The sequence below is a fragment of the Nelumbo nucifera genome, chromosome 4, assembly GCF_055504915.1.
Source record: "Nelumbo nucifera cultivar China Antique chromosome 4, China Antique-T2T, whole genome shotgun sequence".
Taxonomy (NCBI): domain Eukaryota; kingdom Viridiplantae; phylum Streptophyta; class Magnoliopsida; order Proteales; family Nelumbonaceae; genus Nelumbo; species Nelumbo nucifera.
Window position 1 is genome coordinate 23,329,172 of NC_142652.1, and position 71,556 is coordinate 23,400,727.

General features: G+C 39.5%; 3 protein-coding genes across 10 annotated transcripts; 2 read left to right on the top strand and 1 right to left on the bottom strand.

Moving 5' to 3' along the window:
- Window positions 1–2,907: 2,907 nt before the first annotated feature.
- LOC104597808 (cell division protein ftsH) lies at window positions 2,908–15,987 on the top strand. The gene is made up of 4 exons (XM_010259532.3): window positions 2,908–4,395; window positions 14,159–14,482; window positions 14,566–14,866; window positions 15,599–15,987. The coding sequence occupies exons 1-4, from the start codon at window positions 3,310–3,312 to the stop codon at window positions 15,796–15,798; spliced, it is 1,911 nt and encodes a 636-aa protein (XP_010257834.1). The 5' UTR covers window positions 2,908–3,309; the 3' UTR covers window positions 15,799–15,987.
- Window positions 15,988–29,314: 13,327 nt separating this feature from the next.
- On the top strand, window positions 29,315–48,346 carry LOC104597807 (choline/ethanolaminephosphotransferase 1-like). 6 transcript variants are annotated; one of them, XR_735251.3, is made up of 20 exons: window positions 29,315–29,434; window positions 29,946–30,133; window positions 34,247–34,256; window positions 34,367–34,417; window positions 35,816–35,893; window positions 39,828–39,903; window positions 39,994–40,016; window positions 40,097–40,197; window positions 41,772–41,866; window positions 42,022–42,090; window positions 44,504–44,573; window positions 45,036–45,099; window positions 45,173–45,213; window positions 45,312–45,396; window positions 46,495–46,557; window positions 46,697–46,755; window positions 47,025–47,077; window positions 47,487–47,559; window positions 48,005–48,088; window positions 48,207–48,346. XR_735251.3 is itself a non-coding variant. In XM_010259530.3 (19 exons), exons 2-19 carry the CDS (start codon window positions 29,997–29,999, stop codon window positions 48,024–48,026), a joined length of 1,170 nt encoding a protein of 389 aa, XP_010257832.1. In that variant the 5' UTR covers window positions 29,315–29,434; window positions 29,946–29,996; the 3' UTR covers window positions 48,027–48,346. The 6 variants fall into 6 exon arrangements, 5 of the variants coding, with proteins under 5 accessions (XP_010257832.1, XP_010257833.1, XP_088759008.1 ...); XM_010259530.3 differs by having other exon boundaries at window positions 48,005–48,346; XM_010259531.3 differs by having other exon boundaries at window positions 29,327–29,434; window positions 29,936–30,133; window positions 48,005–48,346.
- Window positions 48,347–48,800: 454 nt separating this feature from the next.
- On the bottom strand, window positions 48,801–53,858 carry LOC104597806 (proline dehydrogenase 2, mitochondrial-like). Of its 3 annotated transcripts, none has more exons than XM_088902879.1 (5): window positions 53,234–53,858; window positions 51,532–52,177; window positions 51,167–51,407; window positions 51,020–51,060; window positions 48,801–49,013 (listed from the first exon to the last, which is right to left on the bottom strand). In XM_088902879.1, the coding sequence occupies exons 1-5, from the start codon at window positions 53,774–53,776 to the stop codon at window positions 48,934–48,936; spliced, it is 1,551 nt and encodes a 516-aa protein (XP_088759005.1). In that variant the 5' UTR covers window positions 53,777–53,858; the 3' UTR covers window positions 48,801–48,933. The 3 variants fall into 3 exon arrangements, with proteins under 3 accessions (XP_088759005.1, XP_088759006.1, XP_010257831.1); XM_088902880.1 differs by having other exon boundaries at window positions 48,818–49,009; XM_010259529.3 differs by lacking the exon at window positions 48,801–49,013 and having other exon boundaries at window positions 50,901–51,060.
- Between the last annotated feature and the right edge of the window lie 17,698 nt (window positions 53,859–71,556).

Genomic DNA, 71,556 nt, shown 5'->3' on the forward strand with positions numbered 1-71,556 from the left:
CTAATTAACATGAAAAAAAATTAATATGTACAACGCACATACTTAATTACTAGTACCATAAAAATGCCCAAGTGAAAAGGGTTGATGGATGGGAAAACTAGCAAATTAAACTGAGGATGTATGTAACTATGTAATATTAATGTGTGTAATGGCTCGAGCGCAAGGAAGTTTGTGTAATGGCCATGGTTTTAAAAAATGACATGGAAATAGAACCGTTATGGCCATCGGTTTTTTGGTTAATGGTTTGACTGTCCGGTTCAAATGGGCAGCCTGTTCTAACAACAAAAATTTAAAAAATGGCCAAAACAGTTGAACAGGTTGACGACTTGACCACCTAGGTCAACTAGTTATTGACCGATTCAACGGTTTTTTGCCAGAGACCAGATTTAGAGTAAAACAGAACCGATTGCCTGGACGGTTCTTGGGCCAAACGGTTCGACCAAATAATGTCTCTAGCACTCTACATCGGAACGGGGAGAGACAATTGCCTAGGGATGGCAATTTCCCCATTTCCCCGATCCTCGTAGGGATCTGTGGGGATGGGGATGATTTCCCCCTCGCAAGGACGGGGATGGGGAAATTTTCATCCTCGTTAGTGGGGACGGGGAGAGCACTCACCGCTCCGCAGGACCCCAATCCCCGCCCATGGGATCCCCACTAATATATGTATATATATATATATATATATATATATATATATATATATATATATATATATATATATATATATATATATATATATGTATACGTTATATATATACACATACGTCTATATATTAATATTTTAAAAATATGGTTGAATATGTCTGAATCTTTTTTAATAGATTGTAAATTTTAATTATTTTATTTTATTTTATTTTTATTTTTAAATAAAATAAAATAAAAAACAAAAACAAATTTATTAACATTATAAAAAATTACGGGGAATGGGAATCCCTGCAGGGATGGGAATAACCTTGTCCCTGTTAGTGAGGATAGGGACGGTAACGGGAATGGAGATTTTTGCGGGAATGGGGATGGGGAGAGGCTCCCCGTCCCCACCCTGCCCCGTTGCCATTCCTACAATTACCATATGGGTATTCTTCCATGAGACAGTTGGTGATGTCTACATCGCACATTCCTATTAGGGAGTTGTAGTGTTGGGACCAAGGAATTCTAATTTCCATGAATGAAGTTAATTAGATAATTAATTAAGAATCGGTTTATAAGTTGTAACTGATTTTGAATCTTGAATAGAATTTACTAGTCATTCTCATTGCTTCCCAACTCCCAACTCCCAAGAATGTGGTTATGCAAGTCAGTAATATTTCTGGGAATACATGGCCGGCTCTGATATCCTAATAAGATTGGGATGTTAATGAAATATGATCCAAGAACCGGAGAGTTATGGTGTCGTTAGGAGGCCTTTCATTTGCAGCTGGTGGTGCAGCAGTAAGCAAAAAGGATGTAGTCTCCCTTGTTATACAAGTAGAATTGTTAGATTTGGCTTCAAGTTATTATTCAAGGTCCTAAGTAGAATTATGAGATTTTTGTTTTTCTTAGTTTCTATCAAAATCAAATACGGTCCTAAAGTTTATATGTTGATACATATGTGATTTATAATGAATGAAAATGACTTCATGTTAGAAACATACAAGAAGTGCAATAGATTTATATACAAGGAATGACCTATAATCTAATAGATTAAGATTTTTGTGCTGCAAGTGGTGTTTAATTAGCTCGTGTAAGTCCCACCGCATGTATGTGTGTACAAGCTCCCCCTTGGTCTGTGACTCCCCTCATGATGCAAAAAAGGCAGTTGTAGTTTGTGACCACTATCTTTTTGTTCACTCTATCTTCTTATGGTTGCTTTGAAACTTATATATGGATAGTTGTTAAGGTTGCATTTGGCATTCCTTATTTTAAGGATTTATCTCTTTTTTACAATTAAAATGCTCTAATGAAACCGAGTTTTTAACTTTAAAAAGGAGATAAGTCCTTAAAATAAGGAATGCCAAATGAAGCCTAAAATGTAAATACATAATTTTGAAAATCCTGGTGGATGGTGCTAAGCACCCTCTTAATACAATAGAGGGATGGTAATTTTTCCATTAGTCCAGGGATGAAGGTTGTTTTGGTGGGGATGGGTATTGATAATGACTATCAACTGAGGATGAGAGTGGATTTTTTGCCCCATCCTACCCATCACACACACACACACATATAAAGATTCCCCTTAAATAAATTTATTTTCCAAAAAGCTTTTAGAGTCTGTTTGGTTCATAGTCGGAATCAGAATCGAAATCCTCCATAATCAAAATCGAAATGGTCCATTCTTATAGTTTGTTTGGTTCAGACAGAAATGGGAATTAAAATCAACAAGAATGGGATTTCATTCCCAAGGGAGGGGCAGGGAATGGTCATTCCTTCAAATGGGGGAATGTCATTCCAGCATAAATGGGAATGAGATTCCGATTCTGCCCAACCAAACAGTTGGAATTGGAATAGCTCTTTCTAATTCCGATTCCAGACCCCTGTTCCTATAAACCAAACGGACCCTTAATTTAAAAGTCTTTCAGGTCCCCAAACAGGGAAATCCGTCTCAATCTACGATTGGGGATGGGGAGTATGTTTCTCGCCCGCTTGCCATTTCCTACCTAAAAGAAAAAGCCATTACACCACACATTGATGAAATGATGAATTAATCCCTTAAAACGCGTTAAATATCCGGTTACCAAACAATGCCTTGTGGAAAATGATACAATAGCATGCATCAAAGATGCAATTCAGTGCGCTAGTGGGGCCCATAAGATCTTGTGTTTAGAATGTTTTTTGAGGCCCATCTTGTCTGCAGCGCATTGCATTCAGTGCTTGATAGTTCTTCCAAGTCCCACCATAAAAGATCCAATGCAGTTAGTTTCAACTTTCAAGTTCTTCCTCAAAAGCCTTTCTGGTTCTGGATAAGCCGCGAGAACCGAGAGTGAGGACAAGAAACCTCAGAAAATCCTCTGCTAGAAATCAAGTACTATTCGAGCTTCACTTGCTTTCTGGATTAAACGAAGAAAGCCTACCTCCTGGTTTCAATTTTCATGATGCAATGAATAAACAACTTGCTGCTTCTTCAAAGTTCGAATTCATTCAGTCCCTCAGTTCCTCCAAAGTAGGTGAGGTTTTTTATTCAGTAAGGCGTCATATCGATTCAGTATTACTGATTCTCCTTAATTAAATAGATAAGAATCATAAGACTAATCATCTTATGGTGAAAGGATCGAATTTTGATTTTATGGAGGAATTTAAGTAATTGCCATTCTAATTCTTTTTAAAGACAAAATGGCTCATTTTTCCGTTATTTCCAATTACGGTGGAATGGGCACTAAGGTTCCTTCTTTCAATCAATCAATGCTTTTATGTAACGGAGAAAACTTGAGAGTTCATTTCGGAAATGAACAGTCTTTAGGGAGATACAGAAATTGTTGTGCTTCGGTTTGTCTTTCCTGCTTTTGTTCGCCGTCTTTATCTTCATTTGTTGGTCACTGTTGCTATAATTCTCGAGATGGGTTGCCGCGTAGCAGGAGCATTAGGTTACAGATCAATACCGGCAGTGGAAAGGAACGCATTCATTTGGGGAAAAGAGAAAATAACGACACTAGAAAGCGGTTCTCATTGAGATTGCGCCCGAGATTGCGCTTGTTATCGAGAAGATTGAGAAATGCTTCGGTCTGGGCGATGTCTGGGAAGTTCGGGACATTTTTGCGTAAGAACTTGAAAGGCGTGACGCTTTCCATTACCATATCTATCGTCCTGGGTTTATGCTACTTGTTTCTAAAGTTAACAGCGGTGCCATCTCCAAAGATAGTTCCATATTCAGACTTAATAACGAATCTTCAAAGTGGGACAGTATCAAAGGTTCTTTTCGAAGAGGGATCTCGTCGTATATTCTACAACATTAAATCTCAGAGTCCAGAGAATATTCATTTGCTGGAAAATCAGTCATCTTCAGGAGATATTCCAAGTGAAAGTGTGGCTGCTGCAGTTAATGGGGAAGACAGTGTCAAAACTCGCCCAAGAATGGGTTTGAGTGTGTTGCAAAAATTTTCAAGACCCAAAGCCAGAGATTCTACTCAGGAGTGGCAGTGTTCAACAAGAAAGATAGATCATGATGAGAACTTTCTTCTAAGTTTGATGAGAGAGAAGGGAACTATTTATAGTTCTGCTCCTCAATCAGTTCTTATGTCTATAAGGAATATATTGATAACTGTCTTGTCTTTGTGGATTCCTTTAACTCCTTTGATGTGGTTGTTGTATCGTCAACTTTCTGCTGCCAATAGCCCTGCAAAAAAGCGGCGCCCCAGTAATCAGACTGTGAACTTTGATGATGTGGAGGGCGTTGATGCTGCCAAAGCTGAGCTTATGGAGGTATGCTTAGTCTTGTTTTCATGTTTGAGTTGTTACATTTGACATATGCAATCGAGATTTGAGAATTTCTCTCTCTCTCTCTCTCATGTCTGTATTTGTTCTTTTAATATTAAGAAGAATCCGTTTTACAATTCCATAATACCTTTGGCAAATTAAATCTTGGCTCACACATTTACAACAATCATTAAGACTAGGAATTGAAGACCTAAAAGGTATACAAATTAAAAATGAAATAGATATCATGAAACAGCCGCAGTAGAAAAATGTGATTCACCTTTTTGATGATTGATCAGATTTGGAATTTAGCAACAGTTAGCGGATATAAACTAGTTAAGGCCTCTCATTTATTATTTAGTCTCTATTGAAACCTTAGCAGCTTTCGGCTATCACATGAGAACAAGTAACATGTGAAATGACTCTCCTGAAGAACCTTGGCTCCAAGCAACGAGACTAAACATTGAATTGGACTTCCATTTGAAAGATCCTCATGATGGAGATGGAGGAATTTTTTCAATGGAGAGTAAAACCAATCCCTAACACATGTGTAAAAGGGGAGAATTAAATGAATCTACTCAACTGCAAGTGGTGAGAAATCAGAAAATATTGACAAGCGGTAAAGATGGTAACCCACTTATACACATATTTATCATATGTGTATTCTTTTAGAATCTTTTGTAATAGGTACAAGGATGTTGATCATGTAATTCAGAGAGCTGTGGGCAAATTGATCTCTTGGATTTCTATATCTGGGGAATTCAGAGATCTTAGTATGTCTGTTTTGTTTCAGTCTTGCTCCTGGTGGAGGTTGTAATTTTGGTTGCTTTTCAGACTGCCTTCTTGGGTCTGAATTGCAGCCTTCTTTCGCTTATTATGAATAAACTTACATTACCTTTATCCTTAAAAAAAATACACATATTTATCATATAACAATGTGTTTTCTTTTTCTATGATCAGTTAATAACTAGTAAGTGAACAATCTTGTTTGATGAGCAAAACTAAACTTTGATAGACAGTGTAGAGAACACTGATGTGGGCCCCACTGCAGTGGTCCTCACTGTGTTCGTAGGACAGCATGTGTAGTTATTTGTTTCAGTTATAGTAGTGTCAGTTTTGAGTCAGTTTGTTAACTCAGTTTTTATTTGCTTTATTTATCATGTAAGTACTAAGGGCAAATGTGTCCTTTCCATTATGTACTGAACATTACCTATAAATAATAAGAGAGTGGCGGCGGCAGATCTGTTAGAATCTGTCCCTCCTTTCAACCCCTTGTGTTCTCCTGTTTCTCTTCTATTCCTTCTCCTTTCTCTCACTTTTCTTCATTTTTGTAAACCTAAAACCTATTAGGATTCAAGACTGATTACAGTTTTGATCTTCTACTTGGTATCAGAGCCTATCTAGGGCTTCTCATGTGTGTCTAGTCCAGCCGACCACATGAGGACTAGCTAGGGCTGGAAGCTTATGAAGAAGTATTCGGTGGCTGAATCTTGGAGATTGCCAAAAGAGGTTCGCAGCAGTTGAAGATTTGCCGCGGCTTGCAGAGAGCTGGTAATCAGGAAGCAGCAACGAAGGTTAGGGTTCAGGTAACCCTGCAAGGCAGTAAACCGAAGTCCATAAGTAAGTTTTTTTTTTATTTATTATTGAGTTTCAGAGACTGCAATCAGTCGAGATAGGTTGGACCTATCTAGAAGGAGAGGCCGAACTGTTTTTAAGTTTGTTTCTAGGGTTTGACTGTTGGGCCAAACTCCCCCCCTCTCAGAGGTGATCAGTTTTTAGGGTTTCATATTGCCCTACGACAAGTCCCACTTGTGCGGACTGCTTGGAGAGTGCAGCTGAGCACTTATTTCAGACCTACAGTTGAAACCCTAATTTTTCTCTCGCAGCAGTGGGCCCCACAGTAGTGATTTCAAAAAAATAGCATCTCAGATTGACAGGCTGCCTGGTACTGTGCATGCCGATTGATTTCATATCAGATTTGGGTTGATTTCTTGCATATACTGTGATAGGCGATTGATTTCAGATCAGATTTGGGTTGGTTTCAGATCAGATTTCGGATCAGATCATATCAGATTTCAGATTCGATTTGTGTTGGTTTCAGATCAGATTTCAGACCTGCTTGTTTTACTCTGTTTTCTGGTTTAGTGGCTCTACCAGTTTGTAGCCACTGATTCTTGATCAAAGATGGAGTTTAAGGGTCAGGGAGAAAGTAGTTTTGGAAACAACAGTTATGGTAGTGTATCTGAAACCGGGTTTCAGATTACAACTATGAGGTTTGATGGGTCAAATTACTTGGAGTGGACTCAATCAGCCATGATGGCTATTGGAGGAAGGGGAAAACTGGGTTACCTCTTGGGAGATGTGAAAGAACCTTCCAAGGAGGACCCAACATACACCAAGTGGGTTCAAGAGAACTATTTGGTTATGGCATGGCTGTGTAATTCTATGCAGCCACATATCAGCCGAAATTACTTGTGGGCAAAGACAACCAAAGAGATATGGGATGTTGTGAAAGAAACATATTCCCAACCCCTTAATGTTGCTAGAGCCTATGAACTGAAATGTGAGGTGAACAGCCTTAAACAAGGGGAGAAGCCAGTTTCTGTCTACTTCTCTACCTTGAAATCCTTGTGGTGTGAGATTGACCATCTAGAGACCCTTGAGTGGGAGAGTCCCAAAGATGCACAGACTTACAGAAAGCAAGTCTAGACGAATAGGGTATTTGAGTTTCTGGCTGGTTTGAATCCAGAATATGACATTGTGCGACAACAGATATTGACAAGAGATAGTGTGACCCTTTCTCAAGCATACTCCCTGGTGCATAGTGAAGAGACCAGGAGGAAAGTCATGATGCAGCCTCAGCCCTCTTTCCTAGCCTTGACAGCTATTAAACCTAAGCCAGGGGGTGATCCAGAAAGGGACCGGAAGAAGGAAGATAAACGGGATCTGGTATGTGAACATTGCAAGAAACCCAAGCACACAAAAGATACTTGTTGGAAGCTACATCCTCACTTGGTCCCAGCAAAACTAAGAAATAAGAAGGGTAATGCTCATGTGGCCATGAACACTGATTCAGCATCCTCATCAGGCACATCCCTAGAGACTTTAGCTGCTGTTCGGGCTGCCCTCATACAGTTGGAAAAGGAAGTTGGGAGTTCAGCTCAGCCATCTCAGTTACCATCAGCTCCTGCCACATCTGCATTTGCACATTCAAGTACTCGAGCCTCAGCTTACCATGCTTCAGCTCCAGGTAATACTGACCACTGCTGGGTAATAGATTCAGGTGCATCCGACCATATGACTAGCTTGCCATCATTGTTCACCTCTTATCAATTGTCCTCTGGCCGAGATAGAGTATCCATTGCGGATGGCTCTCCTGTTCCCATTTCGGGCTAGGGGGACATCAAGCTCTCGGATACTAACTTGCTTTCAGTTAGTAGTATTACCAAACACATGAACCGTTCAGTAACCTTTTTCCCTGACCGATGTGTTTTTCAGGATTTGGAGACGAGGAAGGTGATTGGGACTGGCCGTGAGACGAACGAGATCTATCTGCTTGGAGAGAGTTCTCGTCGGGAGGAGTCAGTGGATAAAAAGTCTTTTGTTTCCCAGTCTGTGAGTTCGGTTATGCTTTGGCATAACCGATTATATCATTTGTCTTTTAAGTCTTTGAAGAGTTTGTTTCCTGCTTTATTTGAGTCTGTTGAGTTATCAAAGTTGAGGTGTGAGAGTTGTGAGTTTGCCAAACATTGTAGAACCTCTTATTCTTTAAGTAATAAAAGGAGTAATTCCTCTTTTGATATTGTGCATACTGATGTTTGGGGGCCATATCATATCTCTTCTATGGGTGGGTACAGATATTTTCTACTGTTTGTTGATGACCATACCCGCTTTTCTTGGGTTTATCTTATGCGTTCTCGAGATGAGGTTCCTGCTCTGACCCAAAACTTCCATAAGATGATTCTCACTCAGTTTGGGGCCAAAATCAAAGTCCTTAGATCTGATAATGCAAAGGAATACTTTGCTCAGCCATTGACCTCCTACCTTCTTAGCCATGGAGTTATTCACCAGAGCACTTGCCCTTATACACCACAACATAACGGCGTTGCCGAAAGGAAGAATAGGCATATCTTGGAGGTGGCTAGAAGCATTATGTTTACCTCCTAATGTACCTATTTGCTTCTGGGGTGATGCTATCCTCATGGCAGTTTATCTCATTAATCGAGTTCCTTACCGGGTTCTTGATATGAAAATCCCTTTTTCCCTTCTATACCCAGACGAGGAGTTGTTCATTGTTCCCCTTAAAACCTTTGGTTGTACCTGTTTCGTTCAGCTTCTCGGGCCTCATCATTCCAAGTTTGAACCTAAGGCCTCCAAATGCATTTTTCTCGGTTATGCACAAACTCAAAAGGGTTATTGCTGCTATGATCCGGTTTCAGGGAAAAGGTTTGTCTCCATGGATGTCACCTTCTTTGAGGAGACACGCTATTATCCTAGGGTTTCTCCTCGGGGGGAGAACAGTGAGAGTGGGGCTGTTTTGAGTTTCTTTCCTCAGGGGGAGAGTAGTGAGAGTGGAAGTGGGGCTGTTCCTTTACCTATTCCATTGGGTAATGAAGGCTATAGTGGTGAGGGTGGTCAGAGGGAGCCGGAGTTGAGAGTCTATCACAGGCGATGCAGGCAGGTTGATCCTAGTCATCGGCAGTCCCGGTCAGCTCCAGTTCCTTCTGCGGCTCCAGATCCAGAGCCTACTGAGACACCTCCCACTGTTGCCACTTCCCCTCTTGTGGATGACCTTGATCTCCCTATTGCCATTCGCAAAGGGAAACGACATTGCACCACTTCTACAGCTCACAGCATCTCACAGTTCTTATCCTATGATCGTCTATCTCCATCTTACCGGTCCTATCTCACTTCCATTGCCAATGTCCCTATCCCAAGAACAGTGCAAGAAGCCTTATCAGTTCCAGAATGGAAAGATGCAATGCAAGTCGAAATGGATGCCCTATTGAAGAATAATACTCGGGCACTGGTTGACCCACCGAAAGGAAAGAAACCGATGGGATGCAGATGGGTGTTCACTGTGAAGCATAATGCTGATGGCTCTATTGAAAGGTACAAAGCCCGGCTGGTTGCAAAGGGGTTCGCTCAGACTTATGGTATAGACTACTTGGAGACCTTTGCCCCAGTAGCCAAGATGACCACCATCCGAGTTCTGTTATCCCTTGCAGCAAATCCTTCTTGGCCCTTGTTCCAGATGGATGTTAAAAATGCCTTTCTGAATGGAGACTTACAGGAAGAGGTCTATATGTAGTTGCCTCCTGGATTCTATGATACAGAGACAGGTAAGAAGGTTTGCCGACTGAACAAGGCATTGTATGGTTTGAATCAGTCACCTAGAGCCTGGTTTGATAGGTTCAGATTAGCCCTTGGAAAGTTTGGCTATGTACAGGCCCAGTCAGATCATAGACTATTCATCAAGAGGGTGGAGTCCTCTCTGACACTACTTGCAGTATATGTTGATGATATTGTGGTGACAGGAAATGACAGCCATGAGATTGAGTCCCTCAAACAGCTCCTTCATCAAGAGTTTGAGGTGAAAGATCTTGTTTGGGTATTGAGGTTGCTAGATCCAAGTAGGGGATTTTTATCTCTCAGAGAAAATATGTTCTAGATCTGTTGGCGGAAATTGGAAAGTTGGGTGTTAAGCCGGCTGATACACCCATCGAACAAAATCACAAGATTAGTGCAGAGGGCGGGGAGCCTCTTGAAGACAAAGTTATGTTCCAACGGTTGGTTGGAAAGCTCCTATATCTCTGCCTCACTCGGCCAGATATCAACTATGCAATTAGTGTTGTTAGCCAGTACATGCACTCCCCTAGAACTTCTCATCTTCTTGCGGCAGAGAGAATATTAGCATACTTGAAGAGATGCCCGGGTAGAGGTATACTGCTCAAGAACAATAATCACGTGAGGGTGGAAGTCTATATAGATGCCGATTGGGCTAGGAGTGTTGATGACAGAAGGTCTACCTTTGGATATTGTGCCCTTGTGGGAGGTAACATTGTCTCTTGGAGGAGTAAGAAGCAGAGTGTTGTTTCCCGCTCTAGTGCTGAAGCGGAATACAGGTCAATGGCTAACGGAGTGGCTGAAATCTTATGGCTGAGATCACTACTTGAAGAGTTGGGTATTGACTATGAAAAGCCCTTAATGTTGTATTGTGATAATCAGGCAGCTATTAATATAGCCCACAACCCAGTGCAGCATGACAGAACTAAACATATCGAAGTTGATCGACATTTTGTGCGAGAGAGGGTCACATCACAAGAAGTGTGTCTTCCGTACATCACATCTAATATGCAGCTCGCGGATATCCTCACCAAGGCTGTACCAAGGAAGAAGTTAGAGACAGACCTATCCAAGTTGGGAATGATAGATATCTACTCCCAACTTGAGGGGGAGTGTAGAGAACACTGATGTGGGCCCCACTGCAGTGGTCCCCACTGTGTTCGTAGGACAGCATGTGTAGTTATTTGTTTCAGTTATAGTAGTGTCAGTTTTGAGTCAGTTTGTTAATTCAGTTGTTATTTATTTCAGTTTTTATTTGCTTTATTTATCATGTAAGTACTAAGGGCAGATGTGTCCTTTCCATTATGTACTGAACATAACCTATAAATAATAAGAGAGTGGCGGCGGCAGATCTGTTAGAATCTGTCCCTCCTTTCAACCCCTTGTGTTCTCCTGTTTCTCTTCTATTCCTTCTCCTTTCTCTCACTTTTCTTCTGTTTTGTAAACCTAAAACCTATTAGGATTCAAGACTGATTGCAGTCTTGATCTTCTACTGATGAAGTTTCTTTTAGCCAGATATTTATATCTTTTCCAATAAAGTGGAAATTGAAACCTTGTAGCAAGGTGTTCAAGTTTGAAGTGATTTTGAAAGGCGGAGAATTCCTTCAATGTCATTTCATGGGCCTTCAGTGACATGGTAGGCCAGGGAGTTTAGAGCATTAGAGCATTAGAGCATCTTATTCCTTCTACCTTAGTGTGTATTTTTTTTCATAATTATTTTGTTAATGGGCTGTTTGATTTTCTGGGGAGACTGTTGTGATAAAGACATTTTCCTAAGAGGGAGACAAGTTTCATTACATTGTGCCTTCTCTTTTCCAGTGAAGCATAACCTGCCAAACTTGAAGTTGGGATCTCATGTTCCTTTTAGAATTATAGGAGTGTATGCTAAGCAGTTAGAGGCCATTGCTTCCACCCCTGTCCAAGATCCTGCATAGCCAGAATTGGCATTGGCTAATAGTTGTTTTGTGGTATGCTAAGTAGTCAAACATGCTAACAGGCAAATAAAGCATCGTTATCATTAGATTCAATGGAGGTGGGGCCTCAATGCCTAATCTTGGATCCAGTCATCACTGTCTCTGCAACCAGGCTGGGTCGGTTACTTTAACCATCCATCACTACTACAGGTCTACTACAGGTGGGAAAATATGGATGATCAATTACACCCTAGACTTAGTTCCATGCAATCTCAGGTCTATTTAAAGATTGATATGCCCATCTTTCTGTTTTTGAAAGGGAAGGGGGCATCAACAAGTAATCTGGAACTTTACAAAGTAAACCATAGTTGAGCTTCAAGTCAGAAGCATGCATGGCTGCATGCTCATGAAGCAGGATTGAGGTGCAATTCTTTTTTTTTTTTTGAAACTCAAATTAGGGACATGCGCCTTATAAACACAGAATATGGCATTAGGAAAAATACTTCACTGAGAAAGCCCATCAAGTACACTGTTTTTGAGAAAGCCCATCAACTATATGAGGTGGGCTATATGAATCTTGTTTGGCCATTCCACTCCATCAAGTGCCATATTCATTGAAATTATACTTATTTTTGGTTTAGCTTCAGGTTTAACTAGGATTATTGTAAGTTAACACTAGTTTGCCTTGGTAAAACATGGAACAGTGCACAATAAAATTAGGGTAGTGATATGGACATATCCCATTCTTTATCAAGGGGGCACACACCATCCTCAGTCCAAAAGTTCACGATTAGAAAGGCAATAACACCTTTAGGTATTACTTTTGTCATTAAAACAAGGGTTTGTTCATTGTTTCTCAAAAAAATAAACAAGAATCTCTAATTTCTCTCTTTTCACAGGGGATGTGCCTAATATAAAAAAATTGGTTGTGCTAAAATCAGTCCCTGTAGAATAATTGTTATATTTTATATGGTTTTTTATTTAAGAAAAAAAGGTGAGCTCATGAACATTATAGGCTTTACAGCTCTAGGCTTACACCTCACTCTTCAAGCAAGTGAAATTCCTTGCGTGATGGCAAGGAAGTGGAAGTCAGCAAAATTCTGGGGCTGTTTTTCTTAGGAGGGGAGGAGTTCGCCAAGGAAGCATTCAGATTGGTAGAGGAGGAAAAAGGGGAAAAAGAGAGTAGTGTCATTCCAGTGCGTGAAGCAATTCCTACAATTCTGAAAAGGAAGTGATTGTTGGAGATGGCGGGGATGCTTCCAAGAAGCAGGAAGATTTATCTGAGGGGATGTTGGTTTCAGATAGGGGTCAAAAGCCGGAGGGGAGTCTGGAAGAGGCCGTGAAAACACTTAATACTGTTAGAAGATTCAGAGCTCAAAAGAACAGAAAAAGTCAGCAGAAAGTTCCAGTTTCAAAAGTCTTTGCACAGATAAAAGGAGGCTTATGTGGTATTGGGCCTAATAAGCTTGTCAAAAAACACAAAAGATCAGAGAAAAGGCAAATAGAAGATTGTTCTCAAAAAGCTGATAAGAAGAGTTCTTGAGTGGGAGTTTTGGTTGGGAGTGGGCAGTAGGGATGGGTTTCCGGTGGGTGTCGATATTGGTTTGTAGGGTCTGGGTTTTGCCTTTGTGTTGCAGTGTGGTTTTTTCTTTTATCTGGGTCGAAAGGATTATTCTATGTTTGGGGTGGTTTTCTTTTTGGGGGATTGGGGTTTCTTTGCTTGGTTCTCTGGGTTTTGCTTCCTCTCGGGTGATTGCTTATCACCTTCCTTGTAATTGCTTTTTTGATTTAATAAAATTTAATTTATTTTATCTTTAAAAAAAAAAGCCTTGTGTCGTGCTGAATATTGGCCTTAGTAGTGCTGAATATATTGAATTATTGAGCCAACCACAACCAAACTATGAGGTTGCCAATGCGTACTCACCTGATCAATGCTATTTATCTTGGTACTTTCCAGCTATGTCTGTTCTGCCTTTACCTCAATGCTTGCACCTCATACCATTGCTTCCTTCCTTAACATATTGGCCTTTACTGTGCTGAATATACCGAAGATTTAAGCCAATTACAGCCAAAAGTTAAATCTTCCATTACTTATTTGCCTGATCTATGCTAATCTCAATGCTCAGTGCTTTTCAGCATATGAGCCTATTCTGCCTTGGAACAAGAACTAGAACTAGTTACTTAAACATACAATTAAGATGACTGGTGATATATGCCAGACTGCCAGTTGCTTACTGAGGATGACTTTCCTGCTTGAGCACCTTCAACTTTTCCTTTTATTTGTAGTTTCTAGATGTCCTTTATTTTTTTGGGGGGCCATTACTGATAAATATATGCAAATGAAGATGACAGATGAGGATGGATTGTACCATTGAAAGAGCCCCAGACTGAATTTTTTTATTTTGTGTTTTGTCTGGTTACCTGATACATAAAGTAAACTACTATCTTCTTGGGTGGGCTAACTTACTGTTTTCTTTTGAAAATTCTAAATCTTCTTTCCTGGTCTCTAGATTGTTTTGTGCCTGCAAGGAGCTATCAACTACAACAAATTAGGAGCAAAGTTACCTAGAGGTGTAATGTTGGTGGGACCACCAGGAACAGGAAAAACATTACTAGCCCGTGCAGTTGCTGGAGAAGCAGGGGTACCATTTTTCACTGTTTCTGCAAGTGAATTTGTGGAATTATTTGTTGGAAGAGGAGCAGCGCGCATTAGAGATCTTTTTAATGTAGCAAGGAAATATGCACCATCAATCATATTCATCGATGAGCTTGATGCTGTGGGAGGAAAACGTGGTAGAAGTTTCAATGATGAGCGGGATCAAACGCTAAACCAGGCAAGTTTTAGTATCTCTTATAGTGGCCCTTTTGACAATTTCATGATCTAAATCTGACTGGGAAAGCTTATTTATTTTTGCAGCTGCTTACAGAAATGGATGGATTTGAGTCAGACATGAAGGTGGTTGTTATTGCAGCAACAAATAGACCAGAAGCATTAGATCCAGCTCTCTGTCGGCCTGGTCGCTTCTCGAGAAAAGTATTTGTAGGAGAACCAGATGAGGAAGGCAGAAAGAAGATTTTGGCTGTACATTTAAGGGGAGTTCCTTTAGAGGAAGACATACATGTCATTTCCAATCTGGTGGCATCTCTCACCCAAGGCTTTGTAGGTGCTGATCTGGCAAACATTGTTAACGAGGCTGCTTTACTTGCCGCTCGCAGAGGTAAGTTGAAATTAAGTTCCTGAACAGTATTGTATATTGAGATTTACATGGAAGTAGAATAGTACAATTGATGTAAGACAGGCTTATGGGAGGTATTCTTTTTGTGAGTTTCCCTCAGAAGTTCAAATAACACAGTCTAAAAGTTCCTTTCTTGTTTTACTTCTTCTTTCTGTAATGCCTTATTTAACAACTTAGATTTCATGTTTTCTAGGCTGTCAAATGTCAGACTCAATAAGATTCTTCAGCAACCAATATTTTCTACAGATTTCATTATTCAAAATTATATATTGGAACTTAATGAAGCTATTTAATGGGACTCACTAGTTGCTTGCCTTCGTCTTAGCACATTGATGTGCTTTTTGGTGGACAAGGGGAGTAAAGTGCAACTTCTCCTACAGTCCTACTAGTACTTGTTATTTATTCACATTTTGAATTATGTCTTTATATTCATTTAGTAATCTGGTAAAGCAGCAATCTAGCTCATGTATCAACAATTAGAAGAGCCTGCAGCTATATTTGTCGCACATTGTAATAAGCTCAATTGACACATTTGTTGCATCACCATAGTTAGTGGGATTTGGTAAACCAGGAATATACATACAAATCAATAACTATTGTAATATATTGCATACTGTAACAAGTTCATTGTCACACTTATCGAGTCACTACAATTGCAGTTTTTATCTTATAAAAATCTGCTATTTGAGATCTTTGGTTTTTTGGTTATCATAGGTGGTGAGACTGTGACTCGGGAAGACATCATGGATTCTATAGAAAGAGCAAAATTTGGCATCAACCCTAGTAGGCTTAGTTCTGGTACCATAAGCAAGGAGCTTGGAAAATTTTTTCCATGGATGTCGTCTTTAATGAGAAGGAATGATGCAAGAGAGGATAAATTGCAAGGCCTTCTTGGATACCAAACACTCAGTTGATATTGATATTTTGATTTGGCTGTAGCCTGTAACTCCATTATGCTCTAGCTTTAAGAATATCTAGCATATTAATGCTGGAAAAGGTTCAATTCTTTTTTTGAAGATTAGTGTAAGGGCACGTGATATGCACATGTGCAAATATTTTTTTTTCGGTGATAAAAAGATGCTTAGAGATTTTGAATTCTTTACTATACTTCTCAAATGTCTTTACATGTAGATTTAAAGATTACCCTTCTCAATCACAGAGCTGTCAATAGGTCAGGTCTGGTCCAGGATAAGGTGGACCTGGTATGAACGAACCAAAAAAGATAACTATGCAGATGCAGTCCTAAATCAAACCCTGTTGGTTCTGTAAAATCAAATCCAAAACTGATCCAATTTCTAATCAATCAGGCTAATCGGGTGTGGCTTGATGACACCCAATTACATTTGGCATATGCAATTGCACGTAATATAACAATTTGAAACATCACTTTGAAAATATAACCTTAATAAAACACATTAACTAGTAAATCAGTTTATATATTAATAAAGCAATTGTTCTTTAAATTAAAATTAGCTTATGTACTGTCTATCAAATTTACCCTTTACATTATGTAAAGTATAATAAAATTACAAGAAAAATCATGAAACATATTTGTATAAATTATTAAGTAATCATATTATTATTTGGAAACTGATGGAGGACGATTTGGCTCAACCCCATGAACCTAGGACACGTGCGCATGACCTGGCTTGGTGAACAGTCCAGCCTAGCAGCACGATCCCGACTCGGCATGGAGGAAATGCCAAGTCAAAGACAGTCAACTCGCTGAGGGCTAATACCTCGGTGAGTTAGTCCCCCGCCTAGCTCGGAGAGCCCGGGCTCTCCTCTAAGGGACGCCAAGCTTTTACCCACCTGGGGAGGAGCACCTCGGTGCTTCGAGGCAGGGGCCCATCTGCCCTGAAGCACCCCAGTTTGTGGCAGCTCGGCGAGCCGCATGAGGGAAGGCAGGAAGATCTCCTGCCCGACCGTCGTACTAGACAAATCTGGTGACAGCAGTCGTGTCCCTCGTCAGGCAGCGTCGTGCCTGCCACCTTTAGAAGGTGTCCTACACCTGACAGACACGTACCCAGCGGTGATGGCCCCACGCGTGCCACCTCAGCCCTGCCAATAACGGCTGCGCCAAGTTGGCAGTGACGGTTATACCCGCCCTGTCAGAGGCCGACGGGGAGAGGTAACAAATTTCTGCTATAAGGAGTTTAGCATCAAGGCTGGAGGGGGATTCATCTACGGTACGCGCGCTATCTCCACTCCTAGTCTTCATCTTCCTCCTTGCTTCTCCTACCAAGTACTAACTTAATCATCGAAGTGTTCCTGCCGGGTAACTCCCTCCGGGAATTTTCTTCTTCTCAGGTATCTTCCAGGAGCCACGTGAGCGCCAGCTAGGAGTGATCGGATCGTGCTACATCATTTGGCGCCGTCTGTGGGAAACGCTTCGGAAAGCTTTTCTCTAAACTTTCACATCTTTTTACTCTCCAAAAACTCAACGCTCATGGCGTCCCCAAGCAATATCGGACGAAGCACGGAGATGAATAACTCCAGGGAACAGCCCCAGCTTCCTACTGTCTGCATCAGATAGTTCACCGTCCCCCTCTCAACGGACGGGATCCCTAGTTTGAACGTGCCGCGTGCAGGGGCACCCGTCGTTGCTCCACTCCCTACCACAGTCGGAACAACCTTCGCTGAACCCTCAATTGTGCCCCCAGCGGCCAGCCCGAACCAGCTGAAAGATTTGGTGCAGTGCATGTGAACCATGCAGGCTCAAATGCAGCAGTTTCAACAGTTTCAAATCTATCAACAGCACGTGCTACTCCAAGTCTCCCAGTACCAGTATCAGCAGCAATTCCCTCAGCTGCCCCAACCTCAGCATCAGCAGCCGCAACTCCCTCCTCGGCACCCGGCCTCGTAGCAAGCCAGGTCTCGCCGCCAAGAGGAGCACCTTTCTCACCAAGGAGAGGCCCCCCAGAACCCTCCTAGGAGCCAGGCCTCCTCCCGCAGCAGATGTGGAAGAACAACCACTCCGGCCTCACCGTGGGCAGTCAGGTCGGGAGGACCCCAGCTCGCTAGGTCCACGTCTCCTCAGCCCTCGAAGCCTGATACCCCGTTCCTAGAGAACCGATTCGAGATCCTGGCCGTAGGCTCCAAGCAAGATCCCTCCGTCCGCAGCCAGCACCAGCGGCCTGAGCTACTTCCGGCACACACCATTCCAAATAGCACGGAGGTGAGCAGCACCAACGCCGAGCCCGCCAAGAAGCAAAGACGCCACCGCCGAGCTCGCCGATCTGCAACCCACGACCTGCCCGAGCTCAGGGGCAAAGAAGAGGTAAGCTTGGGCGAAGCCAAGGCACCCCTCCTTTCAGTCCAGTCTCCCTATCTCCCGAGCTCCTGGCAGTCCCGATGCCTAAAGACTTCAAGCTCCCCCCTCTTGACAAGTACGACGGGTCGTTCGACCCAAACGATCACATTGACGCTTTTCAACCGCAGATGCACCTGGCGAGAGCTAGCGAGTCGTGCATGTGCATGGCCTTCTCCACCACTTTTAGAGGAGCAGCCCGTACATGGTACCAGAACTTGGCACCAGGATCGATAAGAAGTTGGGCGCAGTTCGCGCAAGCCTTCGCGTCCCACTTCGTTACTAGCAAGCGGTGTTCGCGAACTGAAGAAAGTCTCCTCAGCATAGTGCAGAGAGAGGGAGAATCCATATGAAGTTACATCAAGCGGTTCAACGATAGCTGTATGCAAATACCGCGCCTGGACCCTGCCGTACGCCTTGCAGCAACTAAGAAAGGCGTGACACACAAATAGTTTAAATGGCACATGGTCGTCAACCAACCAGCAACCATAACCGAGTTCCTGAAGCTTGCGGACAGGTTCATAACCACCAAAGAGGAGATCAACCAAAAGGGCGAGGGCGCGCCCGAAAAAAGGAAGAGGGAAGGAGAGCTTTTCAGCCAAGGGGACGGCCGAAAGAAAAAGGACACAGCTCGGGGGGCAAAGCCAGGTCAGTTTTTCCGACCTTCTGTAGCGGACCGAGCTTATTACACCCCACTGAACGCGAAGCGGTCTGAAATCTTGATGGCGATCAAGGACGCCCCGTATGTGAAGTGGCCACCCCGTCTGAGGGGGAATCCCAATGAAAGAAATAAGAATATGTATTGCAGTTTTCACAAAGATCACGGTCACAGTACCGAGAGTTGTAAAAACCTCCGCGACGAGATAGAGGAGCTCATCCGTCGCGGATATCTAAGAAACTTTGTACAGAATAATAATAATAGTAATAAAACAGGTCGGCAAGGGGAGCACGGTAAGGATGCCCTCGAGTCCAGCAGTAGGCCGGCCGAGCAACTGCAGAGGCAGCCTCCGGAGGAGAGGCCAGTTCGGGGAACCATCCACATGATAGTGAGAGGTTCAATCGTTGCGGGTTGCACTTCAGCGGCAGCTCAGACGTCGGTTCGTGAGGCCACCCGAGAGGAGCGGAACCCCCCAAAGCGGCCGAGAATAGAAGAGCCAATTTTCTTCACAGAAGATGATGCGCGAGGAGTCCACTACCCCCATGATGGTGCGCTCGTAATAAAGCTAAGAATCAACGACTTCGAGGTCAGGCGCGTACTCGTCAACTCAGGTAGCTCAGTCGACATCCTCTTCAAAGCTGCGTTTGACCAGCTCCAGTTGCAGAGAGGCGACCTGAAGCCCGCAGACACTCCTTTGGTAGGCTTCAGCGGAAAAGAAGTCCGGCCCCTTGGGAAAATAACAGTACATGTGGAAGTCGGCACGTGGCCTTGTGTGGTCAGATTCAAGCACAACTTCCTGGTGGTCGCGACCCCCTCCCCCTACAATGCCATAATAGGTTGACTGATCACCCATGTCCTACGGGCGGTGGTCTCCACTTACCATTTGGCTATGAAGTTTCCAAAAGACTTCGGTGTGGGGATAGCGCGGGGCAACCAGCTCGAATCCCGTAAGTGCTACATCGCCGCCTGAAGGGAAAAACCAAGGTAGCCGATGACCTTGAGCTGGAGCGGCCTATGGAGTAAGGCGAAGAATGAGCCACGCCCACAGAAGAAATAGTCACAGTTACGACCTCAACAGCAAACCCAACTCGGACGCTTCAGATCGGCGCTTCCGTCCAGGAACCTCTACGATTTGAACTGGTAAGTTTCTTACTTCAAAATTTAGATATTTTTGCATGGTCCGCGGCAGAGATGCCCGGTATAGACCCCGAACTCATAACTCACAAACTGAATACTGATCATGTAGTTAGGCTTGTTAGACAGAAGAAACGCAACCTAGCCCCGGAGCGATGGAAAGCGGTTGACGAGGAGGTCGAAAAGCTCCTTGCAGCTGACTTCATAAGAGAAGTCCACTACTCGAGCTGGGTAGCCAACCCCGTCCTGGTAAAGAAGGCCAACGGCAAGTGGCACATGTGCGTCGACTACACCGACCTGAACCGGGCTTGCCCAAAAGACTGCTTCCTGCTCCCCATAATCGACCACTTGGTAGACGCGACCTCAGGGCACGAGTTACAAGGTTATGCCCTTCGGGTTGAAAAACACAGGGGCAACCTTTCAAAGGCATGTAAATAAGTTGTTTGTGCCGTTAATCGGCATAAAAGTAGAATGCTATGTAGACGACATGGTCGTCAAAACTCAATTCTCACATGAATTAATACAAGATTTGCATTCTGTTTTTGAAATTCTACGAGGCTGAACCCAAACAAGTGTGTGTTTGGTGTGACCTCAGGCAAGTTCCTAGGATACATTGTTAACCGGCGCGGCATCGAAGCCAACCCGGATAAGATTAAGGCCATTTTAGATATGAGACCACCTCGAAAGCTGAAGGAGGTTCAGATGTTGAATGGCCGCATAGCCGCCCTGAGTCACTTCATGTCTAAATCAGCGAACCGTTGTCTGCCATTCTTTAAGGCAATTAAGGGCAAAGGGTTCGAATGGACCCAAGACTACCAGCTCATGTTCAACGAGCTCAAGAAATACCTTGCTAGTGTGCCGACCTTAACCCGGCCCGAGGAGGGCGATGTTTTAGAACTATACCTCTCGGCGAGCGACGAAGTGGTCAGTTCAGTACTAATAAAGGAAGTAGATCGGGTCCAGCGACCCATCTATTATGTTAGTAAAGTATTGTAGGGAGCATAAACGAGATACCCGGAGATGGAAAAGCTAGCATACACACTGATAATCGCAGCTCGGAAACTCCGCCCGTACTTCCAAGCTCATACTGTTATCATCCTCACTGACAAACCTCTGAGGCAAGTATTGCTTAAGCCCGAGGTCTCTGGTCAGTTGACGAAGCGGGCCGTTGAGCTCAGCGAGTACGACCTCCAGTACAAGCCGCGAACTGCCATTAAGGCCCAAGCTTTAGTAGATTTCATAGCCAAATGCACATTCAACTCCAAAGTCCCCAGGCCGGTTGAGCACAAGACTCCCAGCTCGGGTGAGCCCGAAGCTCCCAGGTCGGTCGAGTCCAAACCCCATGAGGTAGTAGCCAGTATGGCATCTCTCCTAGCTCGACCAACCGCGAGCTGGGATGAGGAGCCCTGGATCCTTCACATAGATGGCTCCTCGAACCAACAGGGCAGCGGAGCCGTAATAGTTCTACACGGCCCAAGCGGCACGAAACTGGAATACGCGCTACGCTTCGAGTTCGCGGCGTCTAACAATGAAGCAGAGTACGAGGCGTTGATAGCTGGACTAGCCCTAGCCAGGGAAGTAAAAGCAAAGCACATTGTTATCTGCAGTGACTCCCAACTCATGGTTAACTAGGTCACCGACGAGTATGAAGCTCGCGAGCCAACCATGATTTCCTACTTGACCAAAGTTAGAGAGGTCCTGCTCGACTTCCAGTCACACTTCATCAGACAAATCCCTAGGTCGGAGAACGCTGAGGCCAACGCCCTGTCCAAGTTAGTCAACACTAGCGACATCACCATGAGAACCGTTTACATAGAGGACCTATCTCAGCCTAGCATTCTCAAGGGGGCAGAGGAGGTCGCTCCCGTCGTTCAAGCAGAGCCGAGCTGGATTGACCCGCTTGCGAACTTCTTGCTACACGGGACCCTCCCTGCAGATCGCAATGCAGCCAGAAGGGTGCAGTGCCAGGCAGCCAAATACGTCATGATAGACGAGCGGCTGTACAGGAGATCCTACAAGCTCCCCTATCTGCGTTGCTTGCGGCCTACCGAAGCCGAACTCGTACTCCGCGACACTCATGAGGGTTTGTGCGGAGGGCACTTGGCGGTCAGGGCCCTTGCCCAGAAAGCGCTTCGACAAGGGTATTATTGGCCAACAATGAAGGCAGATGCCATTGAATTCATTAGAAAATGTGACAAATGCCAGAGACATGCCAATGTTCACCACCAACCCGCTGCTAACCTCAAGTATCTCACCAGTCCGTGGCCCTTTGCACAATGGGGCATCGATCTACTCGGGCCATTCCCGCCAGCAATGGGTGGAAGGAAGTTCTTAGTGGTAGCAGTGGACTATTTTACCAAGTGGGTAGAAGCCAAACCCCTTGTAACGATCACAACCCGAAATGTCCAAAACTTCTTTTGGAAAAACATCGTATGCCGCTTCGGATTACCTCGGGAATTGATTTCTGACAACGGTAAATAGTTCGAAGACATCAAATTCCAAGACTGGTACTAAGACATGGGAATCCGACAGAACTTTACTTCAGTCGCACACCCTCAAGCAAACGGTCAGGCACAAGTAACGAACAGAGCCATCCTCCGCGGATTAAAGGTTCGGTTGGACCGAGCTAAAGGATTGTGGGCAGATGAACTACCTAGTGTTCTATGGGCATACCGAACCACGGAGAAGACCGCTACGGGAGAAACACCCTTCAATCTCACCTACGGCACTGAAGCAGTAATCCATACAGAGGTCGAAGTGCCTACGCTGCGACTAGAAGCATACAGTGATCAAACGAATGAAGATGAGCTACGCACCAACCTCGATCTACTCGACGAAACAAGGGACCTAGCGTACATCAGGACCGCAGCCTACCAACAGAGAGTAGCTCAATACTATAACGCCAGGGTCAAGAGGCGGAACCTCCGCGTTGGTGACCTAGTCCTTTATAAAGTTATGGTACCTGAACCTGGCACTGGCAAGCTCGGGTCCAACTGGGAAGGTCCCTACCGAGTGAAGCGAGTGCTCGGGGAAGGAACGTACGAGCTCGAGACCCTCAAAGGGAAACAAGTACCTCGGGTATGGAATATTGTCAACTTAAGACAATACTATCTATAGCAACCGAGTAGGCCACGAGCCGCTCCCAAAGCCCAAGGGCAAAAATGCCGAACTAACATGACCTCGGCACAATAGGACCCGGTCGCCTTTGAGGCACGGGCAAACATAAAAAATAGACTATGTCACCCCAGAGCCTAAGGGCAAAGAATGCCGAGCTGACATGACCTCGGCACAACAGGACCCAGCTGCCTCTATGGCATGGGCAGACTCCGAGAGTGGGCCATGATCCACTCCTCCAGCCTAAGGGCTAGAATGCCGAGATAATGAAAAGACCTCGACAGCGTACAATATCTAGTTGTCTCATCGGCATTGGCTAAATGCTTGCAATACCTAAGGCACAGGCACTTCGGCTAGGAACCCTGTGACGGATAGCCCGCCCTGGCATGCAACAAGTTAAACCCGTAAGAGACAACCAATGCCAACTTAACCCGGGTGCAGACAGGTCGGGCATGTACCCTACTATGTCACTCACCTTGATGTACACAAAGCTACCCCTACTAAGTGTCGGAATACAGTTCGGGACCATGATGGTTGAGGAACCCATACTCCGGGTAATTAGTCTAGTAGCTTAACAATTCAGAGTAAGACAACCACTTCGGCAAGTAAAAGAAAATTGCGCAAGTATTTGGCGAAAAATGTTCTTCATTATATAGGCTCCATTACACTACATAAATACATTCAATACAAAAGAGAGGGAAATCGAGTTCTCATGACCATAATACAAGGAGCGCCTAACTACTTGGGAGGCTCATCGGCCTTACTCGGGGTCTCTTCAGGGGTTTCCTCAGATGAATCAGTCAGATCGGTGGCGTCAGCCTCCCCGTTGCCACCATCGTCTTCAAAGTCTGGGTCATTCGCGGCCTGGCGTGCCATGTCATCTGTGATGCTGAAAGAAGCGAAGGCACTTATATCCAGATCGGGGTAGGTATGCCTTATCCACCATCGGCCAAGCTTGAACCCCCTACAGTAGGCCTTTGACGTTACATTGTCGAACCTCGAGGACTTGACGTAGTCGAGGATGGACTGAACCTTGGTCTATTCTAGAGCATCGTGGAAGATTTTCGTCTTCTCCTCGATATCGAACTTGAGAGATTCCACCTCATGCTCTAGGGCCTCCTTGGTTCCCTTGAGAGCCTGCATCTCGAGCTGCGAATCCTTCTGGGCCATTTTGAGGCTTTCCACCTCGAGCTTTAGGGCTTCCTGACCAACTCGGAGCCCGTTCACCTCTGCCTTCAGTCTGTCTCGTTCCCGGGCCAGCTCCTCCCTCTCTAGTGCCAAGGTGTCGTTTAGACCTTTTTGGGCGGCGGCAGCACTCTCCAATTGATGGACCTTGTCCTGTGTTGCCTTCAGCTCGGCATGGGCCACACGGGATGACTCCTCAACAGCCAAAGCGCGCCTCAGGTGTTTATCAGATTGGAAAGTTAAGGCGTGCACGGCAGTGTTCGCCTAACAGAAGGAAACTAGTCAGCCAAAAAAAAAGGGGGAGAAAGCAGCGAAGTGAGATAAAGTGTTTGCTCACAAAAAACGAACTTACCAGCAAGATGTTGGTTGCCGTGCGACCTCCGAGCTGACCTGGGGAGAGTTCGGCCCAGCTCATGACTTCTGCATTGACGACGCCCCTCTTGCTTCGGTCGAGGCTGACCTCGGGATCCAAGATGGACTCTTCCTCTTCGGTCCCCGAGCTGGACGCCGCCGCGTCTGCAGTATGCTGAACCGACCCCTCTGTAGCCTCAGCGACCGCCCCAGCTGAGCTCGGACCTTCAGTAGTAACCCCGACTGGCTCGTTCTCCAACCCCCTCGCAGCCTCAGGTCTTTGGGGTGGAAGGTCACCCTCCAGATCTATCACCGGAGGGGCACTGTTGAGCCCGGTCTCGGGGGCAGGAGCCCGGGAATGATCGGGTTTGGGGGAGGGAGCCCTCGGTGACTCCACACGAGCCTTTTTGGCGACCTTCTTGGCGGTCCGCTTCTTCCTCCTCTTCATTTGGTTAAGGAGTCGGGTAGCCGTGATTCTCTCTTCTTCGTCCATGGGGCCTCCAACAAAGTTGGTGTCAGTAAATCCAAAAACGACAAGCAGATAAAAACAAAGCGCCAAAAGACAGAAATAGACCTACCCGAGCTCAAATCGGCCTGAGCGAGCTTCTCTTTGGTGATGTATTCCCGATGATCGAGCTCAGCCTGAGCCGACGAGTGGAAGGCCTCCCACGTCTGCTGGTTGAGGGCGATGCTGGTCGCCTGGGTAGCCACCCTCCAGTTGGTAAGGAAGGGCCATCTTGTGCTGGCCCGGACCACAAATTAGCCCCGCTTCCAAGCCGGGACCTTGCTTGGGAACTTATGCAGTAGCTTAAAGCCTGGGTGAGGAGATAAGTAGTAAACCTGCCCGTGCTCAGGGGGAGCGCTAGAGGCGCTCTTTTTTATCAGCAGTATGGAGCAGAGTATGTCTGCGTCCAAAGAAAACCGCTTTTCATGGCAGAGGGAAATGGTCCCCACTAAATTCTGAATGGCGTTGGGGTGAAGCTGATCCAGCGTGATGTTGAAACGCCTTAACACCTCGGGGATAAGGGGGTGAAGAGGGAGATGAAGCCTACCGACGAGTTGTTCCCTGAAAATCACGACCTCATCCGGACCGTGCTCCCAGGGGAAATTACCGGTGGGAAGGCTGTAGTTGTACTCAGAAGGAAGGTTGAACTGCTGGATGAGGTCTTGAAGCCTCTCCGGTGTCAGAGTAGAGGGACCGAACTGGTCCGGCACCCGACCTTGATGGGAGGTGGACGCCAACTTACCCGAAACTGCCCGTGCTTCGCGGGCAGGTCGGGCTGGGGAAGGGTCACCATGACCCGAAGTGCCCACCCCAGGCTCATCCGAGAAGCTACTCTCGCTAGACATAAGGAGGACGGGCTAAGAAAAGAAGAAAGAAAAGGAAAGGAAAGACTCAGAGACTCACCTGAAATAGGCGAAAACGAGTTGAAAAGACCCGAGCTAGAGACTTCAGACGTGAGCTCAAAGCGAAAGCTACTTAGCACCGAAAAGAATGCCAGAACCCCACTATTTATAGACGCGGGGCCCGGTGACCAACGGTCAGGATTGGATCAATCCAACGGACCTCAAAGAAACCGGCTGCGGGGCTCCCGACACAAATTCAATTTAGCGCGTTTTTTGGCATCTGCGCATCATAAAGTGCCTGAAGTCCGCGCGTGAGTTGCACGAGACGTGGGTTTTTTTTTCCGTAAAAAACCAAATGCCCGGCCGGTCCAGCCATTGAACCGCCTAGCACGGCAGTATGAGTAACCGAACCAAATCCGCCCGGCGAACCATGAACTCCCCGCATTGGGGCCCCTCGTCCCCAGCACGGGGAGTGGGGGGCAATTGATGGAGGACGATTTGGCTCAATCCCATGAACCTAGGACACGTGCGCATGACCTGGCTTGGTGAACAGTCCAGCCTAGTAGCACGATCCCGACTCGGCACGGAGGAAACGCCAAGTCAAAGACAGTCAACTCGCCGAGGGCTAATACCTCAGTGAGCCAATCCCCCGCCTAGCTTGGAGAGCCCGGGCTCTCCTCTAAGGGATGCCAAGCTTTTACCCACCTGGGGAGGAGCACCTCGGTGCTTCGAGGCAGGGGCCCATCTGCCCTGAAGCACCCTAGTTTGTGGCAGCTCGGCGAGCCGCATGAGGGAAGGCAGGAAGATCTCCTACCCGATCGCCGTACCAGACAAATCTGGTGACAGCAACCGTGTCCCTTGTCAGGCAGCGTCGTGCCTGCCACCTTTAGAAGGTGTCCTACACCTGACAGACACGTACCCAGCGGTGACGGCCCCGCGCGTGCCACCTCAGCCCTGCAAATAACGGCTGCGGCAGGTTGGCAGTGACGGTTATACCCGCCCTATCAGAGGCCGATGGGGAGGGGTAACAGATTTTTGCTATAAGGAGTTTAGCATCAAGGTGGGAGGGGGATTCATCTACGGTACGCGCTATCTCCACTCCTAATCTTCATCTTCCTCCTTGCTTCTCCTACCAAGTACTAATTTAATCATCGGAGTGTTCCCGCCGGATAACTTCCTCCGGAAATTTTTCTTCTTCTCAGGTATCTTCCAGGAGCCACGTGAACGCCAGATAAGAATGACCGAATCGTGCTACAAATTTCATGGGCCCGATGGGACCCATGTTATAATGGGGAAGGCATATCAAGGGGGGGGGGGGTTCATTATCATCATAAATTTTCACATATACTACTATACTAGCATTTGCCTATGAGAAATTGGGAGAGAATTGGCTCCCGTTCACACAGTGGAGTTCTTCTGCATAGAATTGACAGGTGTCGTGCCATTGTTATTTATAAGCCATCATGCCTGGAATAAAATTTAATTAAGGGTGGACAACTCAAGTCAGAAAAGCTTTGTACTACGTGGTAGCGAAAAAGAAAAGCTTCGTACCACGCGGCGTGGTAGCGAAAAAGACGTCAACAAAAAGATTGAGATGCCCTGCCGAAAGGAACACTATCAAGCTTTATTAATGCAGAATATCAGCAGTAGTCAGTAGATGATGATTCTTTTAGCATCAATCATCCAACCATTGTATTATTCGCGAAGATTAGATGCTTTTTTTCTTCATAAACTTCGTTTGAAACAAAGCAGTAAAAATAGGGAACGTGTGCTTCTTGCAACATTGCTCTCAATAAAAAAGAAAGGCCAGATGGAATGATGACGTGGCAAATTGGAACTTTGATAGATGTCTTCGGCGCCAGTGCTCCACTCCACACCCCACTTCTTAGAACTCAACACACGACGGTCGACGAGTGTACCTTTGTCTTCTTAGAACGCAAGTACTCCTGTACGAATTTTTTCAACTTGCCACGAGGGCCGTGAAATGACGCATTACAAAACAAACATGAATACAATCTTTTCAGACTGTGGCTCTTGGAAATTTTGCCGGGTGGGACTTGGGAGAACGGAAAACTGTGAAAGACGCACTGTAAAGTAAAAATGGACTTGTCTTTTTATGTGTCCACGTGTCTACCTTCTCGTAAAGGCAAATCATTTCTAAACTTGCTTCCCCCCCTCTGAAAACCACCCTTGCCATTTTGCCAAACAATCTGAATTATTTCTTGTTTTCCTGACGATGAAAAGGTTTAGGGTAAATTATAAAAAGCCCCTTGTACCATGTGGTCAGACTGATAAATACCCCCTATTTTAGTTTCTTGACAATGGCCCTCCTGAACTTTTACATTGTAAAAAAAAATCCCTATAACCGTTAAGTTAGCATCTTCTTAAATCAAGAGGCATGGAATGAAATTTTTAAATTGATGAAAATAGGCAAAATCATTCCTCCTTTTGCCTATTATTCTTTGCTCATGATTTTTTCATTATTAAACCCTAATTTGTACAAATATACTACCCAAGAGCCATTTGACAAGACTCTTACATCACTCTTCACTAGAAGTTATTACCACTATCTCACCGATGAACAACTATTTGGTACATGGTTTTCAAAATCGGGCAAGATTGGACGGTTAGATCGGAAAAATCGGGAATCAGTCAGGTGATTAGTTTCGTTTTTTTTTTTAAATCAGATTTTTGCCAAAAAAACATTAATTTGGTCAGTAAACTATTGATCCAGGCGGTTGAATCGTTTGAGCTGTTCAACGTTTTTAATAGTTTTTTTTTTTGTTAGAACAGGCTACTCATTTGGTTTGAATGGTCGGACCTTCCGTTCGACTTGAGAACCAGAACCTAACCAATTCGTTCTCTGGGTAGGTTTTGAAAACCTTGGTTTGGTATATTGTTGTCAGATAGAGACAAATCTCACAGTATAAACAAAAAAAAATCACATCTTTTACACCATTGCAGAGTTTATTGTTGTTACCCAAAAAGAAGCTATGTATGCATATTGCCACCTCAACTATTTTAACCATATGAGAATCAATGATTTTAGAAATCGGGTTATTAAAATATAACTGAAATTATAAAATCCTTCAAACAATTAATAAAATGGAAAATTTGGGATTTAAAAAAGCTTTGAACAATCAATTGAAAATCTTTTCTAAAATTAAGTGATAGATATTTAATGGACGGAGTCTTTTGTGGCAACGTAAAAGTTTAAAGTTAAGGGGTTATTTGTCGAAAATAACAGGGTGTATTTGTCATTATTCTCATAGTGTAGGGGTTCTTTGTAATTTACTCTAAAAATTAATTATTTTTTTTATCATTATTTTCCAGTAGGGCGGGAGGTCTCGAAAAATTTTCCCTTTTCCGCTGTTCCCTACAAAAGCGAGGATAACTAATCTCTCGGTCACCCTCTTTCCCCTCGCTCTCTCGCGATCTCTGCAACTCAAAGGTGCAAAAAACATATCTCTCTTTCTATTAATTTTATTTTCTTATTCTATTCTTTCTTCAGATCTATACTTCCTGCGTTTCTTCATTTACAATTGTAATCACGCTTGTTAGTTTTTAGATCTCGTTTTAGTTTTAGTAGCTGCTGTTTGATCTTCGATTGGTTGTAACTCCAGTTTTTTGTTTTTCTTTTCATTTTTTATTGACGTTTATACAGTATTCAGTAACAAATCTTTGTAGTTACTAATTAGTGATAGAGCAGAGATAATCTGTTTTACAATCTATTTGAAGTCTTTTACTTTTTTTGTTTTATTGATAAAAAATTACTTTTTTCAGTTTTGTTTAATACCGAGTCATGTGGTTCCCCTTTTCCGCTGAAATCGTAGAATGGCTTCACTTCCCGTTTTCAGCATAACTTTTTTGTTCTTTTGTTTTGCTAATTTTAGCGCAGAAAATTAATTTTGATTTTTGAGTATGAATCTTCTATTTCTAATTTTTTTTTCAGTTTTAAACAGGTAATAATAGACTTTGGTGTATCGTGAAGAGCATCTCAACGTTAAGAGGAAATGGGGTACATTGGGCAACATGGAATTGCTACTCTGCACAAGTATAAATACAGTGGGGTGGATCATTCATATGTCGCAAAATATGTATTGCAGCCTTTCTGGACTCGCTGTGTTAATCTCTTTCCTCTTTGGATGCCGTAAGTGCTTTCCTATCTTTTGATTGTGTTATTCTCATTAGCTGTAGGGCAGAGTGGCAAGCTGAATTTAATGACTTCATACAACTTAGATATTGTTTTCTTACTGCCTCCTTTACTTGACTTAACACTTACAGCACTGGAAGTAAGAACCTACATTAACTTATCCACTGGAAGCTGAACTTTAATATTGTTTGTTATGTAAACATTGAACAATGGGATTTCCTCAGAATGTTCACATTGCAAGTCCAACCACAACAGTGATTAGGTCACATATTTGTATTCTCCATGTAGTTACATATTGATCTTTTGAACAAATACAAGGTATTTATATGATCTTGACTCAACCTCTGTGTATATGTTGATAAGAAGATGGTTTAAGATTGGAGCATATAGTTGATGTTCAAATACTAAGCAAAATTATGCACTAAAACAACAATTAGATGTTAGGGACTCGATAGCAGTGTATCTTGCTAGCCCTTTCTTTCCATTGTTTTGGTTTTTTGAGTATGCATCAACTTGCTATAGAAGTTACCTTCTGTGGTATGTGGTATGTTTTATCTCTATCTCCTTGTTGACATCAATCATGAACCTAGATATTCTTAATAGATTTCCAAAGTTTGGTTCCACTAGGATTTGCAGTGGTGCAACTTATGCTGTCATATCAATCATATGGAGGTATGAAAAATATCATGATGAAGACCAAATTACATGCATTAAGAGTGATGATCAGAAGATTTTGTTGGAAGATGAGAAAAGAAAGGAAATTTGAATAATGCCTTTTAAGAAAATTATTAGATTAGGATCATGCTGGATGCTTAAGTGGACAAGGAATCAACTTCATGAAGATGAAAGGTTACATGTACTTTTGCAGGAATGGGTATTTAAGTTTGTTCTTCGAAATATGAACGTAGATAGGATTTATGATTGGATTGTAACCTTATAGAGGTCTGAAATGTCTGGAGGCATTTGTATATTTGATTGAGTTGTTAAACCATTTTGTAAGGCAGAAATGATCGATGAATGTAGGGAAAATATTGTAGTACCTAAGTACAAGAATAAATTAGATCTACAATGTTGCACAAGTTGTATGGAATGAGACATTTCTGACTAACATCATGGAACATTAGGGAAGAGACAAATTGAGCAAGGGTTAAAATATGGAATATCCATTGATAAAAAAATATGGAATAAATATATTGAAGCTGAATCTGGATTTGTGTTAGGTTAATCAATTATTAAGGCTATGCTTGTTACTTGTGAATAAGTTTGAAAAGAAGTGGAAAGGCCTTCACATGGTCTTTATTAAGTTAATGACGGTATTTGATAGTCTAAACAGATAATCCATTGGATTTTGACAAGGAAGTTTTAAATAGTAAATTAACGTGATAAATAATATGTATGAGTAGCACAAACCATGATACCTAGATACCTATACATCCCTAGCATGTAGATGTCAGACACATGACACTTACAGGTGATGCATGGACACTTCTAGATGCACTCTACAGCATTAACACTTTTAAATATGCAAAATAATATATACGGATATCTGGGTAGAGCTCTTTGGAAGTGTCTGAGAGCAGCAGTGGTGTAGAAGTGTGGGAAGACTGGAACAGGAGTACCTTTGAGGATAAAGGTCTAGCTAAAGAGGTCCTAATTGGAAGTTGGAACTAATATGGCAATATGGCTAGAGTGACACATTGGGTAAATGTGCTGAACATCTTTGTCTCGGTATCCCATGACAATGTTGCAAGAAATTGGCAAATTATTGCTTGTTCATCTATGGTGAGATACAAAGTGTGCACACCTTGGGATTGAATCCCACCTGCACCTGGGTTGGGGGATGGGCTACCCCCCCCGTTGTGTAGCCCTTCAAAAAGAAATAAAAAAATAATGGCCCTTTATTTGGGGCCCATTAGGAATGGAAACTCTATAAGGGCTGAACTATTGGCGGTGTTACAAGGTCTGAAGCTGGGAAGGAGTTTAAATTATAGAAACATCATGGTGGAGGGAGATTCTAAAGTAGTAGTGAGTTGGTTAAGAGATAACGCTATGGGAACTTGGATATACGGATGGTGGATGTACGGATATTCCGCTTCAGAGTGTTTGACTAACCTGTTTACCATGTAAACTGATCCTATCTTTACACGTCGGTGATATTTTGGGTCTTCACAGGATTGGAAATGCACTTTAAATTTTGCAAACCTTATCCAGAGTTCTTCCTGGGGTTACCTAGGAGTATTATAAGTCTCCATTCCTCTTTTCAAGGAAAGTGAGAAAAGAAACCAATGTAAGGTTGGGCAGGTTTTAGATTATAAATGGACTCAATAACAAAGAATTTTTAGAAGGATTGTGTGAGAAGAACAAACTTGACATTGTTTATGTTTATGGAAAGAAGGATATATGATGATTTTTAAATAGAAATCATGTATAGATAAAGTTACCAGCAGAATCAAAGTTTATGCATAGAACTGACAAACACTATTTTGAGGAATTGGCGCCTTATGGCATGGTCATATCTGAAAGCTACTTTATGGCATTTTGGTGGTTATTCCATTTGGAACCAGTTTCACCTTATTCCAGTGGTCTTTCACAACCATTTGAGGAAGGTGGTGTTTGTTAAGCAGCTTAAGTTGGATGAATTAAAGGTGACATTAGGATTATATTAAAATTGAGAAGAAGAATGTAGAAAAACATTGGTAGAGGATGTCCAGTTTTATAGAATAAATCTGGTTCTTATCATCATCAAACATGAATAGATGTTTCTTTCTCTTGGGTTTTAAGATTGATTAATTAGATGGCAGAGCTGTTAAATTCTGATGTAGGGTGGGCTTCTGCGGTATCCTTTATACATTTTTATTTATCTAGTACAAGTTTTTTTTTGGGGGTTTGTTAATGGTCAAAAAGGAAAGATATTCTGGTATAGAGGGGGCTCATGTGTGTCCTTGATTTTATCTAATATAGTGTTGGTCTTGTCTGGGGGTGCTCATGGTTCAGTTAACCGAACCCTGGGCTATTTTATAAAGCTGAACCAGTACTACCAGTTGTTGAAAATCCCCAAACTGGAACCGAACCGAAGCTACCAGTTGACCAGTTCCAGTTATTAGGTTTTTTATATTTATAATATATTATAAATAGTATATATGTATGTATATATATTATTGATCAGTATACACACACACACACACCGATCGGTTCGGTTAACCAGAATTTTTGGTTCAGTTTTTCAGTTTTATTATGAGCACCCCTAGGCCCTAGTCTCTGTTTCTTGACAATGCTTTGACCAATCCTGTTGGTCGTCCTTCTATCTCCTTTCTTTTTTATGAGCACCCCTAGTGCTAACTCCTTTGCCGATGAGTTAGCTAAACAAGGGGTAACTAGGGACTCTTTGTTCTGGGCTATCTTGTAATTTTTTCTCTTTGTTTTTTGTCTTTGGGTGGGAAAGTTAAGAGAGCTTATCTCCCCTAAACCTGTAACCCTGTATCTTTTTCTCCTTAATCTAATGAAAGTTGTGAGTTATTGATAAAAAATTAAAATTAATTATTTGATGGGATTTTTTTTTGATAAGTTTAATTATTTTTTATTTTTTTATTATTTATCTGATGGGATTGCAGAACATTCAGACTAGAAAGTCTATTAGGGTTGCTTATCTTTTGAAAAGTTCAGCCAGTTGGTTGGAATTTTGAGAAGGGGGAGATAGTGGTTGCTGTTTTTGAGAGGGACAGTTGAACCACTTTACTGTATGAGTGTATGATTACTCAACGTGCATTTTCAAGATCTTGGATGTTGTTGAATATTAAACCAACTGCATGCGTTCTCTTATTTGCAGCCCCATGGACTAAATGGTAGTGGACCTTCATGCTTAAGGCATGACAGCAGCATTGACTTAGCATTTTTAGATGTTTAGTATTTGATGATTGATTGATAATTATCAGTAAATGATGTCTGTTTCTTTGAATCTTCGTATCAGTATGTCTAGCATTTCCTAATTGGGTGTATTTTTCATCACATACCTTTACTATGTTCTATGTCAGTCCAAGTTTAGTAACTTTACACTGAAGGTGCTAATTATAATTTTCTTTTCTATGTTTTCAATTTTGGGTGCTTCTCCAGACCAAATATGGTAAGGCAATCTTTTATAGTCATCTTGTCTGTCATGTTTACTAGTATTTCTTGGTAATATTAGCTTTTCTTCTTTCTTATTTACTAATAGGTTTCGTTTCTGTTTCCCAGATAACACTTATGGGTTTCATGTTCTTGGTTATATCTGCATTTCTTGGCTACGTAAGTGGGAGCTTCTCTTATTTGTACTTCTTTGGTTTATGGTTGTGTTCTAATTCTTGATCTGTGGTAGTGTTCTATGCTGTTGCATTGGGCTAGTTGGTAGTTTATGAGAACTTGTTATTGTTTTTCTTGTTGGAAAGATTCAAGTAGCTTGTATTATGTGGAGCTCAATAGGAGAAACAATGTTAACCAACTTGCAGAAACATTGTGATATACTTTAGTTTGGTTTTCTTAGTGACAAAAGGCCAAGTGTTCAAACCCATTATGCTGGGTACCAGATTGGGGATAGGATTCAGGTATTCAAATCCATTATGCTGGTATAATGCTCCAAATTTTTGGTCTTCTGCATTACTTACCCTTTCTGTATTTGGTATGCTATCAAATTCAAATGTTCATCTAATGTCTACAAAGTTCTAATAGTAAAATTTCATGGAGTGTACCATTTATATATTTTCTGACCAAACAAGTATGCTAATTAGTAGGATAAGTTGAGTAACATCTAAAAACGGTTAAATCATTTATTATGTTAGGTGTTTGTGTCAAAATTAGTATGTAAAGCATGTTTAGGTATCATGACATTATAAGCAGTTAAATACTTTAACTTTTTTTTTTTTATTGGCAAGGAGAGGTGCTTTTCATAGATGAGAAGAAGATACAAGAGAAGTACGTTCATTTCACTCTCAATCTAAGATTTACAGCAAAGAAACGAAAACAAACAACTTAGTACATCAATAGGTAGCTAGCTATCAAATACCTATGTCCCTACATGGGAACCCCAACTGAACTGCAACCTGGCTAATCCCTTTCTGTGTCCTGGCTAAGTCATAAACTACAAATTTTACCAACATTGGGACATTGGAAAACAGATGAATTCTGGAACCCAGAGCCTAAGCTTCTATCAGGAAGTGAAAATACTGCCTGGAATTTCCAGTTGTATTTCTTATCTGTGTGCACCCTATCATGAAGTGAGTATATTCTCAACAATTACTCCATCAAATGTGGGCAAGAAAGGGAGTCACATTATAGAACAGTATAAATAACATCAACTGCAAAGATGGCTTTGATAGAGGATTACATGTTTAAATATAATCATGTCAGAACAACAATACAATTTTTATCACAAAAATGCACGATCTTTTCTTGGATTTTTTTTTCTGATAATGGGAACTTCAAAAATTACCTTATTGGATGAACATCTAACAGAAATTGTGTTATGGAAATTAGTGTCAAGAAAAACTCACAGAAGCCATACCGACTACAAGGAATCTGTCTATTTAACTAGTTTCACTCAATCATTACTTTATCACTATTTTAAAGCAGGCAGCTTGTAAAATTTGTTTGCTTTTAGTGAATTGTTATCTCTATCTGTAAATTCCTTTAATCTCTTCCAAATTGCAGATGTATTCACCTCATTTAGATTCAGCTCCCCCAAGATGGGTTCATTTTGCACATGGACTTCTTCTCTTTTTATATCAGGTAGGTTGAAAATTTTCTAGAGAAATGGCAGTTATGCATCTCTTCTACATTTGTATTTTGTTGCTTTTACTTGCACATGCACTGATAATATGCTTTATCGTAACATTTTGTTTTACTTATAGATGTTCTAAGCAATGCCTTTTTTATGAAAAGAAAATCATTGAAGCAAGTCAAGCAACAAGGTTAAGCATGTGAAATATATTTTTTGGTATGAAATATATGGCTTAGATCTTATTGTGGTGAGGTATGAAATTCTTTTTTCATGCCTCAAGTTGGGAGGGTAGGCCTCGTAGTTGAGAATTGTCATTAACCATTTACCATCATTTTTATCCGCTACATGTTTTCTGAAGTTTTTTTAACCCCTTAACCATGCGTAAGTAAGCCTTGTATACATTGAATAAAAAACTAAAAGTATAGCAATGAAGTGAATGTGCTCTGGCAAAGGGGTATATGGAACCAAAGTGACAAAAAATAATCATACATACTTAGTTGTCATGGCATCACCTAGGCACCTGCCTAGGGGAAAAGGTGCCCTTGTGCAGGTGCTTGTCCAGAATGTCTTTAGTTATTTTAGAAAGGTATTGGCTAGGCAACAAGGCAACAAAAATAACAAGGCAGGTGCCTTGTTGTAATTTTATTATGGGATAAATCTTAGTAATATGCATTATCCTGAATGCCATTAGTTATTTCAGAAAGGTATTGGCTAGGCAACAGGGCAACAAAAATAACAAGGTGGTGCCTTATTATAATTTTAATATGGGGTAAATCTTTTTAATATGCATGTTAATGTCTTACCATATACTATACCTATCACTTATTTTTTTCATTTTAGGGTTTTAAGATTAAAATACAAAAGATAGTGTTTTGAGGAGGGAGGAAGAAGGGAAAAAAAGGAAATGGAGGAGAGCCCCTCTTGATCTTTCATTTTTATTGAAATTACTTTACTCATATTAAACAATATAGGGGCTTTACATCTTAGGGCATGTTTGGTTTGCAGGAATAGGGGTCTGGAATCGGAATCAGATGTTTGGTTGGTCAGAATTGGAATCCCATTCTCATTTCTAGTGGAATGGCATTCCCCATTTTGAAGGAATGGCCATTCGCTCCCCTTCCTAGGGATGACAATTTCTACCCTACCTGGGGGGTTGGGGCAGGTTTTTTTGCTTGAAGGACAGATTTTGAGGTGGGGATGGGTTTTGGGATTCTACAACACATAGGGTACAGTATTAGGCTAAACCCAACCCTCCCTGGCCCACATGTTGTTGGAAAGCATATGAACTTTATGTATTAGGTGTTAAATTTAATAATATTTTGAATTTTGTGTGAAGGATAATCGATAGATTCTGTATTTTTTACATGTATTAATCAAATAATTGGAAAATTTGCTGTTTGTTCATGCTATTTTACTTATTTATTGCTAAGCAAGGTGCTCATCTTTAAAGGACAAATCAATTACAAGCTGGTCTCCTCCACCCGAAGGCTCAATAAAGTTGAACTTTGATGGAAGCAGCATGGGTAATCCAGGATTATCCGGAGTGGGGGGTGCTTTGAGAAATGAGAAGGGAGAGATTTTGTTGCTCTACTCAGGTCCCTTGGGAATTGGTAACTCCATCAGGGCAAAACTCTTAGCTGCTGTACAAAGGGTGCAATTTGCAAACCAGTTGGGGGTACAACACCTAATAATTGAGGGGGATTCCAAAGTGGTGGTGGGTTGGTTAAAAAATTCTGAAGAGGCTATGTGGCGATACAAGAATGAAATGAAGAAATTTAGTTGGTTGACAAGGAATATGTTGGTCACTGTACAGTGGGTGGGGAGATCAGCAAATACTTTGTCAGATGTGTTAGCTAAGCAAGGGGTAAATAGGGAAGAATTATTTTGGGCTCAGTTGTGATTATTGTTTTTCTTTCCTAGTTTACTTGTAAGACTCAAGGAGGGGCAACAGCTCGTGCCTCTTGTTGGGATGATGTATGAACTCACTCTAAAGTTGCTTTTGGATCAATAAACTTATTATTATTCATCAAAAAAAAGAAATAACAGGAAATTAGATGTGGGTTCTAAACCCAACTTGCCCTACCCTTGAATGCAGGGAGGGTAGGGTTCGGGGGGGGGGGGTTCTTTTTCATGTGTGGGGGTTTGGATTCTCAAAATTCATCCAGCTACGGGTTTTGGGGTGGGTACAGGTTGGGAGGTTTATACAGGCAGGTAGGGCCTAGAATTTACAAAACCCTCCTCGAACCCATCCCGTTGCCATCCCTACTCCCCCTCCCGTGGGAATGAGATCCCATTTCAGCTGATACCATTTCTGATTCCGATTCCCGTCTGAACCAAACAGGCTATTGGGAGTAGACTATTCCAATTCCGACTGCAAACCAAATGGACCCTTAATTTTTTTCTCTTCTCTTAATCTCTATCTAGATTTTTGATTTCTAAAAATTATAGCATTCTTTAGTTACTAATAGTTTTTTGACATGCAATTGCTCTATTACATGTTATATTGCAATTTTGTGTTTGAAAATTTGAAATTAATAGATTTAAAATGCTATTTTCTTTTGGAAATGATAACTTACCACGTTTTCATATGAAATTCATTGTTATTTAGTAAGCAATTTTTCTATTTTATATGCTTGTTGATTGGTACATAAACCTAAGAAGTTACTCTAGATGGTTAGTTGGCTTTTTTTTTTTTTTTTTTTTGAGAAGAGGACGGTAAATTGTATTAAGTATAATCGAAAGGTGAAACTGTATAATGAGATTCTGTACTTTTTTTGACAAGTGAAAAGTAATTCTATTAGAACTGCATTTTTTACATAGGATTCAGATTTCCCCAAAAAGTAAACAGCTAAAAAAGAGGAGAGTACACAAACCAGCTAGAAATAGAGCATTTGCTTATTGAAGGGAACTCCCAGGTGATTGTGGGTTGGTTGCAGGATCCGGATTCTGTGGTCTGGAGCTATAGAGATCTCCTTAAAGAGGTTAAATGACTAAAAAGGAATATGACAATTAGAGTTCAGTGGGTAGGGAGATCAACAAACTCAATGGTTGACTCACTTACAAAACAAAGGGTTTCTCGGGCTTCTTTATTTTGGGCTACCTTGTAATTTTATTTGAACTTATAATTCTCTGACCAATCTTACAGGTAAGGTTGCATCTCGTGCCTTTCCCTGTGTTGCCTGTAACTTGTATTTGCTGGATTAATAAAATTTTACTCATTTATCAAAAAGAAAAAAGAGGAGAGACTGATAACCAGTGTCTTAGAGCCTCCACTACACCATTGATCACTTCACTTGGTTACTCTTCTGTTCAAAGACTAACCATTGTCTTAGATGGTTAAGTGGCTAGACGCTTTACTGTTGCCTATAATCATACACATTCTATCTTTGAATTTTTTCCCCGTTTTACTTTTTAAAGTATTATTAAGGAGATTCAAGAATTTCTTCCAATCTTAGTACATTTGACATACTTTATTCCTATTAGAGTTTAGTTTAATCTTATTTTATTTTACTCATTTGGTCATTCTCCCTCCCACTTTTCAGACATGGTGATCTTATCACCTTTTATTAGGGCTCAAGCCTTCAAACTGTATATCTTTTTGTGGCTCTTCTCCAATATTTTATTTCTTATTAATGACAAAAAACCTCTTTTCCTGTATAACCTGGGGATAGGTGAAACAAAATTCATGTTTTTGTCATGATGAACTGGGATTGAACCTTTTGTTTTTTAATGTTATCCTGAAAAATTGAGATTGAAGCAGTTTTTGTGAATTTTATCTCATTTCGTATTTCATGATATTTTCCTACGATTGCCAAGGATAAATTGTCTTCTTTCTGTTACTTCATTTTCTATATTTATCACTTTACTTAATTTTTTGATCAATCACTCTACTTAATTTTTTGATCAATCACTCTACTTATTTTTTTATAACTTGCATGCCAGACATTTGATGCTGTTGATGGAAAGCAAGCAAGACGTACAAATTCTTCCAGTCCATTGGGAGAGCTTTTTGACCACGGTAGCTTTCCTTACTCTTTTTTTTTTCATTTGTTTTCTATTCTAATGCTTTTACTTTGCTGAAATGTTAATCTTCAATAACCAATTGCAGGATGTGATGCGCTTGCATGTGCAGTATGTATTATTGCCTTTGGTTGTCATTTTATGGCTGTCACAGTTGGGTTTCCTTAAGGACTTGCATTCTGCTTTATCAGTTTGAAACCATGGCTTTTGGGAGCACCTCCATGTGTGGAAGGAGCAGTTTCTGGTTCTGGGTTCTTGCAGCTGTCCCATTTTATTGTGCAACATGGGAACAGTAAGTTATGCTAAGCGTACTACCTCAATATTCATATTTATGTTCTTTTCCTTTTTTAAAAATTATTTTTGTGGGTAGAGAATCTATAGCACCTTATCACTAGTGGGGAACTTAGTTCTCCAGTTATTCATGCACATTCCCTTTTTTTTGTTTCTGACAATATTGCCTAGGACAGTTTAGTCATTGCATTTTAGGGGGATGAGTTATTCACGAGTTTGTCAAAGAAGTGGAAAGGAGTGCTACTTGGGTGGACCTGGGTTGAGTAGTTGTTACATTTTGAAAGGGTCCTGGGCTGCCACAATGGAAAATCCTCAGAAAGGTTTCCTGATTTGTGCTTGTAGAAAGGGAAACTTAAATGAAACTACCAATCACTGGCATACAATGATGATCTTGTATACCTTTGAATGCAATCCCTTTTTATTAGCACTTCTCTTATATGCTTACAATTGGCCTGAGATACATTTGATAGATTGTTGCCTACATGATCTTTTCAATTCTTTTGGGGGCTTGGGAAATGTAGCTATGTAAGTTTCTCTCCAATTCAACGCTCAATGGAGTTCTAGATGTTTGACCATTAAAGGAGTGCATGCTTATTAATTTCTTCAGGCTCTCTTCTGTATTCACTAGATTTTAAATCTCCTATAACTTTATTATTTTCCTTGAAGGTTGTCTCTGTTCAGGTAGGATAAATTTGGAAGACACCACTCGAGTTTTTTTTCCCAACCATGCTTTTATCATTCAACAAGGGATGTAGATTTTTCTTTTTGGAGAATCCTGTCTGATATTTGCTTCCATTGAAATTGAAATCAGCCCTGCCAAGGCCATGGAATACAATGCTTTTCCAATTCCTTTTTTTTTTCATTTTTTTTGCTTTCCTTTCCCTGAAAATCCCCCTTTTTCCTTTTCTTTCTAGAAATATAATTTTACCCAAGAAAGTTTGTTGATTTATGGGCATTGTTTTAGTCACTATTTACTTGAGTTCCATTTATAACAAAATGAATATAATTTTTCTGATGCCTGTTTCTCTGTGTGTGTGTGTGTGATATATATATATATATATATATATAAACATCACTCCTGCAGTGAATTCCCATGCTGAGTCAAGGCATCTTTTCTTGTCAGTGAGCTATTTTTTTGTTTTGTTTTATCTTTAATATGTTATGTGGCTGTGTTTGTCCATTTTTCGTTTCTTTTTCTTTTTCTTTTTTTTTTATTTTTTTGGGGGGGGGGGGATGGACAAGCTATTGTGGTCAACAAAATTTGCTTATTGGTACCTTTTTTCTTTTAGATGTTAGATGTTTAAATAGCAAGAATCTTCATTGGTTATGGCTGAGATGCTTCTTTTCGGGACTAATAAAGTTATGGAGGCAATTATCACATGGATAATGATACTACTGAGCTATGTGTAGTGCTGATTAAGTATATCTACATGGAGTAATATTAGCAGGCATTTTATCAATGATTCACTGATTTTGCATTTTGTCTTCATTAAGTTCCTTTTAAACAAATTCTCAATGCCAGTAATGTTATAGTGGGTTCTCTAGAAGTTACTAATGTATTTGTTTTTGGTCCAGCTTTTTCACCAATACACTCATTCTTCCTGCAGTAAATGGACCTACAGAAGGTCTAATGCTGATCTACATGTGTCACTTTTTTACAGCTTTTGTTGGTACTCCCCTAGCTTTGGACATGAAGTAAACATACATACCTAATTTTATGTGGTCAAACATCATTTCAGTCACAGTTTACTCTAATGTGCTTTCAAACTTTTTGTGTTTTAGTAATTGTGTGATGTGATGGTTTTTTCCTTCACTTCTTTTTCAGGTGCTGGGTGGTGGGTAGACAACTTTGGGAAGTCTATGCCATTTCTGAGTTGGATACCATTTGTTTATGGTAAAATTGACTCCATCTAACATTTAATAAATTACAGAAAATTGCCTTGGAATATCTTTTTCATGGAATTGTTTCTCCATATATAGATCTGAAGGTACAAATCAATAGATGGATAGAGTGTGGTTCCATATATTTGCTTTAGTTTTTTTTTTTTTAATTTTTTATAAGTGATTTTTCTTTAGGTTTCCTTTTAGCAAAACTTGCTTTGGTGATTTGCATCTAATGTGCTCTGTTCCGATGATCTTGTTTATGTTACCTACTTTAAATTTGACCCTACCTTTCTTTTATTGTTAATCAACCTTGAGTGTTGATGTTGACTGATGATCTTGTTTGAACACCTCTACAGGGTAGGTCTTACAAATTTCAGATGTGATGGTGGGCTTTGTGGGGGTGAAGGAAGGGCTTTGGGGAAATATAGAATAGGGATGGAATACCAAGTAGACAGCTTGCTATCCACCGAAGAATGAGCAAGAGATTAGAAAGAATGAGAACTGTTGGTTTTAAGTAAACAACAAAGAGACAAATCACTTTGAAGGGAAATAGGTGGGACAAAGGGGAAAAAAGAGAAATTCCTGGAAAAATCAGTCCAATAGTCTTTGTCCTTTAAGCAATATGTCAAAATTTCTAAAAGATTCTTGCTATTTAAGCATTGTACAAATCATTTTTTTTTATCAATAGATTCAATACATTGTACAAATCAATCCAAAGATCTAGGCCATCAAAGCGGTCATTTAAGATTGGTGGATTAGTCTCAACACTCAACCATCCAAGTAATTCAACCTTTTTGTGACATCCAAATGATGTATCGGTTTGACCCAAAACTCTAGTCTATCAAAGTTGTTTCCCAATAACAAGGAATTAAACTTAGTCATCCAAGTAAAACTGTAAAAGATTTCAAATATTGTAGCCATTCAAGTAGTGCACTGAAATTTTTCGAAAGTCCAGGCCATGTAAAGTGATGAACCAAATAAAACCTGAGATCTGGGCCATCAAAATAGCCTCCTAAGATCTATGATAATCTCAGCCATCAAATTGATGTACTGAGATGTCAACTAATCTGTCCCATCAAAGTGGTCTCCTAGAGCAGAAAATCTATCCTGCCCATTCAAGTGATGTTCCAAGATATCAATCAATCAAAGTCATCTATCTGATATGCCAATTTGAAGCAATGATCTGGTTCTTCATTATGGTGTCAATTAAGGATCAAAATTTTGCAATGTATTGGTGACCCACCAATATGTGAAATATAGGGAGTTTCAAGGGTAGCAGGCCTTATACTGACCCCCTGATCATGTTTGGAAAAAAAAAACAAAAAAAAGCGTGTTGTTGAGGAGTCTGATGTCCTATCCAGCGTATCAGACTTTGTTGATACTTTGAACCTTGGTGTCAGTAATGAGTCAATGTATCTAGACCACCTAAGTTATGTGCTAATGTTTTGACATGGTAAAATAAATGTACTTTGGCATTAAGAAACATTGGGTATCACAACCACCTTCCTTGCGACCACTCTCCCCAAAACCAGTACCACCACCCTCATGTCCTCCGCCTCCACTAGTGTCCACTCACTACCACATGTTTAATTTCGCACTTCACCCTTGGCCCTCTTCATCACCATTTTCATCAGCACCTTCCCTACCACAGCCCCTCCATCCACATCCACCTCCACTTCAACCATTGCTTCTGCCATCACTCCCACCACCAAATCCTACTTTCTCCATCCTCATATTCTCCCCTATTGCACCTAATTTCTTCATCCTCGTATAAAAAGCATCAACAATCTGTGGGCAATGTGGTAATTGCCCACTCACCATTAGCACTGTCAGGGGTTCAACATTATATAAAAGTACAGGTAATCAAGTATCATAACATGCTGATCAGAAGAAAAAAAATGTCATGAACAATAATACAGGGTGCTAACTGTGATTGTCCCCAAAGTACAGGGGTTACTAAATATAGTATAATAGTGTACAAGCCTTGGTTGGATTTTGGAATCCTCTTAAGTTGGTCAAGTTGATGCCCAATGTAAGAGATATTCTAACTTTGCTTAAAATTTAGAACCTCTCATTGATGCCGCGTGCCAGTTATTGGAATTTTTGTTCTTCTCAATAAAAGGCATTATTAAGTTATCAACATAAGCTTTGTAAAATTGAACCAGACAGTTGGTTCTAATCTTTTCTTGGAGGCTCATATACTACTAATCTCCCACACCTTAAGATGCTTGATAATCTTTTCCATCCAGATTTCCCAAGCTACGAGTATTTGTTTTTCATATCTTGTCTTTTCCTTTGTATTTCCTAGTTATTCTTTAATTCTTTTTTTTTTCCTGCCCAATTTGTGAATCTTTTAATGCTCTATTCGTGATGCCATTTTTATTTAGAAATTTGACTGTTTTTTACCTTGTCTTAAATGTCAGCAATTCCAACATACAAAGTTGTGTTGTTTCTAATGATAACTTTTGGTGTTATTCCAACAGTCATATTCAAGTAAGTGGCTTTTTAATTTTCCAAAAGGTTGTATGCTTTTGTTTTATGTGCTCTTCAATTCTTCCTACCCCTGGTATTGTGTGAGTTTACTATATATCATGTGATACCTGGCATACCCATGTTTGTGGTACCTGATCTTCTGAATCCCACTGGGACACCTATTTTGACAGAAAAAGAAATTTGTACAAGCATGAGTTATGATACATGTCATTTATGGATCGATTGCACCTTCATATTCTGTGTGAAATGCTACACAAATTGGAATAGCCATTCTTTGAAAATGTGCATAATGTTGATTCTGAACTTTAGCTGCTATAAATACTTAACATTTACAAGATTGGGTTATAGTTTGTTCATTTGGTAAAGATTGTTGGGCACTTTATCTTCTTTTTCTTCCTTTTTTTTTGGGGGGGGGGGGGGGGGTTGGACACTTCTCTCATTGTTTGTTATGCCTTTGTGCAGTGTATACAATGTCTATAAGGTAGTTCAAGCAAGGAAAGGAAGCATGTTACTGGCATTAGCAATGGTAATACTGTTTATCTGGAATATATTCCTATTGCTTTTACAGGTTGCCTAATAAATGCATCTATTTTTTCCAGCTTTACCCTTTCGCTGTTCTGCTAGGAGGAGTTCTAGTATGGTATGATTCTAATATTTTTTAACCTGTGCTGCATGCTTTTCTATATGCTTTCCTTCAAAAGGCTATCTCTATTCATGAAAAATATGATCTTGTTTCAGGGATTATTTATCTCCATCAGATATTATGGGAAACTACCCTCATTTAGTTATATTGGGAACTGGACTTGCATTTGGGTTCCTTGTGGTAAGGATTTCATGAATGCACCATGCACATATCTTTTTTGGGTTGAGTTTGAAGGATTTCTAAATGTTTTTCTGTTTCTCTAATTCCACACTGAAATGAGGTGGTGAATCTTGGGAGGGTTTCCATGGCAGATGTTGCACAGTAGGGGCTATCAAGATTCAGGACACCCATAGCTTTGAAAAATTTCTTTGCATAAATGTCTATTTATTGGTCTACTCTCTAACTAGGCAGGCAGGCACAACCAATTCAAACAAGGCAGGATCAATTCGGTTTCTTGCTTTGGGTAATTTTCCGCTTGATTTGTGAAATGCGGGAAATGCCAATAAGCAGCATAAATTGAGTGGTTTATGAAAATTTGGGATCAATTTATAGAATGACTATAAGCAGCATCAAGTGATACAGAGATGTGGGTTGTGATTTTAAGTTCCTGACATGGCCCAAGTTCAATTAAAAACCAAAGGTGATACAAACAATGAAATAAAAGAAAAAACAGTCATGGTGGACGTACATGGCAATGGAGAAAACCTACTTCTTGAGACAGTACCGTGCATTAGTTGCTACTCATGTATTTCCTTTTCTTGGGAGTCTGCTACAGTTGGCTGGCCTTTGAAACCAACTAAATAGGGTGCTTGTATTGGAAGCCAAAAATCTAGCTTCCTTTTATTCACAGCCTTTATTAAAGTTATCAAAAACAGTCAAAATGTTCCTATGCTTCCCCTAATATTCTCTATTTTTTTCAAAAAAAGAAATAGCTTCCCTTAATGCTAGTACACTGTTTGATTTCCAACATTCTTACATTAATCAAATAAATCAAAGACAGTGCTATGATGGCCCAAGTATTGACTATAAGAACTAGAGAAATGTACAAAGTTTGACCTATATAGAAACTCCCTAGAAGGCTAGAACTTCCCAAATATTGTAAAATTTAAAGCATGGACTTGGGGAAGGGGGGATGCCCTTTAATTTCACACTTTACAGCCTTCACATCTTTCCTTATTTGCTTTCTCACACATTTATTAATGTTGTTTTCATGTGATTGTGGTGATTGCATTCTTCCCTTTGATTAGATGGTCTGAGATAGAAAATACATGTTGACAGGGAAGGATGATTTTGGCTCACTTGTGTGATGAGCCCAAGGGCTTAAAAACGGGAATGTGCATGGTATGTCGTACATCATTAACTTGAAATTAGTTTTCCCGTATATATATATATATATATATATATATATTCAAATTTTAGAAATATAGGATATATTTGTGGCAGACAGTTAGAATACTAAATTCTATGTTATTTTGAACAGTCATTGTTATATCTTCCATTTGCCATTGCAAATGCGCTTACAGCTAGGCTCAATGATGGGTATGTGACAATTCTGTTCCATGTGAAGTTTAATAAATAGGCAATATACTCCATCTATTTTAACCATTGTTTTGAAACTGGACCAAACATTGGATTGGGAAGGTGGAAGGAGTCGGGTTTTTTTTTTCAGTTTACTACCAAAATCATTGAACCAATTTGGGGTTCACTTCCCAATCCAAGTTCAACTGTCCAATTTGGTCCAGCTTTCAAAAGATTGATTTTAACAGCACCTTTTCAACTTAGCACCTTCTGTGTTCCTTTTGTGACAGAGTTCCATTAGTTGATGAGAGCTTGGTTCTTATTGGTTACTGTGGCTTCACAGGTAAATGAATTGCTTATTTTTTTGTGGTTCATAATACCATGCATTATTACCAATCTTTCATTCAGAGCAATAACCAAATCCTTCGGTTGAAAATCATCCACCTAGCTCCTAAATCATTCTATATTGCATAGCTTTTCTCATGTTACAATTTGTATCTCTGTAAAGAATATTTTTAAATATTTATTTTGGACTCCCTATTCTCATATTTTAGTGTGTGTGCAAATTGGGCATAAACTGACTAAATTGAAACCAAGCATGAAGCTCTGCAGAATTGTTGACTCCATTTCTATCCTTTGACATTTCTAAGTCCCCAAGGGCATGCTTATCTTTCTGGTTTTCAATTTCCATGTCTCCCAATTACTTTATTCTTATAGTTTGTGTCTCATGTGTTTCTTTCCTCTGAAACCAGTGGTACTATATTTGCACTTTGCCACTTCTGTCATCCATGAAATCACCACTGCTCTGGGAATCTACTGCTTCAGGTGAGAAATAGTGTGCTCTATCTTGTTCAGAGTTGGTTCAGATAAGTGAACAATGAGTAGCTTCTGGTCGTTAGCTTATTAAGTTGGTAAAATCTGTTTATGTTGAAATGGCAGACCTGGATATCAAACATGTCTTCATCATTTCCTTCTAATGAGGATAAATGGTTCCCCACCTAAAGATTTACTACAAAAGTCACTGATATTATTCCCTATGGTCCTGTTGTTCCATAAAGCATGGAAGCATCAGTCCCACTGCTGTTGAGCTGCATAAATGTGGCCACATTTTAAAAGAGTAGATAAGATAGATGTGATAGTATGACCTTATGAGAATGTACTGGATGCTAGGATAAGTTCTTGGCCTCACGACTTGGTACCTTATAAAATTCTTTAGAGATTGTTTCAAAGTCGTAAGGGTGTTTCTAACTATTTCCATACGAATTGACAGGATAACGAGGAAAGAAGCTTGAGAACAGCTAACATTTTATTATTTTTTGGGGAATCAACTCCGAAGGCATGTACTATTTATTTGGTGGGTTTGGTTGGCGCATCTGGACAGGGTTTTTTTCTTTTTGTTTTGCTATTTATAGTTGAAGTTTGGATGATAGTTTCTCAAACATATCCCTCAGTTTTTTTTGGGATTTTTGTAGGGAGGCAGAATCCCATATAGTGATGATGACCATGAGACTGTAGATTTGTTGGTCTAAGGTGTATTATTTCTTCCAGTTAGCAAGGACTGACTCAAGGTCGCTGAGCTAATTTATTTCTATCCAACTCTTATTCTGACGATTGACGATTTGGCCGATTTATCAATTTCATTTCATCAACATAAATTAGGCCGATTGACGATTTGCAATGTTGTGAATATCAGGATAACTATTTAAATTTGATTATATATTACTGAAGAATAAAGAAATTCAGAATCACATGTTCTGTGTGGTTTACTGCTTCCTGGTTTATTAAGTGGCCACCCGCCACTCGGGTATGTTTTTTTCTTCTTTGCTGAATAAACAAACCATATTACTTGAAGATTAAAGTAACAAACTGCTAAGCATCCGGGATCCCCGGAGGGTAGGCATCATACCAAACGTGACGTTCTATAAGAGTTTTAGCTAAATGGGCCTAACAGTGAGCTGGGGTATTGACTTTTCTATTTAGTATTTACATGACAAAAAGAAATTGGCTGAACTTTCTTCAGGAAGTCTTGTGTTGCAAAAAAAGTGAAGATCATCCAGGCAAAAAAGTGAAGAAATTGGCGGACTCTTATTTTGCAAAGCACTTGGAACCTCTTGACTATCCAGGCAAATCAAAAGATCATCCCAGATATTTGTACTTTGCAGCTGCAATGAATCCGTCCAAGTCCAACAATGGTAAAAATTATTTGATTGTGGTCGTGAAAGATTTCACCAGTCCGTAGTGGACAATCCTGCCTGCACCTGGGGTGGGGGATGAGCTACCTTGGAACAAAACAAAAACAAAAGAAATTATAAAAATAAAAATTTATCCGGGTTTTTGGTGGAGAAACTGATGGATCTAATGGCAAAGCAGTCAATTTATGATGTTCTTTGAGAGGAATTGAGGGCGTTCCCTATTAGCACTGTAATTCTAGAGATGTAATGTAAGACGAAGACATGCCAATATGCGCTAGTCTTGGAAAATATTTTGTGCTAATTTAACTGATTTTTAGTATGGAAATTTATGATGAATTTCTCGACTCAGACTAGTTTATGTTATGACAAAGGAATTGTGTTTCGCATACGTATTTACTTAATTAGGTTTTATCTCATTTTGCTGTGTTTTAGCCTTTAGGCATGTGGTCTGTTATATCTTTATGGTTCACAATGCTTGCCTGCGTAGATATGTTTTTTGGTGGCCTCAGAATGTCATCAGTTTCTCCACCACAAATCCCCAACAGTTTAATAATATCAGAAATCAGAATCAGATTCAATGGATTATGCGAATATGGCAAAAGTTAAGCCATTGAGACGATTGGTCATAGATTAAGTATATAACCCCATCTGGTCCACCAAATATGCTGCGGTTCACTTAAATCGTTGGCCTCCTGCATCTTCTCCACTGAACGACTCCCTTTAGAAATAGAATCGTCAATTCAACACTTCTTGGCAGATAACAACTTGATTCACTTTTATAATAATTCATTAACATATAAGATTAGAACTCAGGAGACTGCGAGTGCGCATGCACTTGCTGACACAAATTGTGATGTAAACGGTGAAAATATAAAAATGGAAGCTGTCGCACCTAAGGGTGGAGCTGCTGTTAACGACAGCATTTCAGAAGCATTCAAAAATGTAAAATCAACAAGATCAGCCCTCTTTACACCATCCGGTTCATACTTTCCTCAGAGCTTTCAAAGAGTTCAAATAGAGCAATTAATCACCATGTAATATTTTCTCAACATATTGTGGTGGGTCCTGATGTTGCTAATCTAGGACAAGTGGCAAGTTATGGGCCCAGACCGGTTAGGAGTCAGTCTGGGTTTGAAACATGCTGAACCGTTGAAGAAAATAAAAGAGCAGAGACACAGAGTAGTCGGTCTGGGTTTGCTGTTGATGAAATCTGGTCTACAAATACTACGCCTACGTGCCAATTATACTAATGACATGTGCCTAGAACCCCCCCCCCCCCCCTTCCCAGATCAATAAACAATATGATTCATATGATGAAACACTAGAGTCCTCAAATTCTTTAACAAATCAGAGGATTTCATTAATATGGATTCATCACCAAACTTTGGGAGTCAACCAACTTCAAAAAATATGGATTGTGCTTCCACATCGATACTACATCAGGCGTTATCCTTTTCCTTAAATAAACAACTAATAACTTAGCTCAAGCACACGCATGAAGTCCGTGTTCTTCTCCTAGTATGAGACGCCATCGTCCATACCACATTGAAGTGCTTCATGCGGCTTAAAACAAATTGCTTGTCGCTTTCTAATTTTAAAGAGTAGTCACCAAACGTGGGATTGGTCATGATCTACCCGGGTCAAATCTGAAACGGGTCCAAGAAGTTTACAGAACGAATCTGAATTTCCAAAATTGTAGACCCACTGACCCAGTTGACAACAGACAACCTCAACTGGGTCCCTTTTTTCCTTCAAAAACCTCGAGCTGGGGGTTGATGTTTGGATGCATCTGGGTAGGAATTTGGAAATTACTGGAAGGCACTGGTTCATGAAAATGATTTGGGTTTCTTTTCCATGTTTTAGTCATTTAGAATTACTCCTTTTTTTTTATAAACTTATATTTTTTTCCTTTTCTTTTGGAGATTCTACCGCCCCTGAATCGGACTGTTTGGCCCATTTTCTCTACAAATCATGAAAAATAAACTGACCAAAGAACCAGACTTCACCAATTCAATTCCTGATAAATTGGAATTTAATTACAAAGACTTTAACAAACTTAGTGTCTAACAGAAGTTGTTATTTTGTTGTCTTACCCCCCAAAATTGCAGCTTTTAATCTCCGCTTTAGCTCCTTGCTATATGTATAGATAGAAAACAAGAAAAAAGAAGAAGAAAGTTAGAAAAGAAAATGGGAAACCCAACAAATAATCCAACCAAGTGAACCAGAAAAGAAGCAAATACCTCATCAGCTGTCTATCCAAGGTTGAAGCAGATAAAAGGCCTTTGTTCTCTTCAGCTCTTCTGAGAAGGTAAGGCATGACTTTCTCAACTGGTCCAAAAGGTAAGTATTTGCTCACTTGGAATCCTGCACTCTTCAGACCATAAGAAAGCCCTTCTGCCATTCCCTTCAGCTGGGCAAATTGGAGTTTTTCATTTCCCTTTCCAATCCCCAATTCCTGTGCCTTCATTGTTGCCACCTTCCCTATTGAGATCATTCATAGAATAACATTTTTATGTGGAATTACTACTATTAATGGTAACTGTAGTTGCTTTATTAGATTTAGATGTAGTTACAGAAAAGATGGAATGGGATTGAATTCCTTTACCTGATTCAAGGTTATGGGTGGCAAGAACAACAGCAGCCGATCCCCTAGCGACCTTTTCTAGCATAAATGAAGTGCAATCATTGTAGCACGCATGAGTCTCCTTAATGCTTCCATGAATAGGGGAACAAAAACCCAAAGAAGAAGCTATCTGGGTTTCACTAGACAAATAGGCCCCTCTCACCAACTTAAAACCAATCGGAATTCCCATCTTCTCTGCTGCTTCTGTTGCTTGAACCATCCTCTGCTTTGAGTCTTTCAAGTATGCTTGAATTGTACCGAACACGATTGGAAAGCCATCTTTGTTGAAGTCGATTGCAGCGCAGTAAGTAAGATAATCAATTGCAGGTTGCACTGATGTGTACTCTGCATCAACAAGCAATGGAAGATTGGTTTCAAGGCATTTTTGGCATAGCTTCATCAGTCTTTGGTGGGTTAGTTGGAGATCTTTTTCCTCTTCTGCAGTCAAAGGGTCTGGTCTTTTGAGAGTGTGATAGAAAGGGCTGGCATTGGTAAGAAATGGCATTGTATCCCGCTTCCATGGAAGATAGAAAGTGGGGTCTTTGTGTTTCCATCTCAGTAAATCACTTACACGCCCAAGCAGTGAAATTGGACAAATTGCAGAGATCTTCACACAGGCAAAGCTTACCTGTTATCAAGAAAGTAATTCATCTCATAAGCTCAATCTACTGTGTCTAAAATCAAATTTTGTCAACTACCCGCTAATGGAATTAAGATAGTCTGCCATCATGTGACAGACATAAATTTTAGGAGCCAGATGATCAAGGTAGAGCAACCTTACTGTATGGTCCATATTGTCTTAGATGTTCTGTTCTGGAAGATACGAGTTGCTGTCAATTCAAATAGACATCATATTTGATTCCAAGATGGAAAATTTGTTCGGAAATTTGTCTTTACCTAAGATAACAGATTCTTCAAGATTCTGGAATTGTAATCACATTAAACCAACAACAAGAAAAAAAAAAGAAAGAAAAGAATTCTCAAGGGGCTGTTTGGCATCGTTGCCCTTTCCTGGAGCAATGGCACCACATTGGCGCCACATCAGAAAAAACAGTATTCCAACGGAATTCCAAATCAAATTTGATATTTCTTGGAAATGCAGCTCGTTGGTATCCATAGGGCAGTGATGTGACATTGAATAATTAGTACCAGTCTGAAAACGTTTCTTAGAGCAGAATGGGAACTGCTCTTCATACAGGAGCGCCTCACATGCACATCCACCGTGCATTGAGAACATCTCCTAAGTTATAAGTACGGGAGATGTTCGCAATGTATGGTACGATGTGCGCATGAGGCGCGAGTGAGGCGCCCCGTGTGAAGAACAGTTCGGTATCTCTTGGAGGAATTGTACCAAACAGAAAAAATTGCTGTTACGCTTCCCAAGTGATCATAGCCAATTCAATCAGAAGGATTTGCCTTGAATAAATGAAAGCAATCTTCTCCTTAATTTAGTAAATACCATTTATGTAACTTACACAAAAATAGAGACCACTAAATTGAATTTCAAATTATTCAATAGGCAGCAAATTAGGAAAACAGGATCAACAGCAAAAAAAAAAAGAAAAAAATCCAACAACAAGAAGTTGATCTTATAATGAAACCGCGGAACCCATAACATGAGTCAGATAAAATTCTTCAAAAACAAGAAAACAGGGCCAACAAAAAGTTCAAAACAGAAACTTACAGAAGAAGGTGGAAGAAACTTGGTAGAATCGACAGTCTTAAGAAACTCCTCCAAGTTCCGGTCGCATGAATCATTATCAGTGGCGTCCTCCAAACTATAATCCAAAATTCCCGTCAGCCCATCATTCCAGAGTCTTTGAAGTGTCCGACTGGCCTCTTCCACGTTTTCACCAGCACAGAAATGCTCGTAGAATGTGTGTTTCACAGTCGTCAATATGAACTCCCTGATGATCGCGGTCTCTACCAACCTAGACCTCATTACCCACATACCCAACTCGACGACCGGACCAAACGCAGCCATGTGAAGGTTCAATGAAGATCTTAATAACTGAACGGTTGAAACCGATTTGAACAACTTCTCAACATCGTCGAGGTTTAGAGTTGAGCAGGGAGATGCGACGGCGACTGGTTTCACAACTGTGCCATCGGCTTTCTCTGACAAACCCAACGGAGGAACGGTGGCGACGATTGATGAAGAAGAATTCAAGGATCTGACGATGTAAGGGAGGTTACAAAGGAGCTTTGGGGACGACCGCATAGCCATTAAAGATTGAGTTGGAGACCTGAGCTTCTGCTTTTCCGTTTCAAATTTCAATGTTCAACAGCGCATGCTCTTCCTCCGCTGGCGTCTGCCTGCGGTCATATAGACGTATCACGTATTCACGTGTGCTATGAGGGGTACTTTCGTGATTATACAAGAATAGAAGGGCTAATTTCGTAAGTTGGTCATGGTGGATGACTGGATGTGAACAGAGATGGTGCAAAAGTCACGGAGAATCCAATAGATTTTACTGAGATATTTCATTAGCCAGCTGGAGGGAAAAGCTTGCCAATTCCTGTCAAGAATTTTAGCCTGACAGAGAAGATTTTCATTAGGGACCTGAATCTCTGAATTTTCTTAATTAAAAGTTTATTTTTAGAAAGATATTTATTAAATATTATATATTTAATATATATATATAATAGATGATGTGATAGTTAAATATTAAAACTTTAAAAAATAAAAAAGTACAGGTAATGAAAATAATATATATAAATTATGTCAAATAAAAATTAAGTGTGATAAGTAAAAATTATTTATATAACATAGATGAAATATATAATTTTAAACTGATCTAAAAATAAAAATTAAGTGTAAATCAATGATCCAACTTTTCAAAGAAACGTATGATGTCATAATTGAATAATAAATATTTAAAATAGATAGAACACAACAATTGAAAAGCACAGAATTTTGTGGAAAACATTTGGGAACATTTCTAATGTTCTATATTCATCATATTAAATAAAAATTATTTTCCTTGTGACAGAAATGGAATACAAAATTATTATTATTATTGTTGTTGTTGTACACATGCATTGCACATAGTTTGAAATTTCTATGTTTAATGCATGTGCACATTTATTACAAGAATTTAAGTTTATTCTTAATTATATTATTACTTTTGCTAATTTTCAATTTTTATCTTAACTATGACATATCTAAAATTCAAGTAATTAATTTGAAGAAAAAATTCTCACGTGTAATGCACTTGCTTAGTTACTAGTCTTAGTAAATGTTAAAATGCATTATGAAACATAAAACCAATAAAGTAAAACTTTAATGTGGTTGATTAAGATCTGAAATTAACATAACTTTGAACTCATGATATTATACGGGGTGGATTACTTAAATATACTATATGATTTTGCTAAACTACTTAAATATACCCTATTGTTTTTAAAATCACTTAAGTATACCTTATTAAAGCATTTAACCAGAAAATATATGTTGTTTTTAATTATTCTCAAAATTTTCAATATATGCACTTGATTGCTTTGGAAAAATGCATTAGACAATTAATGACTTATGTTTTTCCCCATCACACACCAACGCCTACTTCAAACTAACAATGAATATTTAGTATACATTCATCTTCCTCTTTTCTCCAACATACACACTTGGCACTTCCAAGTTGCAACCCAACTCCACACAACCTCCATGTTAGCAGTTAGCACTATAGGTGTAATGTGGGCCAGTGGCACGGTTTTGTTGTGCCGCTAAACTGTAGTTGGTCATGTCAGGCTGGGCTGGTTCATGGGCCAACACGAAATAAGGTAAATTGCTGAAACCTCCCTTCAAGTTTCAGATCATTGCTGAAATCTTTCCTAAACTTTTTGATACAGTTGCAAGTAGACCCCCTCAAGTAGAATTTTCTAATTAAAAAAGGCATGAAAATGTCTAAAATCCCAATGCAATTACTATTGAGGCTGGTTACTACGGGAGGAGAAAAACAATACAAACTTTATGAACAATAAAAACAAAGAGAATTTAAAGTTGCACCTTTACTTTTAAAGCAATTGATATGAAGGGCAAATTTAAAAAATAAATCAATTTTAGAAAAGAGATTAGATGGATTTGGGATATTATTTCATATGAAGAGAAAATTTAGAAAATAATCATTTTTGTCAAAAGTAACTACATGGATATTTTAGAGATTTTCATGCCTTTTTTTTAAATGATTCTACTAAAGGGGGTCTATTTTCAATTATATTGAAAAGTTCAGGAAAGATGATTACAATTACCAAACTTCAGGTGAGGTTTTAATAACTTACCATCATCATCATTATTATTATTATTATTATTATTATTATTATTATTATTATTGTTATGTAGATATAAATTATATTGACAGGCACCGCACAACACTATCACACAGGCCTAGCCCACAACCGGCCCAGCCCGTTTTACACCTATTGTTAGCACCAGTCGGTCTCCAAGCTACTAACCCATTGTTTCCAGCCGTAGTGATTCAATATCCGTTTCGGCTGCTGATGAGTTAAGAAACCCAGATTCTGCTGAGAACGTTTAATTCAACAATATGTCGTTTTACAAGTTGGCAGATTTCTCAGACCATACGATCTCTGTGAGGAACTGGTGGCATTATATCCTTGCAACACAGGAAGGAATGAATCAATGGGGGGAGCATATGTGAGACAGTGGAAAAAGTTGTTGGATTCATTGAAGCTGATAAGTGATCACTCAGTGGCCTAAGACAGGTGGAGGAATCACAAGTGAGTCCTGAAGATGAAGCTGCCCCTATCATGGACACCACTAGCAGAGTAGGGGAAGATGTACCATTATTTGAGGGTGAAGGGTGAATAAAGAGATTCATTTCCCCGTTGGGAATAACAAGTCTATCACCTATTAGAATCAAGGTTTAAAGTGTCAATATGTATCGGCCAATATGTGTTATGCCAGGAGCTTCTTAATACGCCCCTACAGGGATTGTATCGGGTCAGACTATGGTTCAGAGAGTAGTCAGGACTTAAACCGATCTCTCTACAATGGTTTTGAAAAAAATAAATAAAACATAAAAAAAGCACCGATACAGGACCGGTGTATCGGCCTGTGTCGATATTTAGAACCTTAATTGGAATGCATGAATTACAGATCCTAAAACTGTTGTGATCAATGTGTTGATTCTTGCATTAAGCTAGGGGTGCAAATGGATCGGATTAACTGATCCTATATATATGTTAATTTTTTATTTATAAATATGTTATTTATATTGCATTTTTGTAAAATTTTTTTATATTATATATATGATGAAAATAATTGAAAAAATATTTTTGTTTTTTGTTCTTCTTTATTTAAATTGTTATATTTTTTTTAATAGTTCATTAATTTCTTTTAAAATTAAATTGGATCAGATCAAGTTCAGATATCTGACATCCTTATCAGATTCAAATCTGAATCAATATGTGTGAGATCTGATCAGATCTTTGGATTGGACCTGCAGTTCATTGGATCGGATTCTGATATACCCTGACTACATCAATTTGAGAGTTCCCGTCATGGGGTTGATCCTTTAGGCTTAGTTTGGAACGAGTACAAATACAAATTTGTAGAGGCAAAACCTCTTATATTTTATATTATTGTGTATATTTGTATTGTACATGTTTATATTTGTACTCTTTTTAATTGGAACCTTTATTTCAAGATTTTGAAATGTATATATTTGTATTTGCATTCTTACCGAACTAAGCCTTACATAGTTCCATAACCAAATATGTAGAATACAAAACCTTATATTTTGTATTATTTTATATGTATTTGCACTGTACATATTTGCATTTATACTCTTTCCAAACTGAGCCTTAATTGAATAACCAACTTTCAAATGCAGAAGCAAATGAAAAAAATAAAAGTACCTCAACGAGTTGCTACTGCACTATCAAAAGCATAAAGGAGGTTACTACCTCTGCTTGACGGTTACATATGGAGCAGGACAAAGAAGAAAAACAAGTGAGTGGAGGCATAATTGGAGTTTTAAAGAGGGCCCCGTTTAGCGTATTTTTTTGTGTGGGTTGTCGGCTTTTTAGAAGTCTGACAACCCTTGTTTTCGTTTTTTTCCATTTGGTTGAGAAAAGATTTAGCCATCAAAAGACATTGCACTAAAAAGACGTGTGAAGCTCGTTTTGGACGATTTCCAGGAAACTTCAAATGAAGCTTTTTGGAGTGTTTTTTTTTTCAAATTATTTTTGCATAGAAAGTCATGCCTTAACCAAACGATTTTCAAGCTGCTAAGATCTTAATGCAAAAGCTCACTATGTATTTTAATTGTCAAAACTTTCAGAAGATCTTTCAAAAAAGATTTGCCAAACCCTAAAATATAAGAGGCACGTGAGGAGTAAATTTAAAGTCTGGGTAGTGTGCAAATCGGATTGGCCCAAGTTAGCTTTTTGACACTGCTTTGGGCTTAGGCACTTTAGGTTCACTCTATTCAAATTTTGATAAAAGCATCAAGCCCACCTAAGTTGCACTCTTAGGGCTATTTTTAAGGCCATCTGTCATTGTTTAAATCATCATCATCGTCATCCATGCCTTATCCCAACAATATGGGTTTGGTTATCTGTCACTGTTTAATTTTTAGGGAGAATGATCGATACCCCTAGTGTCAGAATTTGTAGGTTCAAAGTACATTTGGGGTAGGTGGTAGCTTGGAATTGATGCCAATTCACGGGCGGGAATGGATGCATAGGGTGTGATTTTAGACGTTTTGAATGTTTATAACTGTGCAGTGGGAATCAGAAATCTACATTAGGTGTATCCGTACTTCTCCATAATTTTTATCATTTTAAAATAAAATACAAAAAATAGTTGGTAATATATAGAAGGTTAAATATTTGATTTAATTCATTTTATATAATTTTTTAATGAAAGTTTGAATTAGAAGGCCAATCTGAACCATACATCAGACCATCATCATCACACTGATCACCCGATATTGGAATTGGCTAATTGTTCACTTTTAGCCAACTAGTAAAAAACCATGTAAGCTTATCATGACTATGGGAAAATATAAAATCTTACTCTATTGCCTGGTAATAATAATTTATAAAACTGTAAATTGCAACATGAATCTTGTTATGTACCTTCAATTTAGATAAACAAAACAAGTATCAAGACACTTCATCTGCTCTAGAACTTCATCCATGCCATATCCCTAGCTGTGGATCGTAACATTTCAACCATGGTTTTTAAAACCGAGTAATATTTCAACCAAGGTTTTTAAAATCGGGCCGGATAGGGAATCATCTTGGGTTTGATTCTCAGGTTGAATGGTTCGACCGTTTGGTCCGAATGGACGACCTGTTTTGACAAAAATAAAAAAATAAAAAACAGCAAAAATCGTTCTCAAATCAAACGGTTTGATGATTCGACCACCCAGATTAGTGATTGATTGATCAAATCAACGGTTTTTGGCCAAATAGCGGTTTTGAAATAAAACGGATTGATTCTTGGTTTTTCTGGTCTAACCATCCGGTCCAATCTAGTTTTGAAAACATTGATTTCAACTAGAGTTTTAGCATAAGTAAAGGAAGTGTATTTCCTTGCCCATCAACAGACCTTGTAGAATGGCTTGCCATTCAGAATGCCTAGAATCTAGAGCCCTACCCATATAGGTGGCTTGAGCTACAATCACCTGTCATGATCTAAATTAAGCAATTACTCCATATATATTTTGATTATGTTCTAGTAACATGATCCACGTAGGATTCATCTATCCACATAGTTCACATCTTCGGCCCCCTTAGTACAGAAAAATTTTCTATATCAAACCAATAGCAATCTATCACATATATATCTATATCTATACTACTTTAAAAAGTACAAATGACTTTCTAGAATTTTTTGATTGAGGACAAAATTTACCCTTCTATATTTAAATTTATTGATAAAAAATGAGGGCAAATAAGGTAATTTGTTATTGATATTAAATGAGTTGAAAAGAGGTAATTTTAAGATATTCAATGCATACAATTCCCTTTCCTTAAATTCAACATTTAAGGTATTAACTTGCATTCACCTTCATTTGACCATATATTTAATGCATTTTTGTTTCTTCTTATCATTAAATTTTATTAATTAAATCCATACATAATAAACTAATAATTCCAAAAACTTAAAAACTTATACTTTTAAAATCTATCTAGAAAAAATAGTGCTTTCGTCTAGGTGGTGGTAAGAAATTAAATCATTTTGGGTCAAGTGGGTCAATCCATGTTGTCACAATCAAATAATAAAATTCAATAATAGATAAAATACAAAAAAGTTAGAAATATTTTTAACATCATATATTCGACATATTAAACAATAATAAGCATGAAAAGTAATAAATGTTTTTATTAATGATGGAAATGGAAAGTAAAATTTAAAGGATAAATTTCTTAAAGGACACCTATGGTTTAGAAAATTGACTAACTCTGTCCTTATTGTTTACATATTGTCTTAAAACTGATTAGAAATCAAAGCTATTTTATTATCTAGATGGTGGGTCAATGATCCAAATTTTCAAAGAAACCCACGATATAATAATGGAATAATAAATATTTAAAAAAAGATAGAACACAAAAAATGAAAAAGTACATAATTTTATCAAAAATATTTGGAAAAATTTCTAATGTTGTATATTCATCATATTAAATAAAAATAGTTATTAAAATAAAAAAATATTTTTATCGATGCAAGAAATGAAATACAAAGTTTAATAATAATAATAATAATAATAATAATAATAATAATAATAATAATAATAATAATAATAATAATAATAATAATAAGAACAACAACAACAACAACAACAACAACAACAACAACAACAACAATAATAATAATAATAATAATAATAATAATAATAATAATAATTGTTTTATAATTTAAAATTTCCAAGATTGGTGTGACAGATTGCTATTGATCTAGTACAAAAAATTTTCCTGTCCCATCCAATAGGATTCCAACACATCATGTTTCCTCTCCCCAACCAATAACGGGAGACTTAACGGCAGTTACTCCATTCAACAACGATGAATCCCTACACTCCCAAAACACTATCCCCATTCAAATATTCTTCTTGAACTAACTGGGATTGAACCACTAAATTCATTTCTTGAGAGGTCCATTTCTCTAAACGAAGATTGAACAGACCCTGTGGTCTGATCCCATTGAAGCCGTTGCCCCTCAACCGGATTATAGAGAGCCTATAGCAGTAAGCTAACGTAGTTGGAATACCTCCAATCAGTCCGTTATTAGACCTGTTCATGGGCCGGGTAATCCGATGGATTGGCATGGTCCGGCCCGCTATTAAGTCGGGCTTGGTCATAATTTTAGGCCCGTGGGCTCGGGCTCTGGCCTAAAGCACCAGGCCTGATTTTTTTCGGGCCGGGTTCGGGCTTTTTCAAAAAAGCCCAGTTCAAGCCCGAGCTCGACTTAATACAATTTATTAAATAATAAAAATATATTTTATTTAATAAAAAATATATATACAATATTTTTTCTTTGTTCTTCTTTTGTTTTTTTTTCCAAGTAACAGTGAGATGTTTATTATTTTTAAATTTTGAAGGTTGTAATATAAATAAAACACTTTTCTATTGAATAAAAAAGAAAAAAGTTATGTTTTCACTTTTTTGGTCGGGCTCAGGCTTGGGCCTGAACCTGAGTGTATTCTATTGATACGAATACAAAGTCTGACCCGACTCGACCCATGAACCGGTCTATTTGTTACAAAGGTCTCTGGCAAGGGTTGCAGTGACAATTCCGACTAGAGATGGCAAATGGGTGTGTTGGATTGGGTTGGGTGAGGGATGTTGAGTATCAACCCACCCACATTCGCCCACTGACCCATCTGCCACCCTATTTATTGGGTCTTAGTGGGTCATAACCCACCTTGATCCTGACCCACCCATATGACCCTTTAATCCAAGACAAATATTTTAGTCAAACAAAAATACAAATATTAAGAAAATTATTGAAAATGTTAATAAAAACACAAAAATTACAAAAAAAAAATTAAAGCGAAAAATTGATATAAATTTGCTGGAAAAATGAAAACGATAAAATTTTAAAATACATATATTTAAAAAAAGTTGAAATTACATAAAGTACCTAAATTGACAAAAATTCAAAATAATTATACATTTCAATCCAAAACTTGTGGAAAAATAAAAATATTTTTCAAATAAGAATAAAAATATAGAAAAACAGAGAAACATTGACAATTATACAGGAAAATTGCAGAAAATTACGAAAATTAAAAAAACAAAAAGTTATAAAAATTGAAAAATAATTACAAAAAAAGAAGTAACATAAATTACAGAAAAAACCAAGAGAGTTTTGTGTTCTGCAATGGTGGAAGATGAGAGAGTTTTGTTGCAACTTCGGAAAGGTTTGGGAGAACACAGATCTGGGTTCGCACCAGATCTGGCGCTGTTCTACAATGGTGGAAAGACTGAAGACCAAAATCCAATTTTCCTTTCATCAGAGGTGAAGGAGAAAACCACAGGGATCAGTGGACCAATTTCGAACCTTAGTTTTTCAATCATCGACAGCGGCTACATCTCCCTATTCTCTCCTTCCGTCGGTGGTGAATAAGAAAGACCCGACCGTACGTCACATAGCCATTAAATCCTTAGTTTTGTTAATCGCCGGCCCCTGCTCATCTCCCTACGCACTCCTTCTAGTCAGTGGTGAAGAAGAGAAACTCAACTCAGCCCTTCCTGTTGTGAGAGTTTTTTGGTTGGACACGTTAAGTGTGGGCAAATTAGTAATTGCCCATTAATTTATTTTGAATAAAATTAAAAGCATGCCCATGAATTGGTGAACTGCTGTAAACGTGTCCAACCCAGAAATTTTCTCAACAGAAAAGACTGTTGGCCCCCAATAGCTAAAGTTAACCCTCAAACCTCAGTCCACCAGTTGCTGACCACCATTGCATTTCCTTACCCTTTCTCCTTTCATTTTTCGATTATTAAACCCTAAACCCTCTCCCTATGAATAGATGACGTAAACTTGCTAACATGTTTGATTGCTACCCATTATTGTCCTTTCTTTTTTATCCTACTCGATCTGAGATAATTCTTGAACCGAGGTCGTAGTTAAATAATCTTTGCCAATTAGGCGGAGTCGAGGTGGAAGGACGAAGCCGCGTTCCAAGATCTGTAACCAAGAAAAAGTCAGAGGCCCGATGAATTATCTCCAGGTAGATACTTTGACGCTCAAGTCAATAGAAAACAGTGGGCAGTCGGGTCAAACAGTTAGAGAACTGTGCTGGTCCGAGTAGAGTAACCGTCTAGGAGTCAAAAGTTTGACCCTTTACCTTGAGCAGAAGATACCTTTTTATAACCGAAGATTTGTTTCCTGGTCGGATGAGGCTTCCGGGGTTGTCGAGATGAGGTTAACCGCCGAGGTCTTCGGGATAAGACTTAGTCCCTAACGGAGTTGTCTCCATTCGTACGATGATCTCCTGTCTTGATCATGCTTATCTGCATGACGTGATTGGAGAAATAAGGTAGGGCCGCAGAAGTGATGCAGTATTGGCATGCCTAGGAGACAAGATGACCACATAGACGACATGTGACGTTTGGAGCCAACTCAATCATAACCCGAACACTTTTCTTCTTCATTCTTTTTGATAAATTCTCTCGTAAAATTATATATAGGTTGTCCATACATTGTATTTATTTTTTTAATTTTATAAAAGCCTAAATGCAATTTGGGCGGATTTGGTTGGGGTTAAGGTCAATCCAATCCCAATTCTAAAGGTGCAAACCTTGGGCTTAGGCCTGGTCAACCTGAAGTTAATTCCAATTCCCAAGTTTATTAACTCAGACCCAATCTAAACTTAATCCAACATAATTAGGTTTGGATTAGTCGAACTATGGCCCAATTTAAGAATATAATGAAATGAAAATATGTATAAATTTAGCCTACAATGCATGTAAATATAATCGGATGGTAATCGAGACTACTTCTGTATTGTGTAATGATAACACTTAACAAATGCGTGATTGATGAGTTTTTTTTGGAGTCCGCAGCCCAAAACCTAAGGCCTAAGTCGTGCAAAAGCTCAGATTGGGTTGGGTCGGGCTTGCGTTCAATCCGCGCAAGTTGCACGCTTTCACTACCCCTTGTTTGTTTCATTCCTTATTCTTTTTTGGGATTTTTAACGTGCGACTTTTCTATAGAAATTATCTTAAAACAATACATTTTCAGTAATTGATGAATCTGACACATTTCGGATTTCCTGTTAATCTTTTGTTTCTCTCTTCCCTGCTAATTCACTAAAATCAGGCCATTTGTACCTATCTGTCAGACCTCTCAATAAATGTCGCACAAACGTTAATTTCCATTAATTAAATTATTTTTTAGTCCCTAATTATTACAATAATGCACGCTAATTATTACAAAAACAAATTGCTAGCACCCCTGTCAAACACTACCAGTCTAGAATAACTCGACCGGAAACCGCACTTAAATGCAACTTTATTTGCAGAGGACAGCAGTGCCGAAAACCAAGAAGGAAGGGTGAAGTGTCGAATCAGAAAGATAAAACAGACCGTCCGTCAAGGCTTGCAGAAAGATAGGAAGAAGAGGAAAAAGACTCCTTTTTTTCCTGCTCGACTGCCTATGTATATATTATACTCTCACTTTTAAATTTATATTCGCCTCCCTACAAGAAGCTACAGACATAGTGGAGAGAGAGAGAGGAAGGGGAAGAGGAAGCCAAGTGTTGGTAATAAAGACAAAACCCAGTTTCCTTCCGATTCGATTCGGGGTTCATTTTTTGGGATAACCGAAAAGGACATCGTTCTGGTCAGTATAAAGAGAAATGGAAAAACCCAGAGCTGCTTTTATAGGCCAAGACCGCTCCAAACGGTTCCGACAAGATTTTCCCTTTTTGGGATCAACTATGATATCATATCCGAAAAATAACTGACCAATCAATTGGAATTATAGACTTGATAGCAAATCAGTATTCATGGGTGGGTTTTGATTTGTAGGAGTGGCAGCCAGATGTCTTTAACTACTAAGTCACTCTCTTCTCTTCTTCATGTCTCTTGTCTCTCTAACTATAAAGAATCCTTTTAAAAAGCAACGCTCACATCCAAATCTCACTCAAATTTTAATTTCCCAATCAATTGTCATGGATTTAAAATAAAAAGGGTTTTTAGCATATAAGGGCAATTTTTAGGGTTTAATATCAATAAAAGTTATATCTAAAAAAAAAATTCAAAAATAGGTTAACTTTTTAAAAATAATATTAATAAAGGACAAAAATACTATTCATCTTCTTCTTCTTGCCATTTGTTCACCAGAACCGTCGTCTATAACCGCCTGCCACCACCCGCCACCGTTGTCCGCTGCCTACGCCTTAAGCAATGTTGTCGGAGGCGGCGATGTTGGTGGTCATTCCTTTGCTCACTGCCGCTGCTGCCACCTTTGTCTCCACCCATCTCCGTCAACATTGCCAAAGGCGGAGACGGAGGTGGGGGCGTTGGACAAAGAAATTAGTAGCATCGCCGCCACCACCTCTGCCTTCGACCACATTTGGCAACATTGCTGGAGGTGAAGGCGGAGATGGGTAGAGGCGGCAGCGGGTGGCAGTAGATGGCGATGGCAGATGACGGCGGGTGGCAGCAAATGGCGATGGTGGATGACGGCGGGTGGCAGCAGATGGCGGCTCTGGTGAATAAATAGCAAGAAGAAGAAGATGAACAGTATTTTTACCCTTTATTGATATTCTTTTTAAAAAAATTACATATTTTTGAAATTTTTTTAAATATATTATTTTTATTGATATTAAACCCCAAAAATTGCCCTTATATGCTATTACCCCAATAAAAATTAAAAAACCACTATTGTATATTTGCATTATATATTTCTCATAAAATGAATTTTAATTAAACCGAGTCTCCATCAACCTCCCAGCTGTCGCCATATCCAGAATCTAATCCCAGTCGAGACTCGAGAGAGGGAGAGGTGATGGGTCGTGTATCCTGGGCCGCCTAACCCCAGTTTGGGTTTCCTACTAATCTTTTTCTCAAAAGATTAATTCATAAAAATAAAGTTATCGGAGGGATTAATAGAGAGGAAAGACAGGAAATCCGAACTGGGTCTTACAGATAACAATTCTAAAGCCACCGAAAACAATCCATCAGTCGATGACAGATATAAAAAATATGAAAAGCACCTCTCAAACCCTAACCACATTTCACATTTGTATTGACCGACTTCCCCGGCACAAATAAAGCTACCGAGGATTACTCAAGACTCTGACACGTTAAGTTTCCAACAGCCTTTATCGCCATGACCCCATCTCGCATGACAAGTGCCTTATCATGAGCTTCGTCACAAAGACTATAAATTCTATTGACATCGAACGTTTTATCCATCATCGTTCAGAAAAAGAGATCGTTTAATTTTGAGTTTCCTCATTTTTGTTTATTTTGTTCCGAGCAAAGCCAAAAGAGAAGCGAAGATGGCCGACAACTCCAATCAGATGAGCTTCCAAGCTGGCGAGGCCAAGGGCCAAGCTCAGGTAATTAAATAATAATGCTTTCAGTGGGCTCTCGATATCGCCATGATCAGATGGATGATGAAATGGGTTTCCATGCATGACCACGTTTAGTTCAGTACTGATACGTTGCTTTCTGCTTGCTGCAGGAGAAGTCAAGTCAGATGGTGGATAAGGTATGCGATACCGCTCAATCAGTCAAGGAATCATGCCAAGAGGTGAGAGGCTCAGTTCAAGTTCAACTTCAATGCAGTTCCTGTTCAAACGATGCATCTTATCTATATAAATTTTAAATTGGAGCTGAATGATTGTGGCTAGTTTTCACCAATCAATCAATCCAATAACTTAATTTGATCATGCAAACCCATTCAAGGTGAATTGGCATCGGACTGACTGATCAAATTAATTGTCAAGGTTGATGGGAATTTTAATTAGACAACATTTTTTTTTTTTTTTTTTTTTTTTTGTGTTCCGAGCTGTTTATCTTATTTTGTTTGCGTTGTTTTGATGTTGATGATCGTGTAGGCTGGCCAGCAAATGAAAGCTAAGGCAGAGGGGGCAGCTGATGCTACGAAGGACGCCACCGGCATGAACAAGTGAAAGGAATTAAAGCCCGGCTTTATGCTGTTTGAGTTCTTGTTGACGATTGATCTTTCTTTTTCTTATTTTTTACATGTTGTTTGGTTGCTCTTCTTTTGAAGAGTTTGTTTCGGTTATATGGTTATTAAGAAGAAATAAAGGAAAAAAATTAGAGAGAAGTTTTTCTCTTAAGAATTCTTTTTTAATTGGTATTACAAATTAGGGGTATAAATAGATCAAATTCAAATTGAATCAGGGAATATCCAATATCCAAATTTAATTCGATATTTAATAGATATTAAAAATTATTATTTAAATTTTATTAATTAATTATTTTTGATAATTAATAAATATATAAAATAAATATTTTATTTATATAAATTATATAAAGTATTTAAATATTTTATATATTATATATAAGAATTAAATAATAAGTTAAATTTTAATATTTATCGAATTAAATTAGATTATATTCAAAATTTAAATCTAATTAATCATTTGATATAAATAAAATATTCAAATAACTAATTAAATATTCAAATTATTCAAATTCAATTCGTTCATGTTAAATCTCAAATTCAAAATCAGATTTTCGAATATCATTAACACCCGTGTTATTAGATGATTAAAGGGTGGGGACAATACAGAGTAAGGTGGACATTAGGTCCACTCACCAAACGTCAGTGAGAACCCTCAATTAATTCCACGGATATGATGGTTGTGATTCCATATTACACCGTTGGTGCACAACTAAGACAATCTGTCACAGCATTTAGAAAAAATGATTTCAATTTTGTAATGGGAAACGACAGGCTTGAGTTGAGCGACGGATTACTATTAATTGATTTGGTGCGACTGTCCCGTATCTGGATAGGGTAGAATTGGGAATGGGATCTGTTCTTTAAAAAGGGGTGCCTTACAGGTAAATCTACCATGCATTAGAAACATCTTTTATGAATAATAACTTATAAGTATGAGAAATATCTTCAATATATGGTAGGATGTATGTGTGAAATCAGTGCAGGAAGCAGTCTGGTCTCGTAGAATTGAACTGAACCGATAAGAAATTGCACTACTCCGATCTCGAACCAGACCCTAATTTTAGATTTAAAATCGAGCGGACTAAATAATTGGGAAATTGGATCTGATTACCTGATGGGATCCGACTGAACTCAACCAGTTGACATACAAAATTACAAATGTCTTTCATAATGGGGGTTAGGGGCTAGGGGAGCCTCTCACAAATAGACCTGGCAAAGAGTTGACCCAACCCAATCCGAGAAAACAGGGTCAGGGTCTCATATTTAACTACCCTAATGTGAAAGCGACCCAACCCAAAAAATTGGGTTGGGATGAGTTGGGTCATGGGTCAACCTTCTGACCTGATTGTCAAGTCTATTTGGGATTATTTAGGTATGTTAGAAGTTTTTACTCCTTAATTTTTTTTATTTAGTCTTTACTTTTTATTATTTATTCTTTAAATTGTTAAATGTTCAAGTTTTTTATTTTATATTTAGAATTTTAAGGTTAATTCTTTTAATTTTGACATTTTTCTTGTAATTTTTTTTAATTTCAATTATTTTTTGGGATGACCCAAATTGATCCATGGGTCAACCCTAACCCGGACATTTAGGGTTAGGGTCTAGCATTTGACAACCCAACCCGAAAGTCATTCCAATTCCGAAATAAAAAAAAGAAAAGAAAAAGGAGCTACAAAGCCTTCTACAGTGGCTCGAGTTTGCTGCCCATGATTTATTCCTACTGCTCAGTTTGAAAGGAATACAAATACAAATATGTACGATGCAAATACATAGAAAATATAAGGTTTTACACTCCATAAATTTGTATTTATACTCCTTCCAAACCGAGTTTGTATGTTTACTCATGGAATATTAAAGTTGCACATTGAAAATATCTTTCTTATCATTCATGGGAGATGTTCTCCATAAAATAATGTTCTACGGATAGAAATTTAAGAACAATTTGTGGGTAGAATACAGAGTGTTCATACAACAACATAGTACCACAACGCCACTGCCTTATTGGATGCTTTGAGAGACTGAAAATTGCCACTACCACCGCTGTGGATGCTGCTGCCTCCACCTGCCACCGTTGCCGCTGCTGTAGATTTTAGGACTTGGGTTAAGAGAGACTGAGTTGAGTTCAGTCGAACAGAAGTACACAAAAAAGGGGGAAGAGCCAAAGAGAATCATTGTCCACTGAGTTAAGGCTAGGTTACTGTAGATGAATAAGAGGTTAGAGGAAGGGGGAGGGGAATAAATGGAGAAAACGAAAAATCAAAATGAAAGAGTTTGGTCGAATCAATTGTAGGGTTTCAGTTTGGGATAACCGGAACTGATAATCAGGAATCGGAATCAACCCTCACCTATACAAACCTTGGAATCAAAACCATTATAATCAGTCTGGTCGGTTCAGGTCCATTGGATAGACCTACTCATTGACAGCCACAGAGAATGTGAATTCATATTTAGAGGGGTGACCACGAGCCAAGTCATTTGAGCTAGGCTCGGTTTCAACCAAGTTTTGAGTTGAGTTCGAGTCCAATTTACAAGTTCGTTTATTAGTCGAGTTGAGCTCAAGCCTAATAAAGTTCAGCTCGTGAGCCGCGTTCGAATAACTACATAATAATAATAATTATAGGAAATAATATATATAATAAAAATATTATATATAATATTTTTATTTTTATATATAATAATAACTAGTTATTATAATTCTTAATTTTTTAAATATCAAATAAAAATATTTTAAATATATAATTTTTTTTTATTTTTATAAAACATTTTTCTCAAGTCGAGCTCGAGCCGAACCAAGCTCGAGCTTATGAGCTTTTGACTCGAGCAGAGCTTGAGCTCGAGCTCGAATAGCTAGCTATTCGGCTTGGTTTGGCTCAAATCCACCCCTAATGGCTAGTGCAATTTCTTTCAACAAAGCCTATGCATTGCAGAGACCCTCACTAATAATTAATTACTTATGCTGCGTTTGGTGGGGCTTCTTTCCTCTAAATAGGCTGTTTAGAAGAACTTTTGGATAAGTAATTCTAAAACGCACTTTAAAACTGCTTGGTAAGGTGCTTTTTTACAATGAAAAATAGTGTTTATTTAACAACATTGTTTGGTTCAAAATGGGCGTTTGCCAATACAAAGAAAATATTACGTAGTACCCTACATGCATCATGTATAATCCTAAAAAAAGAATGTATAAATACCATTTTACGCCCATAAAACACCAATTTATTTTTAATGACAAATTGCCAATTTCATGGATGTTCTCAAATTCTCATACCAGTTCCATGTGATTTGTTGATGCTCGGATTGGTCGGGGGCAATATAGTAAATTTGCTCAGCTTCTTGGACGGATTGGATAGTGGAGCGATTCGAGGGCTAGAAGAGCTCAATGTGTGCTATGGTCGAGGGTTGATGAAGTCTGCCCGATGTTGGTTGAGGCCAAGTACCTACAAGGAAGGGAATGTTAGAGGCCCCGGGTGATAACTCGAGGCGGGGACTCCGACGAACAAGTTAGTAAGGGCATAGCAAAGAGGGCAGACAAAGTCTGAGGAGTTTGGATGGGGTCGCTAGAAAGCTAGGGAGCAAGGGAGTTTGGAGAGATAAAAGTCTAGTGGACAAAGAGACCCCTTACCTTGGGGGTGGTGCCCTATTTATACTTGAGGTTGCCTATAGGCGGACACATGTGGACGGTCAAGATGCAATCCGACCCTGACAGAGTGATCATCTAAGCTTACCACGTGTGATTGCGCCATTGGTCCCACCGCCCTGCCAGACATGCGGAATGGATCCGCGCTATGCCACATGTCAACATGCCATAGGCCTGGCGAAAGCGCCTACATCATGATCTAATTAACCCAAATCCAATTTATTCGATCTAATTTGCAGCATTTTTTTTTTATAAATTATGCTATTAAAAACAATATAAAGCTTGATTTGACATTGAAAAATATGAGTTAAACTTTGTAATGACTTGGTTTCACATATTAGTTCGATACTTTGGAAGTTCATTGTGTTGAATTCTATAAAACATAACCTACCCCCCCCCCCCCCCCCCCCATTTAGTTAAATACAAAACAGTCATAGTAGCAAAGAATCTATCCATGGAGCACAATTTGATGTCTATTTGGGTTATGGTTGAGTAAGCCAAGGATGTCACATGGTAGCCTTTGCAGCCACCTTCTCTCTCTAGACATGTGGTAACCTTTACGGCCATTTTCTCTCTCTAGACACATTAGCACCATGTAGGACAGATAAATACAACCAAGAAGGAGTGTCCTGCATGGACGGGGAACTCAACTCTGTTGGGGAAGAGGAGTTATCCCGAAGAATTCAACGGATGACCTCATCCCGACAACCCTGGAAGCCTCATCCGAGTAGAACATGAACCTCTAGCTATAAATAGGTAACCTCTGGTCAAGATAAGGGACTTTTACACCTTTATACTCCTACTTTGCTTCACCAGCTTGAACCGGCACTACTCTTACCTGCTCGGCCCGGCCTCATACCCTTTCATTCAATTGACTTGAGCGTCAGAGTGCCTACCCAGGGAACAATTCCTCGGGTCTTTGAACTTCCTTCTTGATTATAGATTCTAGTGCATGACTTCATCCTCCCACGTCAGTTTCACCCAATTGGAAAAATAATCTGACTATGATCTTGATTTGAGATACCTTAAATCAAACAACATCAATGCCCAGTACAAGATCTTTGATGGTTTCTCATACATTGGTGTTCATTAGAATAAACACAACATGGTTGAGTAGGTTGATTTATTCTCAACCACCTGATCCCCCAGGAATCTTTGAAAGTTATATACTGCTTTTTTGTAAGATTAACAAGAGAAAAAAAATTGCACCACTATACTGATGTACCTGCATGTT

Excerpts from the sequence above, each read along its gene's own strand:
- LOC104597806 (XM_088902879.1), bottom strand. The coding sequence starts at position 53,776 with ATGGCTATGCGGTCGTCCCCAAAGCTCCTTTGTAACCTCCCTTACATC. Across the intron at positions 51,061-51,166 it reads TTGGATAGACAGCTGATGAG|CAAGGAGCTAAAGCGGAGAT; the intron begins GTATTTGCTTCT and ends CTATACATATAG. Across the intron at positions 49,014-51,019 it reads AAAAGCTGCAATTTTGGGGG|GTAGCTCATCCCCCACCCCA; the intron begins GTAAGACAACAA and ends TTTTGTTCCAAG.
- LOC104597807 (XM_010259530.3), top strand. The coding sequence starts at position 29,997 with ATGGGGTACATTGGGCAACATGGAATTGCTACTCTGCACAAGTATAAA. Across the intron at positions 44,574-45,035 it reads ATTCCAACAGTCATATTCAA|TGTATACAATGTCTATAAGG; the intron begins GTAAGTGGCTTT and ends GCCTTTGTGCAG. Across the intron at positions 45,214-45,311 it reads CTAGGAGGAGTTCTAGTATG|GGATTATTTATCTCCATCAG; the intron begins GTATGATTCTAA and ends ATCTTGTTTCAG.
- LOC104597808 (XM_010259532.3), top strand. The coding sequence starts at position 3,310 with ATGGCTCATTTTTCCGTTATTTCCAATTACGGTGGAATGGGCACTAAG. Across the intron at positions 4,396-14,158 it reads CCAAAGCTGAGCTTATGGAG|ATTGTTTTGTGCCTGCAAGG; the intron begins GTATGCTTAGTC and ends CCTGGTCTCTAG. Across the intron at positions 14,483-14,565 it reads GGGATCAAACGCTAAACCAG|CTGCTTACAGAAATGGATGG; the intron begins GCAAGTTTTAGT and ends TTATTTTTGCAG.